This window comes from Trachymyrmex cornetzi, unplaced genomic scaffold (genome assembly GCF_001594075.2).
Source record: "Trachymyrmex cornetzi isolate Tcor2-1 unplaced genomic scaffold, Tcor1.1 scaffold85, whole genome shotgun sequence".
Taxonomy (NCBI): domain Eukaryota; kingdom Metazoa; phylum Arthropoda; class Insecta; order Hymenoptera; family Formicidae; genus Trachymyrmex; species Trachymyrmex cornetzi.
This window is the reverse complement of record NW_017300191.1, coordinates 670,028-724,081: the sequence shown is the minus strand read 5'-3', so window position 1 is coordinate 724,081 and position 54,054 is coordinate 670,028. Positions and strand designations below refer to the sequence as shown.

General features: G+C 33.7%; 4 protein-coding genes across 7 annotated transcripts; 2 read left to right on the top strand and 2 right to left on the bottom strand.

Annotated features, from left to right (window-relative positions):
* Window positions 1-21,419: 21,419 nt before the first annotated feature.
* tau (microtubule-associated protein tau) lies at window positions 21,420-30,743 on the top strand. Of its 2 annotated transcripts, XM_018519875.1 has the most exons (9): window positions 21,420-21,696; window positions 23,251-25,186; window positions 25,593-25,630; window positions 25,732-25,846; window positions 26,125-26,333; window positions 26,951-27,136; window positions 28,141-28,182; window positions 28,839-29,000; window positions 30,267-30,743. In XM_018519875.1, exons 1-9 carry the CDS (start codon window positions 21,634-21,636, stop codon window positions 30,342-30,344), a joined length of 2,829 nt encoding a protein of 942 aa, XP_018375377.1. In that variant the 5' UTR covers window positions 21,420-21,633; the 3' UTR covers window positions 30,345-30,743. The 2 variants fall into 2 exon arrangements, with proteins under 2 accessions (XP_018375377.1, XP_018375378.1); XM_018519876.1 differs by lacking the exon at window positions 28,141-28,182.
* A 3,086-nt stretch (window positions 30,744-33,829) lies between these two features.
* On the top strand, window positions 33,830-35,030 carry LOC108769067 (serine/arginine repetitive matrix protein 1-like). 2 transcript variants are annotated; one of them, XM_018519820.1, is made up of 2 exons: window positions 33,830-34,188; window positions 34,365-35,030. In XM_018519820.1, the coding sequence occupies exon 2, from the start codon at window positions 34,533-34,535 to the stop codon at window positions 34,920-34,922; it is 390 nt and encodes a 129-aa protein (XP_018375322.1). In that variant the 5' UTR covers window positions 33,830-34,188; window positions 34,365-34,532; the 3' UTR covers window positions 34,923-35,030. The 2 variants fall into 2 exon arrangements, with proteins under 2 accessions (XP_018375322.1, XP_018375321.1); XM_018519819.1 differs by having other exon boundaries at window positions 34,347-35,030.
* Window positions 35,031-35,445: 415 nt separating this feature from the next.
* LOC108769107 (cyclin-dependent kinase 2) lies at window positions 35,446-39,214 on the bottom strand. Its single transcript, XM_018519915.1, has 5 exons — window positions 38,822-39,214; window positions 36,837-37,032; window positions 36,475-36,747; window positions 36,184-36,387; window positions 35,446-36,107 (listed from the first exon to the last, which is right to left on the bottom strand). The coding sequence occupies exons 1-5, from the start codon at window positions 38,935-38,937 to the stop codon at window positions 35,997-35,999; spliced, it is 900 nt and encodes a 299-aa protein (XP_018375417.1). The 5' UTR covers window positions 38,938-39,214; the 3' UTR covers window positions 35,446-35,996.
* A 3,680-nt stretch (window positions 39,215-42,894) lies between these two features.
* Tsp97E (Tetraspanin 97E) lies at window positions 42,895-46,457 on the bottom strand. 2 transcript variants are annotated; one of them, XM_018519899.1, is made up of 7 exons: window positions 46,104-46,457; window positions 44,786-44,953; window positions 44,396-44,494; window positions 44,209-44,319; window positions 44,004-44,138; window positions 43,675-43,802; window positions 43,377-43,458 (listed from the first exon to the last, which is right to left on the bottom strand). In XM_018519899.1, exons 1-6 carry the CDS (start codon window positions 46,161-46,163, stop codon window positions 43,728-43,730), a joined length of 648 nt encoding a protein of 215 aa, XP_018375401.1. In that variant the 5' UTR covers window positions 46,164-46,457; the 3' UTR covers window positions 43,377-43,458; window positions 43,675-43,727. The 2 variants fall into 2 exon arrangements, with proteins under 2 accessions (XP_018375400.1, XP_018375401.1); XM_018519898.1 differs by lacking the exon at window positions 43,675-43,802 and having other exon boundaries at window positions 42,895-43,458.
* Window positions 46,458-54,054: the final 7,597 nt, after the last annotated feature.

The following is a 54,054-nucleotide window of genomic DNA, read 5'->3' as shown; positions in this document are numbered from 1 at the left end:
TTAAAGTCCTGCCGTTTTTCGTCTCCAAAATTGATTTGTTTCGAAGGGAAATACCTTAATCAAAGTATTATTAATAAAATATTATTAATTAGTAATAAAATAGAAAATGGAGGAAATTACTAAGATATTCATTCATCTTCCCTTCGAAACAAATCAATTTTGGAGACGAAAAACGACAGGAATTAAGTTTAACACCTAATAAAATATAATTATATACTTATTCAAATATACAAAAGAATAACACATTGAATAATTTCTCGATTATGCTCACATCAATTGCATCTATGATAAGATGGACTCTTACGAGTCGCATACAAAACATAATAGAATATGACACTAGTCTATGCGCGCTTGTCAGCATTAATTATTATCGAAGAGATTCGAATGCACTGCCGCATGGGAACTGGCAAGAAATATCACTACAACGTTTTGCATAGATTTATGAGAAAGACTGTACGGTGGCCTCAACGTCTGGGGGCATTATACCGGGAGCGATGAGAAAATCCAGCGTGTAACATAGAACCGTATGACTGGGAAGCTTTTTTAACCTCCACTTTAATCTCAGCCATGCTCTCCTCCAATGCACTTGTACACAATTGGCCTCTTCTGCTGTTGGAATCAATCACGATACGGAAATCATTATGCGCGACTGTGGGAAAAAATATTCGTCTTTCGTTTATTACCATCGACAAGCTGCGGAGAAGTTCGACAACAGTTTCGCTATTGCCTTACTTGACACAGTTTTGTATGTATGTACATACCTGTAATCTACAATCTTATCTTTGGAACTTCTCTCTCTCTCTTTCTCTCTCTCTTCCTCTTTATACTGAGAGAAAATTTTCGATATTTACGATCATAATTACGTGTTATCATAATTATGATTATTAATGTTCTAATGTTAGTAATAATAACTGTACTTATATATAGTAATTATTACTAACATTATAGCAGTATTAATTAGGATAATTATGATAATAATCATAATAATGCTAATTGCTATGACGAATTTGATTGGACGCATTTAGTGCGCATTGGTACACATTAAACACAAATTAACATAAAGATATGTTTATTATGTACATAGAAACCGGTTAAACCGTGTGAAATATTCGATATATTTTATTATGCTGTTAAGTTAAATATGTATTTTAGAATTTGAAATATTTGCATTTCACTTTTACATTCAGATTAAATCAATGTATAACGGCTTTAAAATATTCACTAATGCGCACTAGTGCATTCAATCGAATTTGCCATTAGCAATAATAATAATTATATACATATAGTTATTACTAACATTATAACAATAATAATCATAATTATGGTATCATGCAATTATAACACAAAAACTTTTGTTTTTGTGAACAACAATTCTAAAACTTTCTCTGAGTATATTATCTGAATTCTAAAATATGGCTTGACATTTGCCATTTCAAATGATTGCAATGATCAGCGAGAAAATTAAAGCGAGAGGAAAAGTTTGTTTCGAAAACTTTTGCAAGTGCTACGTTCTCAGTTATTTCAAATCGTCAAACGAGTCTGGCGACGCTCGTGCCGCAATTTGTTGTAAATCAGGACCGACCTACTATCAAATAGATCCACAAGGTCTCGACGATGAGTAACAATCACACGCGAGCGACCGCGAGCTCTTCCCGCGAGTCGCGGCGATTTTTTACTCGAGAATACCGGTACTTTGTATTTACCGACTTATCGCTATGCAAACTTTAATACGAGTTACGATAAAAGGAACTGAAAACTTAAATCGTTGAATTTCAACGTGAGAGGTATAGCTTCGGAGCAAACGGAGCAGAAAAATCGAGAAGAGGATCGGCCATTGCCATCGACCAATTAGGAAATTGATGATCATCAATGAGCTAACGATGTTTCGTGGGCGTGTAATTGCCGGAATTAGCAGGACTCGCCTCCGATGGCAGCTATGATCGAAGCTTTAATCGGAGTGTTCTCATATAGGACGGTACTTTGGACAGAGACTAGGCATCCGCTGTTTGTTTGCCACTTCCGGATACGATCAGGTCCAGGGGAGATTTCGCAGCTGTTCCGATTATCACGCGGATATGATGCCCCGAAACATGTTTGATCAAACCAAAACTCTGCTAATTTTTTGAGAGTTTTTACGCCTAGTCTTCGAAAAATATTAATTATGTCACTTAGTCACTTAGTCACTTTATTCCGACATACAGTCGTGTAAAACTAATTTAAAAGCTTGACAATGAGTCATAATATTAGAGAGGCATAATCGCTATGCAATCTCAATCTGCGTGACGGATGCTAATCTGATGTTGAGATCAGTTCTTCACATTGTTTATTTGATTCAAACAGATCCTCCGCCGCTAGTCATTACACTTGAGATTAATGGCTCGTAACCAGGCGACGCGAGAACTCAGTGGAGTTACGTGAATACTTAACGTTGTGGCAGTACGAGGCCAAGGTTCTGCTTGTTACCCACGTCCCGCTTCGGGCCCTAACGCCCGGTAATTATTGAAACGCGCCACATGCTATATTCGCGGACCCCAGCTCGTCTAATTTTCTTATGAATAGAAAAGCTGCAATTTTTATTCAGTGTTTGATCCGATATACAGTTAGTAGATAGAATAATGTGAACACCTGGAAGATACACTACTTGTTTCACTAATAAGAAGTTGGTCTATTATTTGTCTTTAATACAGACTTCCTATTCTTGTTAGATAGGATCATACAATGTTCAAATAAAAGAGTGTAACGTTACCAATGTAATGTTATATTATTATACTATTATATTATATTATTAGTTATAATATTATGTTATTATGTTATATAATGTTATACTATATAATACTATTTTTTTAATATAACATCTTCCAATTGTTTAAGAGATGTTAGAGGAGAAAATTTGCTTCGCATTCTGCCCTTCAAAATTGTTCATAATGATTCGATGATATTTAAATTGCGCGATTACGCTGACTAGGAAAAATATTGAAAAAATTTGAAGAACAATGGACAATTTTTGAAAATAGAATAAGAAGCAAGCTTCCTTTTCCGACACTTATATAACATCACTTGTATAATTGAAAATGTACTAAAAGAATAGTACAAAATTTCATTGGTGACTATTCAAGCTTTACATGACTGTAGTTCAAAGATAGAATCTGGCAAAAGATAGGTCAGTCTTCTATTAATACAGGAAGTGTAATTTACTTCTCAGGTTTATATATTATTCTGTCTATTTTCTGTATCTTTTCATTAATCGTTCTTCCAGTGTCTGAATTGTCTGTTTCTCCCAGCAAGAGTAACAAGATATCAAAAATAGAAGATGAAGTGTGTGTTACACATAAAGTAATAAAATCTCATTACTCGATAAAAGTTCAATGTTACGCTGAGTAATGCGCCTTTCGACAGGCTAGCACGAAGCATGCGATGGACGTCAGTTGATTTTCAACGCACGCGTTTCGAGCACGCTACCGATAATTATCCGACCTCGTGAAGGAAGATGAAAGAGTTGAGCAAACTCGGAGAGTAAATTATGCCTAGTACGGTGCGCGGTATCGACCAAACTCTTCGATGAAACGTCGCAACGACCTGCTGCAAATTGCGAAACACCGGTATGTGGTTGGTTCCATTAGCAATATCATCTCTGTTGACAGTCGTCCGTACTTGAAGTTCAGCGACCGGTTGAGTCCTGTTGTTGCGAAAAGAGCGCTTTGAAGCGACGGGCACCTATTCAACATTGAACGATTCTCCCACCAGGAAGGGAGGAAGGGCCTACTTTCTAATGGAACCCCATCGGTTAAGCGTCACATTCAGAAGAACTCGGCCAAGCGATACTCTAGTTAATAGTGTCAATATCTGACTTTGGCACGACGCTTAATGCAGGAGTTAAAACGTCTGCTATTTATGCGCGTCTCATAACGGGAAGCTTTCAGAAAAAGCAGCTAATATTGAATATCTTCTCAATCCTTTCATTTAAATTGCAGATTAAATTGCAACATGTGTGTTTTCAAAGCGTATAAATATTCGTTCACACAATTTGCTTGCTGTATTTACAATACACAATATATAATGGATTATTTATGAAAGATGATTTATTTGCGGTAGAGAAGATAGTTTAATTGAATACTTATTGCGGTTAATGGTTACATTTATAGTAAATAATTGCCAATTGCGTGAAACAACTTACCGTTACGTTATATCAAGGACATGCTCGTCAATCATATATCCGTCTACCTGTATAAATGCGAAACACACTGCGATAACAGTTCAAACGTACACAGCGATGATTACGTCAGCTTTAAAATTATATCGCACGCAACATAATCGCCGGAATCGTTCGCGCAGATAAACGAGTATGCAACAAAGTACCTCTCGTAACGCATACTGATCATGTCAATGGCTGCACTTGTTACAACCGCTACAAGATACTTCACTTATCTCTATAAAAATTACAGCCACTTTCGGAAATTTATTTGCAATAATGAGCAATGTACACATGACATAAATAACATTTCCTACAAAATACACTTGCAGATTATCCAAAAATTATGTCATGATTAATTAATATTATTTAAAGATTCTAATCTTATAATAATATTTTTAATTAATTTTATTTTTATTGATTTCATTTTCCAGTTTTACAATACATTTTTTCTCTGATAACTGTAGTTTTCTTAATCGTTAACATTTTCTTAATTGGCTAATTAAAAAATATACATATAATCAACTGACAAAAAAGTCAATAATACAATTAATGATACAATTAATAGGAATAATATATGTATAATTGAGATTATACATATATATTTTAATTAAACGATTAAGAAAATGTATTACAGTTGTCAGAGAAAAAATGTATTATAAAACCAGAAAATAAAATTAATAAAAATAAAATTAATTAAAAATATTATTATAAGATTAGAATTTTATAATAATATCAACTAATCTCATGACGTCATTTATACTAACTTTGGTCATAATAATAGATGATGTAATATGTCATATCTCGTGAACGTGAGTTACAAGTATCTAAGAACACTGGGACATTATGATTATTTGGATTTCACAATTTCAACGGACATATAACGGTTTCATATTTAATATTCATAATACGACTGCAGGAAATAAGGAAGTTACAAAACAGGCAATCGATGTATTGTCGCATGTTTTACCAGAGATTGCATGTTTATGCACACAGGAAATATCTATTCATATAAAATATGCATATAGGCATACATTATCAATCAGATTTTGTTGAATGTCGAAATTGATCTCAAACGTAAGCAATATAATTAATTATTAACCGTGAAATAAATTGAAAAACTGAAGTTTACAAAATTTTAATTCATTTTATTATATTTATTTATTTACATATATTTTAAAAGTGTGTTAATATATGTTTATTTGTTTATTTATTATTATGATTCTTCATATATATATACACGTATATTTTTTAAATATAATAGCGTAAATATAGATTAGTGCACACTTATATAAATGTATCTCACGCACAACTAAGGTAAAATATAACTCAACAAATTTTTCGAGCTGGCAATCATTTTAGAACGCTATTAAAGAATAATCTTATCTTCGTCACGAACAAAGTTTCGCACAAACTTAGCGTGTTAGCTTCAGGAAGGCAACTTTTCTTGCATTGAAAGTGCAGCATGTTGGCGTCAATATGCCCTTCCATAGCGTGTATCTCGGTGAGGGTAAACTAGGAAAGGGAGCGCGTAGTCATACAAAGGCTTGGGTAAAGGGCGAGGGTAGAAATTCTACGAGGGGTTTCTCGGTGGTAGTAGACGCAGCAATCGATAATAAAACGGCGCGACGACGCGCAGCATCCGTGCTACAGTGGAGTCGGTTTGCGTCGGACGTTTAAAGGTTTGTTGAATTGCGATCCTTTGTAGAGAATGAAAAGGAGGCACACGAGACACAAATTCTAAATTAAGAGATCAATTCTGTATGTTGAAATGAAGTGGAAATTACAAAAGTGAGTGAATTTACTAGAATATTTATAATTTTATTGATTAACATCTAGTAAATTTGGACAATTTTATCATTTTTATCTTGTTTCAAAATATACAGAATCGACCCTCAGGGCCTCTTTCATCAACTTCTGGTTAAATTAATCGACGATCAACTCACAGAAGTGCCAACAGCAGTTTAATGTATCAGAACGTCTCCTCTCTTTTCCTCTTCTAAGACAAATTGTATTTAATTCTCACGTTGACAATCGTGATGATTGTGTTAACCATTGATTAGTATTAATCGGTTTGGTGTTTATCAGTAGTTAAAACATACTGAAGTAGAGACGTGAATATATCGTTGATAATAAAATTAATGTCTTTAAAAATTATTTACATGCGTAATTGCACAAGCATTTTAGCGTTATCACCAAGGACAAAAAGTGGATAAGATATGAAGAGTAATTTGTTACATTAAAATTTATTCTTACACTTTTCGCGGTGCATTCATCTGAGCTAACAGAAGGATGCCTTGTAATTGTCTTGAAGACCTTTTAAAACGAATGAAGTATTCCATGTGACACGTAAAATTACTGATTGTCTTATACAATTGCTCGATATCGTTCGTAATGCGTTTAATAAAAGACAGTAAAGAGACAGTGATCGTCTTTAATTTGCTTGAAAAGATCGATGGGACACACCCGTGGCAATTGTCATTATTGTACGTCTCGAGATGTCGAGGCGTGACCGATTGCCTGTGCATAGGATTGCCATTGCGCGATATCGCCTTACCGATAATTTTACGACAAGCGTCTAATGGACCAGATCGTCGTCTCGATCACTTAATTGTTCGTGCCTTACTGACGCAATTGACAGTCGCGAGCTACCCGCTATGTTAAAAAAAACTCATGGTTCAATTAACAATCGTTGCTATCTTAGATCAAACATCGTTTTTATACAGATGTAGACGAACGTGTACACGTTACTTTATTAGAGGCGTGATGAAATTACAACGTAGTTATTTTTGTTTACATTCTTCTTTAAAAAATCCCATTTGCATTTATGAACGAGATCATGATTATAAATAATTAAATAATAAGAAATAAAAAGTAATTATTTATTATAATTACTAATTTTCAATATAAAATGTTCCAATAAACATCCCCCCCAATTAAAAGTAACACATAACATCAATATTATAATTTTACACTCAATAATATAATTATTATATGTAATCTTCTTACGGACTCTCCCAAATTTAACAACAAAAAGACTTCAAAAAACAGGGCGAATAAGAGTCAGTGTGGTAATTAATATGCAATTAATTTTTCAAAAAAATAGAATCTTTATTCCAAAAATAGTACGTTTCAGTTCACTTTGGAACCATCTTCAGCAAAACAAATTAAAAATATCAATTCCTTTATGTCAAAGAAAAAAATCACTATCAGATTAGCAGATTTGATGTTATAATCCCAAGACATAGAAGGAATTCGTCTCAACATTGGATCAACTAATATATTTTTGGATTGAAGAATTAAGATTGCGTATTAATTACCACGCTGACTCTCCTTCGCCCTGTTTTTTTCGAGTTTTTTGTTGTTATTATTATATGTGTTATATTACATTTATATTGTTAAAACTCGGTTGTTCTTTCGATGAACTTCAGCTTACTATCTTACTCTTTCATTAGCATTCTTTTATGCTCTTATACTCTTTTACTCTTTTGTTTATCCAAACCAGAACAATAATTTTGAAATAATTGCACGTTAAAATGTTGTTGAATCCGGATTATTTAGGCAAGAAAACTTTCGTACGACAGCAATAGATTCGTGCTAAAGATTCTAAATAGGAGTAGAGAGAGAAAGAGAAGAGCAAAAAGCGCGTGCGTGAATGCGTGCGTCTGTACATGCGTGATTGCATGACTGCGTCTTCATCGAATCCAATGGCTTTAAACAGGTATCTACCGGTCTACCGGTTCACGCGCCAAGAATAGCAGCGTGTCACCTTTTCGTTATCCACCGACTAATTCCAAACATACAATATAGACATATCGGCCTGTTTACTGACTATTTTACGTTTAATTACTGCTACTGTCTAAAATTGTTGTTTTGTTATAAGATATCTTTTTAATGTTAAAAAGAAGATATGACAAAAAGTAGTTAATTTCTATAGGTAAATATATAATATTTTGTAGATACATAAATTTCTAAATAAATATTATATATTCTAATATACAATATATTCAATTGTATATTTACAACAGCATTTTCTAAGTTAAATAAAATATAAATTGAACCGCAAATTTAATATGTTATATTATATAATATGATAAAGCATCGATAAATTACATGGTACTTAAAATACGTACAAATATTTCAATATAAATATATAATTAGGTTTTTTGAAAAGTTTCAAAGGCATAAAAAATAACATACTTATAATGTTGGCTGATGGGTGTCACTTAAGGGTTTTTATATTTAGAAAATTTCATTGTTATATACAAATTGTTATATATAAAAACGCCTACAATCAAATTTCACGAGACGAATTATCACATGTGTTGAAAGTATAAAAAGATCGCTGTCACAATGACCACCGCTCTAAATATTTGTAGAAATGATCTATTGTAACGTTGCGACATCGAGAATCAAACCAATTTGTTTTTTAATAGAAAATAAAATTTTTTGTTTCACAAAAGTGGAAACCTGTGCAAAGTTATATAGATTATTAAAAAATATATAGTAAACCTAAAATCTAAACTAATATATGTATAGTAAACCTAAAACCTAAACTAATATTATGAAATATGGGAATATTAGATAAGCCACATATTATCGCGTAATATCGTGTAATATTAGAGAACGTGTTAAGATTGCGCAATGTCCATGTTTATTGGTCTGCTTAGAGAAGTCCGAGCATGCAGATATCAATTTTGCAATCCGCTTTAGCTTACCATGTCATAAATATCAATGACGAGTTTTGTGACCACATAACGTTCACGAGGATAAGAGACAGGCGAGACTATCGATTCCCATCGGTATAAGAGACTGTCCACTGACATGTTTCAAGAGGGAACCTTGCAGGGCTTCCGTGGGGTGTATTAATGCTCTTCGAGTGAACACAAGGCTGCTCAGAACTCTTATACGTAAAAGAAAGAACTGTTTTCTTTTTTTATCTTTATTTCTCTTGAAACAAGTTAAAGCTTATTTTTTTGTAAATTTATTTACTTAGAAAATTACAATGAGTGGGGGAAAAAATGTTTTTTAAATAGAAGTAAAAAATTGTTTACTTATGAAATTTAATCAATAATTATATTTATAAACCTGTTGAATGATATAATAATTATTATATATATAGAAATTATAGTTAAAGTCCCATCAAATAATATTAATAAACTATTTTTAAATACAAATAATGTAGATATAATTATATACTAATGCATTAGTTTTTAAACATTTATATATTTTTATTTTAAGATAAAATAGTTTATGAAAAAGAATTACTTGATGCGCACATTGGCTTCAGGTAACTAATAAACACACAAATATGGGATGCGAAAGCTCATGATAAGCGAAAGCTTTACACTCTGTCGGTATTATATCATCTACTCTGCTCGACTGGTATGGGTTTTAAACATTTGAGCTTGCCGCAAGCTGTGCTTTCCTACTGAAGAAATTCCTTTATTGATCTAGTCTTGCTCTACCGACTGTATACTAATTCAATTATACCATACGTAGGTTTGGTCACTCAGTAAAAATTAATTCCAGCAAAATTAATTTGATAAATTATACGAACAAATAATCAAAGCATTCTATATGATTCATCTGGCACGAAAGTACAATCAGTGGATACAGAAATTAAATTTTACATGTCGGAGCAATTACATTTTCCAAAAATGTAATTTAACAAATACAGAGATTGTATGAGCTGTAATCTCAGTTATTAAATTTTAGATTTATTATATTTATATATAATATTATAATTAAAAATGACATACCAATGAAAATATAAATACACAGTAACAGAATTCGTAGTTATTAAAATTTTGATAAAAATTTCGATAATACGCCATTTCGTATTTGCTTCGCGGTCTCACATTTATTTGAATTCGTGCTTCTATTAATTGCAAACGATCGATTCTGCGTGACAGGGTAGGCCAACAATGGAAATTTCAAACGATCATTCATCGGTGACGACACTGGCATGCAACCGAAGGGTTTTAAATCTATATGACTAAATCCTTGTTCTTTTGATTGTGTTTCATCAAGAGGCACTGATTTATTACAAATTATCTTCATAAAATATTTCAGCATGCATATCTAAAATATATTTAAATCAAATTGATATTTAATATAAATTAATTCCTAAAGACTCCTTAATGATACAAAATAGTTAGATACAACAGGGTAATAGGAGTCAAAACAACTTTATTAATAATTAATCCGCTTACATGTTTCGGCTCATCTTTGATCCACCCAAAAAGAAATTTTTTTGTAATTACAACATCATACTGTCTCTGAGGATGACTCAGAAGTGAGCCGAAACATATAAGCGGATTAATTATTAATAAAGTTGTTTTGTTAACCGTTTGGTTTGCACAAGAATTACCGTGCTTGACTCCTATTGCCATGTTGTATCCAACCATTTTATTTCAAATCGATATTTATTATATAAAATTAAAATTTTTGCTTTATTTTAGAAAATATTTCTTTCTTAAAAGTTTCTTTCTTAAAAGCTCTAAGGCAATTTTTACACATTTATTTATTTTATATATCAAAATAAAACGATATTTCAGACGATTATTTCTTGGCACTTAATAACAGCTAATCACTCAGAAAGATCATTATATTATATATTGCTCATCATGTACAATGCACATGACAGAAAAATTATTAATGTGTGAATTTCCTATGTGTCACTGGGTCACGACAGTTATATGTTACAACAACTATATGTATATACATTGTAGATAAACGATTTCTCCGTACTAGCATTTTCACTCCTGCCGTGGGCACGGCATCGATTTCTTAACCACGGCATTAGCATTATACCAATTTCGCATAGCGCTTAACAGCCGTCAAATTCTACGTTCGTACATCTCGGTAATTTTACGGCCACCTAAGCAATTCGTAACCGCGCAATCGATTTTGCATGCCACCTTTCGTTCACGTTATCGTCGATCATCTGCAGATCCCGATAATAATCGAAAAATTTTTCTTCCAGGTAAGGGCAACAAGGTTACAGTCGACTTCCTCCCTTCAGGGTGTACGTCATCGCGCGAACAAAACACCGAAGCAAAGTCTCGAATCGTCTCTTCTCTTTGAGAAGACGGATATCACATTTTTCTCTCTCTGTCTCTCTTTCTACGAAGAGGAAGCATACCGATCGATCTCGAACGGCACGTTCTGTAGACGAGATGCGGCGACTTCAAGACGCGACTGCACTCGACGGTCTGCTCGTCGATAGCATCGTGGTTGAGGCATCCATGGCGAGGGTTGTAACATCGAATGAATGGCCGAACTGTTTTCAGATCGGAGAAAAGTTAGGCCTCCGCACCAACGAATAGCGATCTGTCTTGTGATAATTCTGAGACGAGGTAATACGACGAGGCACAATAAAAGATCGACTCAGGATTCTCAGGAAAGCTATACCAACAACGTCTCGCGGAAAGGCTTCAAGCGCTGTCCATCGTTGAGGGTTTTCCGCGTCAATATAATTAGCTTTTACTACTAATTCGCGCTAGAATACTTGCAATCATGTTAAACTATTTACCTACTAATGACTATTTTAGAAAATTGCGACAGGAAAATTATTTAACAATAGATCCAATGAAATTTTATCACTGCATAAAACTTGTTATGCTGAACATTTTGGGGTTCTTACACGGAAAAAATGGGTTTGGCCGAAGTGTTTAATTTATAACTAGATTTAATTAACTAAAATTTAACTATATAGATACAAATTTGAAAATAATTTTGTTGAACTATCAAAAGAATTATTTAGAACGCTCTAGTTGATTACTAAAATATTAAAATTTTTTGATGCATTGCTTATCATGCTTAAGTTTTCTATTTTATAAGTAATTGCGTTCAATAATTTTTTAAATATTAATTTGTGAAACGAACATATTTCTGTTTAAAATAATTTATTATCTAATGAACACAAAGAAACGATAGGAAATATAAGCATTTCTTTCACGATTTGTTCCTATACAGTTGTTACTCACTGCTAAATTAAGTGACAAATTCGTGGAAACGTTACTAACAATATCGTAAGTGCCAAGATCGTTGGTAAGAATAGGAAAGTGTGCGGGTTCTCTCCCTAGCTTTTGAATGAACTCCTCCCATTCCAACGTACTAATACGGCCGTGCCCGACGCATTAAGGTAATAACACTGGAATTGAAGTGACCGCGTGCAAGGGTGCGTCTCTGACTTTACTCACGCTCTACTCCAGCAAACATTACGTGTGAGAGATAAACAAAACATCAAGATTTGCTTTGCCACAAAAAAGAGCGATGGTAATTGAAACGGGTATTTAAATTGCATTTATGAACTTTCTATAAGAGATACCAAAAGATGACGCACTTCTCGCACTAATTAAAAATCCTCAAGAGATTGACACGCAAAAAAATATTTTGCTGCTCCAGCTAGAATTATTGCTGTTTTTTTATATCTGATAGAAAATTATGTATCATACGCACAGAATTTATAGCACAAATCTAAATTCTATCTCTGTCATCTATATGATTAGATGCAACACATATCCAATATCGTAATACTTGCTAAAAATTTGTCTATTTTAGCTAATTTTTCATACTTATAGAAATTTTCGCTATAACTGCAAGATTACTTTTTTGAGTAGAACATCGTTTAAATCATTTCTGAATTGGTCCGCTATATTTTTCAAGCTTGTTTAAGATAAAATGATAGATACATAAAATAGAATGAGAAGCGTGGATATTTCATTTTATCTTACACGGTCTCATTCTGAAAATATGGTGGATCAAACACATATAAGTTCAATCTCTTGTTTGAGAATCTCTAACAAAAACGTGCGCAAAATTCACGAACAAGTGTTTTGCCAAGTGAAAGCGTAAATTAATGGAATAATCAGGTAGTTTGTATCGGAATAAAAATAAACTATCTAATTATTCCTTTATAGCTTTCGCCCTCTTATTAGTAATCATCGGAGCAACGTCTTGATTGTTGGAACGCGTCCCAATCGTTGGAACATTTGGCACGCTTATTTTATCGAGCACAAATCCGCAATGATTGGGGCGACGTACAGACTGCGGTGAATGTCCCCGGAAGAAATGACATGCTCAGAAGCACGTATCTAAAATCTTCCGCAAAATAGAAGAAGTTCCTAAGTTGTCCAAGACTTACAATGCACAGTCGCATGTCCGACGTCTTTTGCTCACACACAAGTGACAGCCTTAAATAAATAAAAGAAACTTAAATATAAATAGAGTTTGCATACATGATACTCTCACGTATATCATAAACTTGCCAAATTTTATTACATTCTCCGGATGCAGATATATAGTAGGATACGTAGGACCACGTCGTTTTGAAACGCTGCGTAGAAAGCCCAATTGCACGAAAGACGCGCGCGAGAACGTACATAATTTATCGGTAGATTGTCTCTCGCGGATCCGCCTTGTATGTATAGTAGACCAGAATCGTCTAGTGGTAGTGCGCAAGGTAAGTTGAGTCCGGTTGGGCGTTGGAGCGCAGGAGCAGAGAAACGGCAGGACAAACGGACGGCAGCGGCCCAAACGTGCCGACCGAACGAGAGCTCCGTACGTTCTTTGCCGAAGAGGCTTCCGCAGGGTATCGCGCGAGCTTAGTGACTCACGAGCCGACGTAGGTCGAGGAGGCTCGACGAAAGTGAAACCGACGACGCCAGGTAAGCCGACTTTTCCAACGGGACCAGGTCGCGACGTCGTCGACAAGTCCAAAAATAATTCCTAGAGTCCTCCGAAACGAAGAGCCACGTCGTCGCAGAGCTCTTCCCCTTGTCTGTCCATATTCGGTAATTGCTACTTATACGTGTTTGAACAATTGTCTCCATCCTCGGCGAGATACGAAATTGATTATTACGAGTGCGTAATAAGCGAACTTTGTCCTGTCGCTCCTTTTTTTGATGAATTTTTTACTGATTTGATCTGGTCTGATCCGCGCACGGGAATAGCGTTCCGATTCTCAAGACATGTCGTCGACCGGATAATTAAACGCGATAGTGTCATTCGAGAATTTGAAAGCCGGACGACGTGTTGAATAATAGCCATGCGTTACTTTCCGGTTCGTAAATGAGGCTAAATGACATAGATGACCTCTTGCCTGCGCCCGAAAATTAATTGAGCTCGTGGGTGTTTTAGACCCTAAGTAGCCATGCATTAAAGTGACGTAAGCTTATCGTGTACGAGAAATAGTCACTGGAGTAACGCAAGCCGCTGTCACAGTCACTGTTCAATCATCGTGGTAATTATCAATGCAGTCAATCAATCTTGCCATTGAAGAAATATCGCTTATGCAATTCGTAGACCTTGCTGCTCAGTAAATTGTTCCTAATTGACTGCTCTATACAACGATACAAATTAATAGTTCAATCACACATCGTAGTAGTAGATATTGTAGACATGTTACGCACGTAGAATATTTACGCATTAAGCAATTACACGCGTACTGTACTACTGTTGCGACGGTTGTTAATTAAAGTAAAAAAAAAGCTCTTTTCTTTCTATACTTCACTTTCACTAAGGACTCACAAAAACTGTAACTTAAAATCAGAACACACAAATTTCCATGAAATTTTAATACAAGCAACCGATAAACCATTTTCTTCTTGTACTTGTCGTTTATAATTATGTATTTAGAAATAAATAAATTACTGTGGAAACTGTTGAAACTCCCAACGGTGCAACGAAAGTTTCTAGAAAATAAGGAAAGAATAGAAGACGGGCGGGAGGTGGTTTTCAATTATAAAAGCAATTGAAAATTTATTTACTTTTATAGATTTGTTTTTCTAACATATTTTTTGATACAACAAAATCTAAGATACCTGAAACGCTTAAGTTTTGAATAATAATTACTGCAATAATAATTAAAATCAGATTGGAAAAAGTAATGACGAATGAAGAATACAAATTGTAATGAACATATTAATTAGAATAAATAATACTAGGAAGTAATATATTCAAATTGAAATGTGTTAATTAAAATACAAAATGATTGCCCCAATAATACACGTCTAAAACACGTCATAAAGACGTTTTCATGACGTCCTTTGAATATACATATCATTGAGGCAATTTTTCTGCGGTTTAATTAACACATTTTAAAAAACATATTAGTCCTATTATTATTTTTTCTCATGTGTTTATTACAATTTATATTATTATAAGAACAAAGGACTCTTAATTTAATCAACAACATCAAGAGTGTACAGAGCACTTAAGAGTCAAATATAAAGAAAAAATTATTTAAAATATAAAACCTCAAACTAGAAGTATATTTAATATAATATTCTATAAATAATGTAATGAGAAACATGTAATATATATGTATATATAACTTTTAATTATTTGCCCCGTACACTCTTGATATTGTTGTTTATATTAATTATTTGTTATTATTCTTTCTATTCTGATTTTAATACGTTGTCGTAAAGACGTTTTTTAGACATGTTATCTGGGCGAGAGTTTGTGTGACCAATAAGATGGCACTTTATGTACAGACTGTAAAGCTTTTTCGTTCCTCCGTCAAATAAAAACTTGTTTGATAAAAACGTCTTAAAGTGTTAGGGAGGCACTGCTGGAGGGCTGTACCAGGTGTGTCTACGAGCGGAATTTATTTCGAAAGCCGATCGCATCATTGATTATCGACCAGTACCAGTCTCTCCGTTGGCACTTGAATTCTTTTCAATCCAGCACTTCTTTCGTGATTTAAACGGCACGCATGCATATCGTTATTATCGCCACTTCAAGATCGTGGCCACCCTCGTTTCTTGTTTTTCCAAAAAATAAATTCGATCGCATTCTTCTCTTGATGATTGTTAAATCAAAGAAACAGAAAAAACGCGACGTCTCTGGCTTTCCCAGAAATAATTATTCACGAAAGATCATAATCAAGCTGACTTTTATATTACTGCATTGGTTTTATTATAATTCCTCCTTTAATGTCGTCATTTTTACCAGTTTATTGCTTATAAATATCCGGGGAACAATATTTCAAGCGTGACATGTTGTACAGTAATTCTTATTGGAATTTATCAGCTTTAGAGTTTAATGCTTTTGTATCAACCTATATCTCATTGGCAAATTGCTTGTATAAAGCAGGTAAATGGATCAACATCCAGGAAGTGTAGCTGTTATCGATAAACTGATGCACGTGACAATTGCACGTTGCGATCTGCCACAGGTGAATTCAAAATTATTATGTGATAAACAAACATCGCTATAAACTATGCTCTGGCGGAGAATGATCGTCGTCACTGCGGGTTATCCACCATTACCCTCAATACGTCTTTTTGCTTCGCTCGTAAATTCTAACAATCCATGCAATGAATCTCAATTTTCGAACTTTTCCTACAAGCAAGGTACGAATTTGTGTGCTTTTCTATTCTACGTTACTGAAATATATATGCTTGTCTTAATCAAATCTAACAACGTCGGTTGTATTATACAATGCACAAGTAAACGCACAAAAAGCTATAATTAATTGAGCCATCCTCGAGGGTATGATTCAGCATAAAGTAACTCGACATGAAACGCGAACATAACGTGTAATTTATTACACAAAATGTATCGCATTTTTGCAGCATCGAATTTTTATTTAAGCGTAATCCAAATTCTATATGTTTTCTTTTCTTCCTTTGACTTTCTTTTCTTTTTCATTGCTCTGGCAATACTACAAGTGCTATTTATAGAATATCGATAAATGTACTTTACGATGGCGATGCGATAACAAAGAATAATTTTTTCCATCGTTAGTAGCAATTAGTGCAATGAGTTCCGATCGCGTCCAGCGATGACATCGAAAGTGAATTTAAAGAGGAATGACGCGAGCGAACTTTTACAAGCTTCTTTTTCTTCCTCGTTTTCTGTCGCTGCACGAGGAAGCCTCGGTAGAAAATTGCATCGTATTACTTGCCATTCGATGACCTGAATGTAGGTCTTACAGAATTACGAGCATTGCGTGAGCTCGCTATCGATCGCGTACAATCGACAAAAAATCAAAATTAGTGCATGCATGTCTCACGCGCGAAACGTCCTCTTTCACGAAGAAAAAAAGAGAATGGCATACCGCTGACAATAACAAAGTTGCTTCGTGTCTAACATTAATCGAACTCATCTCTTTCGTATCATACACAGCGATAAAATTAATTTATTAATGAACAACAAGATAATAGATTTCAATTTTCTTAAAATCAATTAAAACTATATCAAGATATATCACGAACATTATTATAAGTTATTATAAGTTATTAAAAAGATATTATCGTAATTTTTCTCTTTACATATAAGTTTACTTTTAGTATATTAAATTAATTAATATTTGCAATTTTTTATAATAATTTTTAATTATTTAGTAAAATTATTATAGCATCATAAATCATATATCGATGAGATTGATGTGTCATCGATTAATTTAACGACTAATTGCGCAATTAGTAACAGCGCATAAAACTCAACCTTCCACCTTTGATCGAATCCTATTTTCCTCAACTTCGGTACTAATAGGAAGGTTGTGCTACCCTATATTACCACATATCGCATCTGCGATCGCTTCTTTAATTAAAAGCCGGTCGAAGTTGCGCTCCACGTTGTAATCGAGGCTGATTTGGTCATTCGGGCTTCGACGGGTTCATCTTCTTCTCTTCACAGGGAGTCCACCGCCCTTGTTCAAACGTGTCAACTTAGTCATATTATATGACGCATCCGTGTGCACACGTGAACGACGGAGTCGAACACGCTCACCGGGTCGGATCAATAACTCCAGGAATGGGCACTTACCGGCTGGCAAAGCCTGCTCTGTGCGGAGCAGCCTGTTTCTGATCTTCCAGTCGGAAACGAAAGCGGAAGTGGCCGACGTGCTTGTAGGAATTCCGCCCAGACTTATTCTCGTGACCTTTTTCGCGAGAATCCACAAATTCCATTTGAAAGCTGAATGACAGTCGTATCTTCTTCTAGAAATAGCTCGATTTTATCTAGGGCGATTAAACGGGGATTATCTTTATATATAGCAAAATTTTAGACTTCGAAGATTTATATGCATTTTGCAACTTTGTTTACTCGTCGAGCATTGAATTATATTTAAAAAATAACAGAAATGTATATTAAAATTAAAAATACTAAAATTAATTAAAATAATTAATATTTATTGGAACATCTTATTAATATTCAGAGTATTCCAGAAATCGTGGTACAATCAAGAAAGGAGTGATTAAATATAAAAAAATAAATCGGGAACGTAAAATAAAATTTTTTCATGAGACTTTGTTTTCAGGAAAATTGACTTTAAATATTCACCAGGTACGTGAATCTCGACTTAACGAATCTCGCTGTAGACTACAATCTTGGTTCATGTTTGTGTTTATTGTATTAGATAATCGAGAGAGTACCTATACAGCAAAACAATTTATAAAAAGTAATAAAATTCGTATAAATTTTATTTAATATAATTTTATAAATTGTTGAAGATAATTGTTAGAAAACAATGAATTTATATAGAAAAATTTTATTCTACGCTCTCAACTTATTTTTTCTTATAGAATTATTCTTTTCCTGGGTAAATCACGATTTAACATTCTGTATATTTTTCAGCAAGCATTTTTATTAAATAACTTAACGTATATTTAATAAAATGTATGTATTGTAGAAATGCTGAAGGAATTCTTTTTGATAATGCCCTTTGATTTGAATTTTTAGAATATGCACGATTGCCGGTCGTAAAGCAAGATACACAGTCTGACAGGACGAATTGCTTTCTCTGGTGCAGTTATTTCTAACGATCCAATATATTACTCCGGCCACGTGTTTGTCGTGATAGAGTTCGCGTGAAGTTCCCACCGTATGTTATATAGATTTCTCCATCTTGGCGATTAGACAGAAAAAGAAATAAAAATATATCCGATGGAAAACCTATGTGTTTCTTGACAGAACATATTTTTTTGGAAGAAGGATAAAAAAGAGATCCTGTAGATTAATGAAGAGTAATGCTGAAATACCTAGAAATTTTCACAAATGTAACTAAATTCGCACGCAATACACGTAATGTATAATAAACTATTTTTTACTTAAGTGTGATTTCATTCAGGCTATCATATTTATGCGTGCGAAACGTTGTTTTAAAGTTTATTTCGTGTCTCCGACCGAGTTAATTACTCACAGCCACGTGATGACGTGTTAACCGAAAGTAATTTGATCCACTTCTAAGTCACATACCGTAAATTGAAAGTGAAATTCATAGTTTCATGAAAGCTTTTATCTCGCCCAACAAATTATTCCAACCCACTCTAGAAAATTATTTTTAATGGAATTTATTTCTAGAATCTGACGACACTCTATGTCCTTTTAAATAGATATTTGTATCGATTTAAATAAATTTTCCTATTTGCAACAGAACATTATTCTAATTTTAAACTGATATGCAATCTTTATGATAAGTATCGCGAAATAATGTGCCCGTAAGGATGACTGAAACATTTAATTTCAGAAAAAAGTCAATGTTAAATCCGAATGTAAACTGCTGACGTTCTACAATGATGTCATAGCACAATGATTAATGATGAATGAAACCAAGAGAAATTGCGACAATGCATAGAATCTAAAAATCGATACACGCTTCCGATCTGACGATTGTAAGGCGTAATTGTTAGGTCCGCTCAAGAAACGTTGCTCCTTTAGTTATCGCTCCTAAACACGGATTTCTTGTCTCGTGGAGTAATTTTACGATGTTACCCACCAAGGTCAATTGACGTCGATCTACAGCAATACGATCTGTTCCGTAGCTCCGCCAGTTATGATCGTTCGCGTGTCTACCTTCGTTTATGTTCAACTCTCAACCACTTTTACCCTCTGCTCCTTAAGGTCTACGCCGATCGAAATCACGTTTATGGTTGTACGCAGTTAGTCGTGATGTATCGCATATTTGTGATGTATCGTGTTGTTGTAAGACTTATTGTCTGAAAATTGGTTGTTTATTTCTAATGTATGAGGAATAAACTGATGGGATTTTTTAAACGGAACACATTTTTATTCTCGGATGTCACGTTGTAGCAAACAATAATATTTCAATATTATAATTCTGAATTTTCAAATAAAAAACTCGATTTTGCAAATTTTCCAAACTTCATCGAATATTTCACGGAAATTAAGTTTGAACAGTTTTTATTCATAAAGATAAGAAGAAATCTTTTTTGTAATGAATAGAAACAGGTGAAATATTTTTTATTTTTATTTAAGATTATTTCAAAACTTTCTATTATTTAATCGTTAAATTGAAGTATCTAATTCATCACGCACATTATTGCACTGAGAAAAATTTCTGGTTGAAAATAAACAAACCGGGAGATTCTAGTCATATCAATCAGAATTTTTTTTATCTCAACTAAAATTATGATGGATTCAACCTGAAAATTATCATTTGTTCTATTTTTAATCAGCATTTCAATTAATGCAACCAGATTTTTTCCGATGTGTCTATTCACCGATAGAATACTCGCACTTACAAAACACCGTTGGTAATTGCTGTCGGTCTGATTGCTGTAATCTCGTCGTCAGCACGTAATATCTGTGGCACTTAGAGAACAGGTTGCAATTTACAATTGAAAGCTGTCGTCATTGCACGCATTGTAGGATTATATCGAAATAGACACATACATATAACTGTGTCGAATGTCTATATCATTTTCAGCTATGAATTATTCATAGCATATTTCAATGTCGGAGACTTTTAGATATTCTGATTTTTGATATGTTAATAAATATTGTGTTAAAACATCCCATTAAAAGAATTCTTCTGAAGTAATTGAATCGTTAAAATCTAAATAATACTGCAGAATAGAATACGTGGTAGAGTTTTTCTCCATTAGCTTCTCCATTGGTTTTATACTAATTATTAATTTATTATTGCAACTAATATTCATTAACTTTCTTGTGTTAATACAAGATTAATCTTTTCTAAAAGTAATAAATAATTAAAATAATATATTATACATTGTGTGCAAGTGTTCTTATAAAATATTATTCTGGGGCAGTTTCTTAGATTATCTTAAATCTGATCTAATTTTTTAATTATTTTTGTAATTAAAGATAAAATTGTTTTTTCTACATTTTTCCTGTTTGATGTAAAATTTAATATTGGAGCTACTTCCCGTTAGCTCGCTTTTGGTACAAAATGTATTTTCTTCTGGCACATCTCCGATACCTTCTTCGTCGCTTTTATCACGCGCGTACGTCGTAATGCAGTGTCTTTAGTAGTATAAGACAAAGGTAGCCCTCGTCTGACACGCTGCGACATTCATTCACATTAGCGGCATTGATGTCCATCGCTTGGTTCGTAAACCTTCACGAAGACTCGTTGGTCACATGTTTACGCAACAGGTTTACGGGGAACTATATTGACCAAGGCGAAGTTGAGGTATACCCCATAAGAGTACGTGAAAGAAATCGATATGGATTCGCAGCAAACCGCGAACAGTGTGGTCGAACCTGCTTCGAGCCACGGAGAAACTATGGTAAGCAATACAGGACAAGATACATAAACTGAACGTACGATGATCATTAATAAAGAATCTATGATAGTGATTATATCTTCATATATCTTTCATATGACATCTAATTCTAATAAATAAGCTTGATCTCGTTACGATTAAAAAATTGACTTCTTTGGGAGAAAAATGAGGATCTTGCTCGTAAACATAACATCGCTGGTAGCATCCCTCGAAGCGAATGCATCGCGAAAGTCAAGTCGTTCGTGGTTTGATCCTATAATGAGCCGAAAACGGTGGCAGGCACGGTGAAAACGGTATGACGAGACGTCACCGACCCGCATTATCAAAAGATCGATAAACTCAGGGCCACTATTTCACGAATTTCGACTCACGTCAACGACTGTAGTTTCTCTCGCGGTTTCCACATTATGTTATCGTAGTACGTTTTAACGGCGTGCGGATTAGCCTGCAACACGAAATGTCGCGTTAGAAACTAACGAAATTGAATTGTGAAAATACTGACGATGATAGCAAACAATCGCTAGAATGTGGCCCTAAAACGCGTTATTCGAAATTGACAATGAGAAGGTCAATGATGGTTTTGTGTCGGAAGTTAGGGTTACAAGATGATGCAGAAAATTGAGTCAACGTTTGTAGACTCGCAATTTGAATAGCGGCATAACGAAAAGATCGATGGTACTAAGGTCAAGGTTAATATTGTCGATCACAATTTGTGCCTCGTTGCGCCAATAACCTTCGGTTTCTTCATATGCCAATGTCGCTCGAGATTATCTCGCATCGCGAACGTTTTCGGTGCCAAACTGCGCGTTTTAGATCCTACTGCATGTTGGATTAAGGTATCATAATTCATTTAAATCTATCTAACAAAGAAGAGATAAAATCAACGTTTAAACGAAGGCAGAAAACTTGGAATTAATTGAATATATATTCATTCATTTCCTGAATACTTTCAAGCAGCGATCGTTGAGTTCAGATTTCGACGTCAGAAACGCATGAATATGTCTAATTTCTATATTTGTGCTCACGATAATAAAAAACGTACCTGTGCTAGTTTAAAGCAGATCTTAAAGGCTCGATATTATTATATAATTATTTTGTTAATGTTCCTTTTAAACAGTTAAAAGAACAAACAGTATGGTAATATAACCTTCTAGATAATTAATTGTATTTGTATAATATTTGATATTATACAATAATATGGATTGCTAATAAAAATCTAGGTTGCTTAAACAATACCCTTTAAACTGATGATGACTATGTCTAGCACCAAAATTGATTTCAACAGATTATAGCATCTTCAATTCCTGCTTCATAGTTTTCCTAAACTATAAAGCATTGCGGTCATAACAATATTCGGGCAAAAATTCGGGAAATTTTATAAAATATTCAGTATTTTATTTTTCATAAATAAAAAAAATGAATAGCTTATGATGTAAAATACCACAGAGCTATTCTACCAAGCTCGTCTATTCTCTGTCAAACTGATTTACCGTAGAGACTCACCGACGAGTACATATTTCCGTACAGATATACGCGACAAATGCTATTCTTCCACAGGTGAAGCCAAACGCTCCTTTACCACAGCAAGGATTTCAGGCGCGACCGCAAGGTCCCCCTCTATCTCCCAGAAATTCGATAAATAATGGTCCTATAGGCGTACCTCGACCTGGACCACCATTACGGCGATTGGATAGCCGTTCTTCTCTAGGTCCACCACCAGCCTCGGGTCAATTCGTGCAGCTTAGGCCTTACGGTCCGCCAAGACCACCGGGAGGTTCTTTCCCTCCAAGGTCACCGCAGCCCGGCCAGCTGCCTCCGCAGAATCCGCTACTACCTCCGAATCAACGTTTCGTGTATTCCCCGGGGATCCGAGGTCCCCCGCCACAAGGAATAGGAGGTCAAAGGCCACCCTTCGTCGTTAATCAACAGGCATATCAAGCGCAGCAACAACAGCAGCAGCGAGGTGGTAACGATCCACGATTTCAACGACCGGACGTCGCACCTTCACAAAACGAACCGCGACGACCTAGCCAAGAATCTATTTTCCCACGGCAGTTATTGAGAAATGACTCGTCGGTAAGCCTGCAGCGACAGCATCTTTTATCAAACGAGGAAATCAAGCAACCGACACGACCACGCATTGTTATCGAAAAGATGGCGGACATCAATGAGACTGCTGATAAACCGGAGGACTACCTGCAGGGAAAGAAGTCCGATGTTCGTGAGAACGGCGAGAACGACGACGACGATGACGTTGTGATGGATAATAACAAGTCGCCGCGACACAATGGCGATGGTACTTCTGAAGAATTGATGAATGGATCCAAATCGCCTTCAACCCCGAGAAAACTCGACGATGTTAGTAGACCCGCGAGCCGTCCGGGGACGGCTACTATCGGAAATAAGGTAGAACAAATGGATGACAAGCAAGACATATCCTCAAGACCGATTTCTGCTAACATCGCTAATACGACGACGCTTATTTCTCAAAGCAGACCATCTTCCGCGATAAATAATGATAAAGAAGAAAAAAAGGAGGAACTCGCTGATAGATCGCCGTCGAAAGAGATTAACGCTGCATCCGAAGAAATAAAAAAGTCCAGCAGTCCGTATAATAATGACGCACAGAATGTCGAACAAGGCCTGAAGACTCCTTCGAAATCTTCGGACAATTCGAGATCTGTCACTCCATCCTATTTGGACACTCCTCAGAACGCGGAACAGAACAGAAGTCCGGATAAATCACGTTCCAGCACTCCAGCCCGACTAGAACCATCTGGAAACGCGGAACAAGAACCAAAGACTCCAGTCAAGACTCCGGATAAGTCACGTTCGAGCACTCCAGCCGGCTTGGAATCATCCGGAAATGCGGAACTGGAATCGAGAACACCGGAGTCGAAGACGCTAGATAAATCGCGTGCGAGTACCCCGGCATCGCAGTTGGCGTCATCTCCGAATGCGGAGAGAGATCTGGAAACCGCGGCGAGAACGCCCAACAAATCACGTTCGAGTACACCTCAAGTTGGAGTAGACTCGATCAACATCGAGGCAGACAAACCCTCCGAGAATCCGCATCGCGACAAATCCGCCGAAGGCACTCTGCGGGTGAAAGAGTCCAGTAGACCAGCGTCATCGTTGAGTTTGACGAGTGAAAAAGGCAGCAAATTGAAGTCTCCGAGGTCACCCACACCAGGGAATCGAGACAAACTGTCAGGGTGGGTTTCACCCGAAGATATAAAGGGCTATGACAATGGACAGCCGAGAACGCTGTCTTCCAGTCGTAGCCCTCGATTACCGAAATCACCTGTCGATAGCGGGAAACAGACCGAGGACGAGAAAAAGAAAACGTTCTTCGTCGAAGATTCAGTTACCGATGAAAAAGCGAACAAAACGTCAGCAGCGATGTCAAAGCCCACCACTCTAACAGTTAAAACTCCAACATCGGAGAAATCAGATGACGAGAAGGCGGAGAAGAAAGCTGCGGAGAAAAAAGGTCCTTGCGCGTTCAAGCGCAAATTGAATAAAAAAAAAAGAGATTATAATTTATTTACTTCGCAAATGTCAATTTGTTTACATTCTCTTGCTTCATAAAGATTCTGAGCAGCTGTTTTCGTCCATCCTCCCCGGAAATTCGATATATTGTAAAATAATTACAAAACTAATTTCTCAAATAAGGAAGTTCTATTTCTATCTACAGTATATATTTAAAATTAGCTGTCTCGTTAAAATGGAGAAAATTTTAAAATGTATTTAAAACAAATTGATAACTTTACGAAGAACTACTCCAATTCTATATTCGAGACTCTTGAGACTTTGCTTCGGTGCGACACGATTTTGACGTATGCATATTTTTAACTGATTATTACGTTGTAGTAATATATTGTTCTTTTTCCTCACAGCTGTCCAAAACGGTAGAGCGAGAGAATCGGTTAGCGGGGTAAATATCTTAAATTACATTTATATCTGTCTTTTCCTTCTATTTTTATGCGTCGTAGTATTAAAAATATTTTTCCGATATATTAAAATTGTTTCAAATAGGCACAGAGTACGAATGAAGATGACAAAAGATCGAACGCTGGGTCGCCTACGAAATCCGTTAAGTCATTACCGAAAACTCCTGACACACCTACGTCGACCGCTCAAGATAAAAAAAGTAAGTATTCCTTATTCTATATTAATTTAGAAATAGGTTACTCTATACTTTGCATAAACAAAGTCTGACATACACTATCAACGCTGAGACACTTAATGACTATCCTAATATTCTAAAAGTTAGTGCTCGTTTCATATGAATATAATTGCATCTCTTTTACATTACTGAGAAATCATTACTGAATGCCATAGAAAAAATTAGAGTAAGGACAATGTTTAAAAAGTCATATTACATTAATGTAACGTGTGTCCAATCGATTTTGTTTTTTAATCCTGCAGAGGTGCCGATGAATAAAGTTCAAGTTGGCGCTGCGCCCTCCCCGAACCTGAAGACTGTACGATCGAAGATCGGTTCTCTAGACAACGCGAGTTACAAACCGGGAGGCGGTAAAGTGAAAATTGAGAACAGGAAGCTGGACTTCAGCAAAGCGCAACCGAAGATTGCCGCGAAGAACGAGAAGTATGCGCCCAGTGGAGGCGATAAAAAGGTTGATTCCATATTAAATCAAGCATTTAATTGCCGATAAAAAAATAATTTCCATGTTTCTACCAACGTTTAGTTTAATTTTAATCTTGGTTTAACCAACTCTTCATTTTCTTTTCTCTCTAGTTCTGAGAATTAGAAAAAGATAAAGAGTAAGTTGAACCAAAATTAATCTACTTGATAGAAACGAGCATTAGAGAATATCTCTATTTTTCTCTCCAATGTTTATCAGATATCAAAAATAATATCAAAAATTGAGCTGGTGATTTACTTCGATGACTTTGAATTTCAAAACTTTGACTTTAAAATCTTCGAAATATCAAAATTATACAATTATTAATTTAATACAGTCAATTTGATATATAAATTAATTTTATATACAAATATATTTACGAATATATGCCTATTACGAATATATTTTTATTTTTATTTTTTCTATTCGCACAAATATATTTTTCGAAGCTTCGAAGTTTCGAAGGCACTTTAAACTTCGACAGTTCAAAGGTACCTAACTTCGAAGATTCGAATTCTTTCGAAGCTTCGAGGTTGTCAAAAGTAACAGTCCTAATCGAAAGTAAGATTGAGAGGCGAACACGCATTACAGATGTCATGAAATTACAGATCTCTCAAGTGAAACTTCAATGGAATGCCAAGTCCAAAGTAGGCTCCTTGGAGAATGCAACTTACAAACCGGGAGGTGGTGACAAGAAAATCGAAACGGTAAAACTCGACTTCAAGGACAAAGCAAAGCCAAAAGTCGGATCCAAAGACAACGCGAAGCATATTCCTGGTGGTGGCACCGTCAAGGTGAGATTTATTGGAGTAGATTGTTAGATATCAATTGTAGTTTAAAACCGGTTTTATTATAAACCAGTTACATAAATTTTTTAGCATATTAATCAATTTTTTACTGTTTTAATATATTCTTGCAAACATTGAGATTCTCAGTTAATCGAAATCCTTAGTTCAAATATTAAGTATCGTTCTTTTTAATTCTAATGATGCTTTAATTAATATTAGCACGTTCATGTTATTCTCTGCATCAAGCGATTAATCCCGAAAAGAAATCTTAATAATCTATTGCATGCATTTATATGTATGCGTTTACATTCACATTTGTATTTGTTAGTACTTTACTTTTGGCATAATCCTGAAGAACGAAGAAGCAATAATATGATATATTTACTGCTACAGAAAGTCATTACATAAATTCTCATCCTCGCACAAATGATTCACAGATGGCTGGTTCGGTGACAGAAGCTTAATTGGCATAGAATGCATTACAAATGCAATGCTCGCTTCGTTCATTTTATGTCATAAAAATATCCGAGATAATTACTTAGTAATGCGCTAGTCCAAATTTCATTGCATGCGGAATGCTGGCGTAGATAGTAAAATATATTACGTATATTACATACATATATATAATATACATATATATATATATATGCATACATACATCCCCAACGAAGTTATTTATAGTTTTGAAAGAAGAATAATGATCCATCAAGAGGGAACAGCTATGTATTTTGACGATTTTAAAGCAGAATTAATAATTCCAAATTTGTATATGACTTTGTGGCTTTGAAAGCGATAATTGGAATTATTAATTTTACTTTACAATAGTCCAAAATTTTTAGCAAAGAAGAACATTTGTTGATCCGTCAAGAGCATCGTTCATATTCTGTTAAAATCCAAATAAAAAAACATTATCATTGGAAGCCGCAAAATCGAATTGTGCAGCTAATTCGTACACGCATGTATTGTCTATTGTCATTATTAACAAGCCATTGTTATTTCTTGATGTTCAGTCCACAACTTCGCCAAAGACACCGCAGGAAACGAAGAATGACGTGAGTATATCATACAGCTAATCAAATAGCGTGCTAATTAGGTATATCATGTGTCGCTTTTTCTCTATCTTTCTCACTACGCTCTTTATGGCCTTTGTCATCTGATCATGACATCATGATTAAAATTAATTTCTTGTACTTCGTCGTGGAAAAATCGTGGAAGTAAAAATAAGTAGAATTAGGCCCTATAAACGAACGTGCGACTGCATATATCTCGTACATCGATATTCCCACACTGGAAATCACTATTTATAATCAGCATGATAGATCAGCTAGTTTACCTCCACGATTTACGAGATACCAAAATGTGCTTATCATCACTTTACAATAAAGTGGTAAAGTTCTATCTATATCGCCGGATATAGACGTGAGTAAGTAAAATGTACATTGGATGGGAGATTTAAGCATGTATTTATGCATGTTTCTAAATTTATTTAGACTCTAGGTCAATCGTCACTTCTATTATCGTGCTTTTAAATCCAATTTCATTGGTGAATATTATAATAAATATAGTCTATTATCACTTATTCGATTACGTGAGAAAAACAGGAAAACCTTTTACTTCTAGCTTTTTATTTTCACTCTCCTCTAGCCGCTTATTAAATAGGATTTTATTATCAAATGAATAATACGGTTCTCGTCATTCATTTTCTTAGATCCCGACGCAAAAATTAGACATCAAGGCTGAAAGCAAGATCGGTTCGTTGGACAATGTAAAGCACAAGCCGGGTGGTGGCGACAAAAAAATTTTCAACGACAGAGATTATCTTCGGCAGACGAGTTCCAACGTTGAGAGTTTGAATGGCAGCGGGTCTCAGGTATATTTCTTCTGCAAAGTAAAGAAAGTCTTGAGAATATAATTTCATCACGGAACTTTGTTACTTCATTACTTCTCTCTTGAAAACTTTTACGCGGTAAAGGATTTTTCTGATTTTTTGCAAAGAAACACGTCGCAATGACGAAAAGTTCCAGTCAGACAACATTTCTTCTCGAGATTTTTCGCATTTAATCTGCACCTATGTGCTTAAACACGCGTTGCATGCGTAGTCACAATGGCATACACAGCACATTTAAATACTAGCTCGCATTGATAGATAAATAATTGCGAAAAATGTACATATAACGCGATAGAAAAATGTTTGAAATATCGTATTGGATATCATCTTAGAAATTATTTAAAACAGTCTTCGATAAGACTGGTCTCCGAGATAAAGAAATTATTTATTTGTTAAATATTTCATAATATTTCTGACCGCAAAACTTTGTTCTTTATTGAATTTTTCTATTTCTGCTGGTTGTTACCTTCGCAAAAATGCATCTATCGTGATTACGCAATTGCGGTCTCCATGTCACAATATTAAGGGTCATTAATTCTGCGCTCTAAATTAACCTTTACAGGACGGGAAAACCACAATGGTGGTACTAAAAGAGTGTTGTATTTTGAAGCAGAAATACAATGAAATAATAAATTATAACAGATTTTAACTCTTACTTAAAAAAGGAAAAGCTGTAAGATTTAAAAAATAGACTCCCGCCCTCTAAAGGTTAAACTTAATCTTACGTAATGCAATTGTTTTTGTTTCTTTCTAAATCTCATTCGAAAAAAGGGAAAACTGAAAAAATAATTAATAAATTAAATGTTGAAGAAGCAGATTCTAAATCGATAAGTGCAATACTATTACGGATTATGCGCAACTAATCAGGATAAGCCGCATGAAACGAGATAGGAAAATTTGTTTTATGGGAAAATCTTTTGAAACTATCTAAATTATTAGAATAACGTCTAATGGCAATATTGGTGAAATGCTAGCCAGTCGCACAGTCTGAAAGAGTTAACGCGCATTAAAAGACATTAAAGGATATTTATTTATTTTACTCATGCCCATTTCTACCAATGTAGATTAACTTTAATCTGGATTCAAGTTCCTTTCATCTTCTTCTAATTTTTAGAACTAGAAAAAGATGAAGAGTTAGTTGAACCGAGATATTAATTTGCATTGGTAGAGAAATGGGCATCAGTCGATTTTATTCAGTTCGCAAGGATGCTGCAGGCTTAATCCTGATATCGTGTCTTGTGCCCGCAGAGCCCCGTGCCCTCCGGCGCGATCACCGGCAAGAACGGCCTGCCAGCCTCGGACGAGAACCTGAACCAGGAATGCTAGGTCACGAAAAGTTGGCCGATAGACCCGCTTTAATTATATCATTTGCATGTGATTAATCACGTTTATCCATCTACCCCCTTTGGAGGACGAACGAGCGCTGTCCTTGCGCGATCGAGAAAAACGTTGAGATGTACGGTGCACGGAACTTCTCGAAAAAAAAATCAGCACCGCGATCGATATCTCGTCTACGCAAGCGACAAAATTTGCGCGACGGACGAATTAATTATTAAATCAACGAGGCAATTATCGCGTTGATTTGTTATCGAATACAACGCGAGGTTCCCGGGTACTTTCATTTCGCGTTTACTGCGATTTTAGTTACCTTTAAAGAGAGATAAAGCGAATACATCATTGTGCGTTGTGTGAAAACACTCTTTATCCAAATATTTACGTAAGTGCGCAAATCATAAGGCAATCATATAAAAAAAGAACTGAGAAAAATATTTCACTTTTTTGTAATACAGACGAAGAACAGATTTGAGGAATGATCTCTATGCGCATGGAGGTTCTTTGTCTTTTTAAGACTTAAGTGATAGCTTTTTTTATCAAGGATTTCTGTCACGGTACGTCTTTGCGATTTCTAAATCATTATGTCGACGCATTTCTCATGCGCCCTCGCTACGTGAATATTAATATTTGCGAACTTTTTCGATTTTTGATACGCATTTATGCCATAATCAACATATATCACGAATTGCAGTTTAGTTGTCTCATACGAATTTAATATATTTTTCAATATATCGTAATAGGGCGTAATCGCTTAAGAAGTTAACAATGCGCGTGAAGATGACAAAGCTATCGACAAAGAATAGGGCAAATATAATTGTAAATGTCTTTAAAGTTAAATACCTTCAAATTTTTTATTTTGCAGGTGACAAGAATGTGTAATTTTTTCAATTTAATTTATAATATTGCCAATCATGTTCAATTTCGCGGGTAAATTCTATCCTTATTACTTAACCCTTACCATTTACAATTTGATGCCTCATCCATGCCATCAAGGGTCACTAGAATGGCTTCGTTTTTTTCACCTCTTCAAAATATAATTCAAAAAATTTCTAAAAATTCACCAACATACTTTCAACTTTCTGGAATAAATATTGACTCTTTATTTTGGAAAATAATAAAATGTAATATAATTTATAATTACCGAAAGACTCAAAGAAACTTGCACGAACAGGAATCGCTCAGTCACTAGTTACCCATATTAGTACGGTAAGGGTTAATTTATCACTAGTGTCATATTCGCTTTCGTATATCTGTAGTAGATTCCAATGAAAGTACAAAACCACACATACCCGTCGTTGTAATGTGCGCAGGAAGAACCATTGCGTCCTCTTAGGGGGAATAGACGTTAGACAAACGCGCGTACATTAATTTCCGCATGAGGAAGTCTTAACAGCCGACAATCCCTCGATATCGTACGTACGTTGCATTTCACCGGAATTACGGGGTACATACGTCATCCCGACTAGTTAAATCGCGAACGACGATGTGTAGTTATCGTTCACGTGGGCAATCTTTGACACGTGGTCGATCTAACGATTTCTGAGGAGACGGAAGACTATAGCAATCTTGATCGACGTGTATATGAATCGAAAGGAAGCCACAAGCGTTGCGTCGGCTTTCAGTTCATCATGGATAACTTAGCTTTTTGCGCCATAAGTATGTACGCGCCACGACATAAGTATGTATTGCAGCCACTACGATAAAAAAAAAATCGCGTTGTTATATCTCATTGAGTGCGTTCCGTTTCACGCATAATGCGCATAATGTATCATTTTATCCTTGTTACTCACCGAATATTAAAGTACCCAAGTAGCACACAAGGATAAAATGACTCCCAAATCCTTTGGAGTGAAATCTTACTCCATAAAGAGTGAAAATTCAGCCACCCTTGATGAAAAATCTTGATAAAGAGTGACTCAATTTTTAATCTCTGAGAATGATTTCACCCTTCAGAATGAGATTCACTTTAAGAGTTTTAGAGAGGATACATCATGCGTGAAACGGAACACTTTATCAGAGCTTTATGAGCGGAGTTATCCAAGATATGCTCGGTGTAACGAGGTCGCGAGGGAGGAGAAGAAAGTGCCAGAAGAGCCGTGTAACACGCAGGTGAATCGCGACGTGTTCGCGTGAGACACCCGTCAGGTACATTTGGGTTGATTAGAGAGATTGCGCTTAGACGACAGGACATACGAGATATTCGTGTAAACCTTACTGTAGATACGTAATCAACACATTGCATCCCACGAGTATATAATATATATATATATATATAAAATATCGCTGGTGCGAAAAAAAAGAGCCATCGGGAGATGATCAGTGTTAAGGGTGAGTGTTTGTCAACGGAAAGGAGAGATCGATGATGGATAATGCGTGCGGCCACGCCAAAAATAAAAATCTCTCACTTACGTCACTACACTACCTTAGGTACCTCGTGCAATTTACACATCGCTAAAAGGAGAGGAAAAAAAAAGAAGGGAAGAGGGGGAGATATGTAACACATTATTTACACTGTATTGCTTCCACATGAATTATTAAGAGATAATTTGATTTTCAATTAACGTGCTGCGATATTTCACGGAGACAGAGAATGATAATTAACGTTTAGATCTTCGTAATTGTCATAAGTTACCACGATCGCAATAGTGTAACAACGCGTTCGCGCGTCTTGGATTAGAATCGCTCTGGAGAGACATTATAATAATATTTTTGTTTTTAAATTTATTTCGTTCTTTGTCTCTCAACACCCGAACGCATCCTCCCCCCAATTTTCTTGCTGAAAAAGAAGCGGCTGCATCTCCTTTTATCTTCATAAGAATCTATCTTTATTTATCTTTATAAAAATACACATGTAGAACATAACTATTTAGTCTTATTATACATGGAGAGAATTTTTTCTTAGAATTTACCCTGAAAATATGACAGTCGTGGGACAACATTGTGAGTGTATTTCGAAAAATTTTAATATAAATCTCTCTCATTCATTAATAAAACTACAATAAAGTATAAAATAAGTTTAATCACAATTTTACTGAAGTGCATGGTAAAAATCTTTAAAATATTGGATTGTATCACAATTATCATATTTTCGAGGTAAATTTTAAAAGAAAATTCTCTCCGTGTACAAACACTAAAAACAAAACGTGCAGCAAAAGATATGTGTAAGTTATCACGCGATAGGTAACATCCAGGAGCAAGATTCTTTGATTATATTCTTTTTAGGGTCCATTAAAATCCGTCTAATATAATCTACTTAAATTTCTAATTTATTAACGTTATAAGAGCAATTCTTTAAAAAATAAAAAATTAAAAGTGATGAAAATTTGTACTATTTGTAAATATTAAAATATTTACTTTCGAATAATTATTGAAATTTCTACTTTCAGAATTAGGCGTTATATTTAATTCTCTTCTATTAGAGAAACAAAATAAACGAATAAATGTAAATAGATTTTTTCGAAATTGGTTCTGTTAAAATTAATTTCTTTTTATATCATTTGAAATAGAATGATGAGACTTAAATATATCATTTCAAGCACTAGAAACTCGACTTCGCCGGCCTGTCAGTTAAAAATGAACTACTTCGTGCAAGATTTACAATACGAAGATTTATTATCGACCCTGAAACTGATTCCTGCTGCAGTTTAGCACGAACGGTACCGGCAAACACGAATAGCTCCTCAGTCCTTCCTTATCGATACCTTATCTACTTAGAAGTATTTAGAAAATTGCCATTTACTTAAAAGGATAATACGCACAGCGTGTACTTCACTCTCACGTACAATTCACTCAAGATCCGCAAAGCATCGCTACTATTCACCGCCTGCCAATCAAGGTCAGTTTGCACATATATTATGTAACAAAGGGGTGCATCGAGTTATTAGCTCGCTAAGTGATCGATGACGACGTTACTAGATGCACCCAAATCTATGACTCATATTATTCCATCGTTGAGCACACTTATATATAAATAACTGTTGCGATTCTCCCCAGATTCGAACTTCCGTGCAGGATGAGTCGAATTCAAAGATCGGGAACGAGATACCCCAGCCTCAACCGCCGCCCTCGACGCCGACCAAAACGCGTGGCGTTGTGTCACCCTCGTCCGTCGTGACACCCCAAGCCGTTAGAAGCGGACTGGCTAGATCTCCGGAAGCCACGACGCCCAGAGGGCAACTCATGCAGGAAACGGGGGGTCCAACCCTCGCAAACGGACGCGCATCCAAAACACCCTCGCCAGACGTGACGAACAGCAAAGGCACGCCGAAGGGTCATTCACCAGGAAGGTCACCAACTTCTCCGCGTCCACCTAGCAGCTTACGCGTTCGATCCGCCGGCGATAAGTCTTCCCCCGAGACACCTAGAAAAACGTCCCCCGGTACACCTAATAGAATATCCCCCCGCACGCCGAGGAAAACTCCGTCCCCCAAGGAGCTGCGTCTTCCGAAGCTCACGTCTTCGTCGATATCGCAAGAAGCAAATCCAGCGGTTGCCGAAACTCATCAGAAAATCACTTTACCGAAATTGATCGAGCATCCATCGTCGCAATCCGCCCGAATGGCATACTAAATCGAGCCATCGAATCAAAAATGTGACGGGCTTTCTAGCACTTTAGTACAGAATGTCACAGACTCCTCGCAGGTTCTCTCATTTGCGACTGATTTCAAACTGAGCTTTTCTCGATAAACAAATTTGATTAATTAAAACTTAATTCATAATCTCATATAAATAAAAACTATTAAATTAATTTTTAAGCATTCGTGTATGAAAGGAACCACGAGATTTAAAGCATTCTGTTCATTTCATAAAAATAAGATTGTAAATTTAATTAATAACTTAAAAAAAATAACGATAGGAAAGTCAACAAGCTACACTTGCTAAAGCAGTTATCTTCTTTTTATTAACTATATTTCTCTCTCTCTCTCTCTCTCTAAAGATAAACTTTTTTATTTTAAGACTAATTTCAATCGAATTGACTCGAAAATAAAATAATGATTCGAGGAGAAATGGAACGGGGACTTGTATCCGCAAGTCCTATTTTTCCAATTAATTCTCGTTTCCAATTCTGTAATTTCCGTATGTGGAAGATTAATGGATATGGGAAACGTATTCAAATATAAATAATTTAACGATGTTATTTTTGTTACAAATGATATTATATCGTTTTGCTTTGTTATTCTTAAATCACAAAAGAAACTGATCAAAATTCTATTATTTTTCAGTATATACTTGGACATTATAAGTTACGTATTTTTTAAGACATTTTCAATAGCTTGATTATGAATTAATAATTTATATCTTTTAATACCACGCACAATTTGGGAAACTATACCTAAATAAAAAGATATATGCAATATATAATTAATGAAGAATATAATTGAAATCCATATGTCATTGTGCAATGAATGGGAAATGGATGAAAAGGATATGAAAGACAAATGATATCGACAAATCAAAAATTAATACCTATATACGTGAGATTTATAGTAAAAATATATTTAAATTATGTCGTACTTTTAGATCGATAGTATCGAACACACATTCGCAGTATAAAGTTATCTTCATCCAAAATTATGTCGCATTTAAGTTTCATGTAAAAACCTATAAAAATACAGTAAATTCAATTGGTCATATAAATCTACATTAGTATTTTTTTGGCAGTGGAGGTGGAACTAATTTAACCCCAGCGAAATAAGGATGAGTCAATCCTCTTTTTGCCGTTATCCTCTGATTAGGATCGTACGTCAGCATTTTCTAAAAATATAAAAAAAATATAAGTATATACAAAAATGTGCACTTTTTCATGAGGTAGATGCTGGTTTTTCCTTACTGAAATTAAGTCTTTGGCATCATCATCAAAAGTCGGTAAAATTTCGTCTATGTTAGACGCCTCCCATCTTGGGAATCTAGATGTGTAGTCCGGAAGCTGTGACACCCCCGGCCAGATCGTTTCGTCTGGCGTACCGAGCATGCGAAAAATTCTAAATAACTGATCTATTTCAGAGTCTCCGGGAAACAGAGCTCTCCTGGTTGCCTATAAAGATCGTATTATTTTGCAGACACCGCGGTTTTACTCCAATATTCAATAGACTCAGGTAACTCTCGCGCAATCTTCACATACCATTTCCGCAAATATACAACCGAGACTCCATATGTCTAACGCACAGATGTACAATTTAGTTCCTAGAAGAACCTCTGGTGCGCGATACCAAAGCGTGACAACCTCGTGAGTATAAGTGCGAACGGGCACACCGATCATTCTGGCCAATCCGAAGTCGGCCAGTTTAATATGACCCTCTCGATCTATCAATAGGTTCTGCGGTTTTAAGTCTCTGTGCAATATACAACGGAGATGACAGAAGGAAATTGCCTTCAGCAATTGGCAGAGGTAGCTCTGTAACACAAACCGCCCCGTTTTTAAAAGACCCACGCATGAATACAGGCATCACGAGCGCGATAAAATGCGGCTGAGATCCGCATTACCTTGACGAGAGCTGGTTCTAAGCCCCCTTTAACTGAGTCTAACAGCTTTTTCAAATCCTGCTGCAGAAATTCAAATACGAGGTACAGATGATTATCGCCGTCTACGACATCGAACAACTGTATGATGTTTGGATGAGCGAGGTCTTTTAATAACGATATCTCCCTAATAGCGGTAGATGGAACGCCTTCTCTTTCCCTGATTTAAAGCAGCATTATTTAATTAATCAGCAAAATTGAGTGACTGTACCTGACGAATATGCTAAAGAAACATTATTCATAAGAAAGTTTCCCTCCTTTTTTTAACGAAACTTTCCGCTTAAAAAGTTTATTTATAAATATATCTTACGAACATATACAACATAATATATACATTAAAACATCAAATTGCATTCATGAAAAGAACGGTTTTGCTGGAGTATATAAAAATTTAGTTACAGATCCTCTTAATCTTCTTAATAATTATGTACAACAATAAAAATGATTCCTAGAATGTCAACATTTTTTTGCAGCGTTGTTTATGCTTGAGTTTCCTACATAATTACTTTGATAGTCCAATAAAATTATATTTTTTTAGATCTGTATCTATACCTGAATTTTAAGATAATTTAGCAAAATCATTCTTTTCGTGTTGGTGAGAGAAGACAAATATAATAATATAATATAATATAATATATAAAAGAGCAATTCCATTAATTTCTGTATACCCAAAGACAAATGTTACCTTTAATGAAAATGTTATAATTACAGAAGATATATGTATGTATATACAATATACATACACAAAGTTTTTTATCCCAAAAATAATCCTAACTGAACATATCTTAAATTAATAATTACAGTGTATTAAAAAAAATACCAAATTAAAAACCAGGCGAGCATGACATAATGGGACAAGCTGAATAATGTGGTGCTACGAAAATTAGTGTAACGTGGCCCCCGCAGATTCAGCTGACCCCAATATGCAGATTGTTAGCAGTGTGTTAGCAGTGTGCACAAGCAAAAGCCCAGCTGATATTGCAGTTCTGCAAATTGATCATTTTTAACATACATAGATAATAGCCGAATTAAAATTTCAAATTAATTTTGTAAAGTCGTGATTAAATCGATAGTGCGTATCTTAATTAAACATTCGTATTAGATGCTATTAAATTTATAAGGGTACACTATTATATAAAAAAACTAATATCACGCTATTAAATTATTCTTATAATTTCACCGCCAAGTAAAATAGAATTAATAATATGACCCATTTGTCATATTATTAGTTTGTCACGAAAACATATATAGTAAACGCATACAAATTTCTAAAGGAAATTGGCAAACATAATTTTTTGTTTATATCAAGCGTCGAAAAAGAGTAGATATTAATAATATATAGCTATGGAAATTATATTCCAAGCTAGATTAATAAAAGCTTAATAATAATAAGTTATATAAATCTACGTATAAACAATAAAAAATTCTTTAAAAAATATTTTTTTCCATTAAAAAGCACAATTGGTTAAATTAAAAGAGTTAGTATAATATTAATATATTTATTGTGTGATTATATAAATATATAAGAGAAAAAAGAAGAAGAAAGTACTTTTGCATTGTTCATGTTATCATAATATATGTATAATAAAAAAGGAATAGCACAGAGTTTTTTTAAAAAACAACCGAACAATTTCCTATTTATATTACTTACTTTCACCCAGATTCTGCCAAGTTTTTAACAAAATCAACTGTAATGTACAGATTTCGAAACAGTCTTCAAAAGATCAAATCCTGATACAAAATCTGACTGCAGAATTCTCTCGAAAACGTTCTCACCAGGATTTGGAATCCAGGTTCACCTTGTTCCGTGTTTACAAAGAGTAATATTCTGGACGAGTAAAAGAGAAAGAGAGACAGAGAGAAAGAGAGAGAGGAGAGGAAGAGAGAAAGAAAGACAGACAGAAGCGATTTGTTTATATTTCCCAGTAAATTTACGGGGCCGAACGTACGTCTCTAGACGGATTTTCTTGAGTGCCACCAGCTTCCCGGTCAGTTTGTCCCGAGCTTTGTAGACCACCCCGTACGTTCCTTCCCCTATCTTCTCGATTTTCACGAAGTTGTCCATAACCTCAACGTTGCCGCGCTCGTCGTCGTCGCCACCGTGAGCCCGGGGACGCCGCTCCTCGGCCAGGGTCGCCGTCGCCGCGCCTTCCCTGACCTTTTCCACGGTCGACGCCGTCGTTGATCCGTTTCTATCGAATGTTGTCGACACTTCGGAACGTCGAGAATACGATTAGCTCGTTGCGAGCCGTTTTATTGCCGCCTGTTTATCAACACCGGTGGAGCTAAGTGCACTTAGCCGCAGTGTGCGCGCCATTTTTATTGAGTGGCCATTTTTATTTTTTAGAGAAGATGGAAAGAGGAATCGATAGTGCGAATCGATGAATTTGTCCTCGAGATCGATGGTCGTCAACCCGCGTTAAATAATCGACAACACAATGGGGGTGAATAAACTCTCTCTTCTCGCGCGCGCATTGCGACATAAATGTAAATAATCCTTGAGCGGTCATCAATTTTAAAAAAGGTCACTCACAAGAAATTAATCCTGGGATCATACTTTTTTTACAGTAACACTATTCTGAAAATTTATCTACATATTTAAGAATTGTATACTCTTTTTATATTTACTTTAATTTTTTATATTTACTAAATCACAAGAGTAATTAAACTATATTATTTTAAATAATAAATATCGGATATATATATTCAAAAAATAGCCTGTTATTCAATTATCTATCAATTAGTATGATTCATTACTGTATATGCGAAAAACCCAAAATATATACAAGATTCTTTTTCTTTATCAAGTAGTCAATTTATCATTTAGTTCAATGTGGAAATATTTTAAATTTTTTCTCTTTAACTATATAAAATTAAAACTAAATCATACATTTAGTTTAAAAAAATACTTAGGATTAGAAAATAGACGGTACGCACATTGTTCTGTAAAAAAATAAACTTGATTGTTAAACAATCTTATTAAATGTTATTTTAAGCTATCAAAATTTTTAATAACAAAATGTATACTAAATTTGAATTAGTACTTGGGTGAAAATCCACCCATTCTAGAATTAAGACTTAATTTTATAAATTTTGTTTTGTTAATACTTCACTTCGCGATGCCAAAATAAAAGAAAAATTCAAATAATTCTATTTATACATCCACTTTTCGGAAAAAATTTTAACGATCTTTCAATAGTCCCAATTAATATAATATAAATAGATAATCACTATTCAAAAAATTACGCTAGAAAAAGCCGATCTTTTATAGATTATATAGATGCTATCGCGTCTTTTGATTTCGATTGTATCAAGAGATGCTTCTTTCAATATTAAATAAATACATATCCGAACCTTTATCTATTTATTTATCGCAATCGCGCTACACGAGAGCTCTGACAATTGAGACTTTGTTGTTTACAATTATTTAACCCCTTATATTTCTTCAATGTTGTGCAATAGCATGCTTCTCTATCTCACAACTAAAATTCTTTAAATCTTCGTGCTTAACATATTCGAAATTATTCGTCGTCCGTTGAAATGCGAGTATCGGAATCAACATAGCATTCTCGAGATTCAGTTCGAATCTCGGAATTAAGCGATGTCGCGATTCTCTGGAGAGGATATATATAAAGATTGCTCCTTGTAGTCGAGTTTTCTACACTTTCTACTTTTTGCCATTCAACGCGCAATTATACACGTTTTTTTTTATTTTAACTTCAGAAAATGTGATTTGTAACGCGGTTACAAAGAATGGGCCTGTAGAATCAGGACATTCAGTGTGAGAAGATAAATCGAATATAATTCGAATATGATCTCTAACATATACAATACATAATTTCCATCACCTAAGATTGTCAAACACTCAAATCCTCCCGCACGAATCAGATTTTGATTTCGAAAGATCTCATACGCACGCATTATTGATTACATTATGGATAACATAATCGGATGCGGCTTACATTGTTTCATCTCGCAGTTACGCAGAGATGCATGCACACGGAAAAAAACAGTTTGCTGAAGTATCTAAAAATTTGAAAACAATTTTGTTAAATCATAAACATAATTATGTAAAAACTCAATCATGATAAACGATGTTGCAAAATATTTTGACATTCTAGTAACTACCTTGAGCCTCCTACATAATTATTTTGATAGTCTAATAAAATTATTTTCAGATCTATATTCAGCTAAATTTTTAGATACTTCAGCAAAGTCATTTTTTCCGTATGTGACTCACTGCCATACGCAATTCTCGATGGTTTTTAGCTCTCATACATACAGTAGTTTAAATCTAATTACGAGTAGAATGATTACGATACGTATTTTTTTTAGGTAAAAATATGTGTGTAGGAATTATGCTACTGTATACATATATTCTCGTACGAGCCTTCTATTCCGTACACACGCCAAATACATGCACGTTTTCTACCAAAGCCGGAGGAAAGAGGCGCATAAGAATTGGAATGTTTACGTGATTTTATTTCGCATGCCTACATCGGAAGATATATCTGCGAGTTGCTCTCTACTATTTGTGAGACTGGCATAACTTTGTAAAGTTGCGCAAACTCGAATCGTTGGTTAAAACGTTATTGGATATTTCACCAAAGCGTTTTTCAAATATAAAAAAAAATCTTGGAACGTGTGACGTCAAACTACTATATTTTATTGTTCAATAACGAATTCCATAAATTTCGTTCGGTTCTAGATTAATTGTATATTCTTAGAATTTCAACGCGACAACGCATGGAACGACTTCGATTCGTTATTGAACAGCGAAGACGCAATGTAATTGGTATGAACAACTGTCTGGATAGGGAGATTCACGAAAACGTAATAACGGCGAGATTCGTCCCATCTACGTTTCACGCGATGGGACTAGATAGAAAATATGCTATAATATCTCTCTAATATCTAAAGTAGGGCACGATGTACAATATTTTCATGCACATTAAATTCACAACACGTGTTTCTCATAAAGTTTTTACTTATATTACGCAGATTGTCCGGAAAAAACCTGGAAGAATATTATCTCACAAGACATCAGTCAATAAATAGCATTTCCACAAAAAAAAAAAATTTTCATTATAAATCCGCGCGGTCATAAGTTCAGTAATTTTCGACAAATTTACTTAATTATTCCCTCTTTTTCTTCTCATGACTGCAAAAGCTTAAAAAAGCTTGCGAGGAGCCATTAAGAACTCTGCATTATACAAGAAAGCGAGACTATTATAAAGTTCCTCAATAACTTCCCACCAGGCTGTTTAGGACATCTTATGTTCAGCTTATTATGTGTAAAGTTTTCTTTGAGTGCACAATCAGCATAGAATTTAATTTCAAGCAAAGCACTCGTGTTGGATATTTTTGATGGATGAAACTTGAAAGATTTTTCGACAGATTTTATATTATCGCTGATGGCATTACCATAGGATAAATAATTCGATGGTTATACATTTTAAATATAATTTTTATCATGTTTTATATAAATAGGTATGCGATATTATAAGCAAATATATGAAAGTTGTCGAAAGTAAATCAAGTTTCATCCAAGTTAGATATGATTTGTTAATTTAAAGGTACATTACAATTTCTTCGGGTTATTTTGATTACAATTTCTTAATATAACAGAAGATATATTATAACGTTGTAGAATATTTTAAAATATAAAAAAACAATCTCTTCGCAGACATAAAATATATAAAGTTATCTAAAATTACTCAAAGATGATATGACAAAATTTTTATTCGGGAAGATATAAATTTCTGGATACTATTAAATATAATTATACACACACATATATATATATATATATATACACATATATATATATATCTAATATGATTTGCGTGTATAGATATAGGAGAAAAATATGATTGATAAGATCGTGAATGTTATCTATGCTTTTATCATGATAAACTAGATTCTCTCATGAAAAAATATTAAAAAAATTAGTATGTATGTTTATACTTTATATCATTTTTTATGCCATTCCATATTTTTTAGAATGTTATTCGAATTGTGGAACTAAATATTACAATAATGTATTAGATTTTCATCGCCAACTTTCATTATCATTGTATTGTTGAAGAAAATAATGCAATGAAATTTAATAGAAATTTATGCTTACGTGAACTTTTCTGTCACTAGACTACAAGGCGCATTGAGGCTTGTTATGAGTGTTCTAAGTATATGACTAGAGCACACATTTCAGTTATTTGTCTAACTCATTCTAAAACCTAAGATTGCCCAGTTAAAAATATATTAACTTTGTCTCTATTGAGCATTACATTACGTATAATTAAAAGAATTGATATATTAAAAGAAAAATATTGCATCGTAGCCCTTGGAAAATATGTTGTGTAACATCCGGGCAATCAAAAAAAAAAAAATAATTTCAGATATTTGTCCTCTTCATGTTGATAAGAGTATCGTACGTATAATACCAGTAAAAAGAAAAATTATTAATATCTTCTGAGTATTCCCCGAATTAATATAAATAATTATGCTGTGGAAAAATGGCTCTCGCAGCTTTTTCCTGTGGATCTAATTGATTACGGTAACGCCTTGCCAAGAAAGCTGCAATCACCTGAAAATGTTTAAATTCATAAGGTCTGGAGAAAATCGAAGTACCGTAAGGAAAAAATGCAAAAGTTATAGATATTGCTATCGTGTAAATTGCTGCATGCTATATGCTGCACATAATTTACATGTTTTTATGAATGACATTAGCGAATGAATAACCTAACCAATAATGCTGAAAAAAAAGATCAAAAGACCACAACCAATATATAAAGCCACCCACCATCTGTTAGGAGGATCATATGAAGTGACAGAGGACATGGCGATGGTGTTAGACTAGAGGAAAGCACTAGGATTAGCTCGTGGATCTTTCTGGTTCCTGTATCTCACGGTCAACCATACACCAACAAACTGTAATCGGGCGTACATGTTAGCATTAACAAAATGAATGTACCTTCATTGTAAACGGTGACCGCAACATGAATATAGTGCACTTTTAATTAGACAAAATTTTTAAATATCAAATAAATCGTATTCTGTGCAATATTTAATTTCGTACAATTGTGCAATATGTACATGATTAATGCCGTGACGTTATTTGCGGAATCTTACCTCCGTAAAGCTAAAGAATAATCCTATACTGCCACATAATTTGAATGCATAGTCAATGGTAGACTGCAGTTTATGCATACACGGTGGACATGATGTACAAGGCATTTGTGGATCAATGGATTGACAACAAATTTTCTGTAAAAGATTCCAATTATTTGATAACATTACATTATCATGCGGATGTCTCACTTTCACTGCAACTTACATTGACTTCATCGCACGATCCACCTGAGTCATCAGTAGTGCTATTAAATCCACAACAGTTAAAGGTAGTTTGAACTTTCGCCCTTAAGTCAGGTCCAACGCGTCTCCAGCCCTAAACACAATTATTAAATCTTATCCATTCTACAAATAATACGTAAGCACAATATTTTCTAAACGAAAATATTTACCTGTTCTGCAAGTTGTTCTTGCTGTTTAGTGTTTACAGCAAGGCAAGCGCAGGCAATGCTGAATTGAATCAGGAACAAAAGGAATAAGATAAGCATGTACTATAAAATGCAATTAAGGAAGCATACATATATTTTTGTATCGAGAATCATTTGATATGAGACATTTAATAAAGAACAAAACATATTAGACATTATTAACGACAATAATAATAATGCAAACGTAACGATAAAGAATTTCAATATCCAAGAGGAAAAAATGCTGACAGTGAATAAATGCTCTCTTCACAAACCAAATTTATGATAATCACAATAGTAAATAAAATCAAAATTCTGATCCTCGTTCACGAACTTAACACCAAAACTGCTATCATAAAAGCTAGAAAAGGATACAAAGAACAATAAAACCTGATGGTGTTTAACGGCACCGATCAGGCCCAGTATAGAAATGAGAAACAGGATCACTCCGCATGCTAAAATACCACCTATAATAGGAAGATTCGTAACTAAGGCGGATGCCCTTCCATATACAGCGACTCCTATTAATATAAAGGCAACAACCTGCAAGAAGAAATAGTAATTAAAATATAAAACATCCACTGTAGGCATCACCTAAAATAAAATTGGCTTTCTGTTTCTGACAGACGCCAGGTGATCTGAAGCTGAGATTAGACTTGCGCATAATCCAAGTATCAATTATCAGATTACAGATCTTGTTTACAGCAAGTAATTATTTTTACTTGAAGATAAAGAAGAATATAATATTCAGGAAGAGGAATCAGGGGTTCCATAAGCGCAGCAAAATTGATGATAATTCTTAACGCAATTATCTGATAAATGTCAGTATCTACTAATGTAGTTTAATTTTAATTTTAGTTGAACTAACTCATCATCTTTTTACCGTATTAAGAACTAAAAATGGACATATGTCCGTTTCTATTAATGTTGATTAACTTTAATCTTTGTTAATGTTTGTGTGTGTGTTTAACTTCCTTTTTATCTTCTTCCAGTTCTAAGAACTAGAAAAATGTAAAGAGTAAATTAACCCGAGATTAAAATAAATCTACTTATGCCCGTTTCTACCAACGTAGTTTAATTTTAATCTCGGTTCATTTAACTCTTCATTCTAGTCCTAAGAATTAGAAAAAGAAAAAGAGTAAATTGAGCCAAGATTAAAATTAATCTACGTTGGTAGAAACACTACTGCATTAGCAGGAAGTGAGCCATATACTTGTCTTTACCAAAACTGTAGATTAACTTTAATCTCGATTCAACTTAATCTTCATCTCTTTCTAGTTCCAAGAATTGGAAGAAGAAGAAGAGTAAATTAAACCAAGAGATCCAAAGTGAAACCACTTTGGTGGAAACGGGCCAATAGTCTATCTCCTCTCTCGCATATGCGTCACAGTCCCAGTGAAAACTTGAAGAGACGAGAGGAGAGGAAGGCGAGGGAGAGTCTTTCCAAACATGTCTCAGTATCGCGAAATTGACTGACATAATTATGCAACGCACGGATAATTCCGAGTGAGCCTCGCTCCCGTAAACATATCACGGCGGAGCGAGATGGCGAAGCGCGCGACGGTCGACGGGAGCGAGAGAGGGAAGCGCCGATTGATAAAAAGTCTCGCTCCGATAAAGAAATTTGCGCGAGGGAGACGGACAGCGGGAGAGCGCCGCGTAAAGAAACCGTGTCTGCCAGGTGTCTACTCACGATGTAGAGGATGTTGAGTGCCGTCAGCGCATTTTTCGAGCACGTAAAACCGCCGCACATCTTCGACTGCGCCCGTCCGTCGTCGCTCCGCTGCTGTCAGATCCTCGGCAGATCCGCACGTCGGCCTGCGGCGATTCGCGGCGCGAGACGACCGGAAATTAACGGGTTACGCCGCTTGGATTCGCGCGGGGGATGACTACGAGGGACGATCGCGACCGCGTGGGACTTTTTTCCGCGTGTACGCACAAATTTTCAGAACCAGTCGAGGTCCCGAACTGTCCCGAACCCGACGGCACGCCACGGCAGACGACTCGCGACTGCCCGAATCAGCGCGATGGCGGCGGTCGACGCGCTCGATAGATTGCGAGTGTCACGCGCGAAACACGAACGTCGGCGAGACGCCCGGAATAGAGCTACCAGTCGTACGTTTTTCGGAATGTATTGTATCTATTTTCAGGGATGGAAAGTACTTAAGTAGTGTTACTTTTATCGTTATTTTTTATAATAACGATTTTCGATAGTGATGTTGCAATTTTTTATGACGGTAACGGTAAGTAATTAAAAGCTATAAGGTTGAGGAAAAGTCATTTTTTAATTTACTTAACTGATTGTCATCACACGTTGTTTATTGAAAAAAAAACCCGTTAAACAATTTTTCATGCATGAATATGTATAAATATGTCCATCATACATGTTCATACATCCTTTTTTTCTTTTGTAAAATTACTTTTTAGTGTAATAGAAATAATAATATTCACGTGAAAACATAAAAAATAATTAAAGAGATAATTTTCGCATTGTTTGTTTTAGAAAAAAACAAGTTTGGAAAAATGTAAAAAAAATTGCTCATACATAATTATGCATAATTTTATATATAATTATACATAAATAATTTTTTTATATTTCTTCAAACTTGATTTTTTTCTAAAACAAATAGTACGAAAATTATCTTTTTAATTATTTTTAATATTTTCACATTACTATTATTATTTCTATTACACTAAAAAGTAATTTTACAAAAGAAAAAAGGATGTATGAACATGTATGGATATATTTCATATATAATTATACATGTTTATAAATATTTATGCGTGTTTATGTATGTTTATACATATTTACACATATTCATGCATGAAAAATGTTTTACCGGGAAGTAACTAATTATTTGTAACGAGTTAAAATAACGAGCAAAAGTAATTAAGCGATGCATTACAAATAATGAATTACTTTTTTTTAATAAATAATGGTGATAAGTTACTTTTCAAAAGTAATTTTCTTAATCTTAGCTTTTATAAGTTACTGTCGTAAAAAATTGCTACATTATTGCCAAATCGTTATTATAGAAAATAAAAAAGTAACAGTTCTCATCCTTGCCTACTTTTACAAATATGTTAATATTTATACTTTAAATAAGCTATATACACATAAAAGTTATATTTATAACATTTTTATTTTTTTTAATAACACGTTTTTATTGTTTATTTACTTTATTTGTTATTATTTTCACTGTCATAAATCAAAAATTGAAAAAACAATGATAAAAATTTCAATTTTTGTGTATAAATAAGTAAGTACTTTAAGTATAAAAAATGATAAGTTTCGTTGCGATTTATAGATTAGTTATAAAGATTTAGAAGAAATAAATATTTTGTTTATTTACAGAATAATTAATCTTTGATGGCAATGTAATGGAGATTTATGTCATCAAAAATTTAGCAATGGTTTACCATCTGGATTAAAAATTATTTCAATAAATAGTATTTTTTTCTATGTTCTATATAAAAATGCATGGAAATGTAATTATAAAATAATATTTCCATGCATTTCTATATACAACACAGAAAAAATACTATTTATTGAAATAATTTTTAATCCAGATGATAAACCGTCGCTAAATTTTTTGTATTACTTTTAAATACGATTTAGAATAATTTGTAATTTTTTCATAACTTTTTCATTAATTTGAAAATACGTGTAATACATCCTTAAAAACGTATATATATATATATATTATTTTTTTTGAGGTTGTAAATTTCTGATCATTACTTAAGATTTTATATTTATAAAAAAATTATGTTCTAGAAACTTTATTTTATTAAATATCTATAATATTAATACATTCAACAAAAAAATTGTATTCTTCTATCGTCCTCCGGATCATCACCTCTTTTTAAAAGTGTATATAACGTACCCTTTCTTCTGATATGGTAACCTCAGCCTGGAAGAATTCAAGAATTTATTGCGATTTTTATCGTAAATCAGATCATTTGATTCTTATTGTAAGAAGATTACATCATGACTGGATTGAGATTTGTGATCCAACAACGCATGGAAATGATCCTTTCACTCCTTCCTGAGCGAAAATAAAAATCAGATTGTAAGGATCTGCGCACAATGAAAGGAGAATATTAGGAATAAATATAAATATTAAATATTAGAGGAATAAAAAAAATTAGCAAAGAGATTAAACGTACTGCATAATCGATACAAATAAGATGTAACGCACATAATATGTTTTATATCTTATTTGTACACTGTAAAAAATAAAATGTTAATTTTAACTTAAAGACATATAGTAGACTTTCCAAGACATCCAAAAATGTTAAAATTACCATTTTTGTGTTAATTTATTTTTATATTTGATTGAAATTTTAAGCAACAGACAGCTTGCATAACTCATAGCTCTTTTTTATTTATATATTATTTGTAATTTAATTGAGCCTTCGAATTTAGTCTTTTTCATATAATATCTATGATAAATATAAATAAATATTTTCAGTAAATATTTTTTACTTGGATTACACTATCTTATTAAATATTTTCATGACATTTACTACATTACACACACGCACACATACGATAAATACTTTATAATATTTATAATAAATGTTGATCTGTCCAATCTAAGACCACAAAAATATTTACAAAATATTAAAAATAAAAATTACAAATATTTTATAAATATTTTATAAATATTGTGTGCTGTCTGGGCATATAACACACTTCCTCCGATGAACGTCTTGAGAACATCCTTTTATATGTATATATATATATAAACGTTTTTACCAAGATTTATATTGTATATAGGAAGTTACTATAATATTTCTGGAACGTTGCAATGTTGCTGCAATATTGTTAAAATAATCTATACTGTATGAGGAGTAACAGAAGCGTAAAGAAAGCCAAATATTGAAATAATAAAATGTAAAGCCCGTATCAGCCTACGAGTTGATAATATGATTGACAGTTACATAGTTCTATTTCAGCCAACCACGAAGGATTCGTTATCGTGATTGATTAAAATAGAACTAGACAACCGTTAATCGTAATTGTCAACTCGTAGTCTGATACGGGCTTAAAATAAATGTTTATGCTTCTTTTACATTTCGTTGTCTCATTTTCACCCTTTAAAAGTTTCGTTTACGCTTTTGTTATAGTTATCCCCTTATATTTAACTTACTCTCTAATTTTTATTTTTGTCAGGCTAAATACGTTTATTTATCATAATAAGCTCACGATGATTAATACAATTCATGTAATGAGATTGAGACGTGGACATGCATTAATGAAAAAATTTGATCTGTAACAATAAAATAACGATGAATGAATCTATTGATAACGATTAGTAAATCGTAATTTATCTTAAATGTCTGAGTTTGTATCGTTTTATCGAAAAAAATGAATTGACGTACTCTTTTGGACAGAGTTACTATATAGCGTATTATCGATCTTTATCAGTCGTTGACATTCATTGTTTCTGCATCACTTATTTCTTCACCAGAAAAAATATAAGAAGAGCAAGGAGAGAAGCGTATTCCCGGCTTGTTTTGTATTTTGTCATGGAGATATAGGCTGGTGATAAAATATTCGCATTTATTTCGTTCGTTACAGGTGATGAACGCTGACGTCGTATTCGTAAATATGTCACATTGCAACTCACGTGGATTAAATGTGAACATTTGGCCCAGATAAGACATACTGATATTTAACTATTGCAGTTTTCTACTATATGACTGCGACATTTTTCTCTATACGATTCCAAATATCCAACTTTCCATCTCATTCAAATAAAAGACTAACACATACACATAAACGATGGCATTATTATTTTAATATTTAGATGTTATGTCAAATTTTAAATTCACACAAAATTGTAACAATCGTTAACTATTTAATTATTGACAAATAATTCTTTCATTATTTATCAGTTTGTTTTGAAACTAGTTCAAGTTACGGTCAAAATTAGTACTTTGAAGATAAACACAATCTAATATTTTGTCTAATAACAATATTATAATATCATTAAAATTATTGTCCATAACTAAAGAATCCCGTTTTTATAAAAATAAATATATGTATAAATATATGTATAAATATATAAATATATTACACATGAATGTTTAGACATAAAATAACAATTTATCTTATTTTATATTATCATTTTCATGTTATTTGACAGTTTATTAATTTTTTCCTCTGCAAATCTGTTTTTAAAAATATAATTTAATTTTTCTGTCTAAAAGTGATTATTTTGCATCGTGGCAAATTCCAGAATGTTGTCAAACATTTCTAAGACGTTGTCTCTGTAACAATACCTATACACATTGCGAAAACACGATGTATTTTCCGTAAGCTAATTATGGCTGATAAGATGTGTCTGCGCATTTTCGTAGTTACAATACACCACGTTTGCATACGGATACATAAAGCGTATATTTGCACGAGAAATTATCAATGTTTCAAAATGTGATAACGATTATCTTGTGCGTCTGATTTAAAGGTGGCCGAGAAAAGATGCTTTAGAAAAGAGTTTACAAACAATAATCATTCTTGCAAAAATGCATTGCTACAATTTCTACAAACATTTTATTATTTCCTTGTATGTACGATGATTGCAGATAATATGAACCATGAAATGGATCACGAGGTGGATTATGATTATCCAACACGACTGTGATTCATTTAGGAAGAAAAAGATAGAGAGACAGAAAGTATAAAAAAGATAATCGAAAAAAGAGATTGGAATTTCAAAAAACCTGACTGATATATCGAAGTCATTGTTACAAGAGAAAGACTTATCATGTGGGAAGTTCTCTTAAAAAAGAATTTCTGTAATGTCTTTTAAACTCACATGTTATCTGAAATATTTGATGAACTAAAAACAACGAATGTGTTATTTTATCAATTCGATAATACATAATAGCGTACTCTCATTATAATTTACAGCACGTATCTGGGAAGGATTTATCTCCTCTTTGCACGAGTAAAATATAAACAAAGGTTTAAAAAAATGTAAATTACAAAAAATAGTGATTATGCTTTTTTATGCTCTCGTTGTTGTCCACTGTTATCGTCCATTATTCATGACGGTCCCAGAGAGCCCGTCGTTTCCAAGGGAGACTATTATATCACAGCTGCGACGCTATAAAATGATTAATTACTTATACCAATAAGCTTGTAATGTTATTGCACGTTCGTTACTGCCGTTAATCAGCAGCAACAAAAAGGCATTATTTATAAATAACGCTGTGTATATATCTATAGGATTTTCCCCTTTAATTAATATAAGACATTAATCCTATTATTTATACAATACAATGGAAAGTTGGAAACAAATACGCGATGATCGTATTTTTATAGTTTTTTAAATGAAATCCCATCCAATCGATGCTTAATGCAGTTGGATAATACAGAATGCTGCAATATATTTAATTTTCCTAGTATAAATATTGTGATGTTTTTAAATTAATTGAAATGACATTTAAATGTCAAATATAAATCCAACAAAATGGCGAACGTAGTACTAATGTTTTTTTCATTCTTTGATAATTTTATGACAGCATAAAATATAAAATAATTTATACAATGTTACTATTATATTATTCATTATGTTGCTAATTCTATTTACTTATCGTATATAAGAAAATAAATAATCAAAAGATGATATCATTTCGTCCCGAGTACACAGCGATACAATAACCCAAGATATTTAATGCTGCCTCTTCAAAACGCACATTGCGCAATTCGAAGAATTATATCTTGCTTTTATTACGTATTCATGTTAATTAGGTTACCTTAAGACTTTCGTCACCAACTTGAATAAACACGCGCAATTATTTGTAAATAATATGTGCACAAAAAGATATTTAAAGTATTTAAACTAACAAATAAATCAAATTCGATAAATACAAATAAAAATAAAAACAATTAAAGATACCAGTTGAAATAAGGTTAAAAAAAATGATGACTTTATACTTATTCTAAAATAAATGAATAAAAAATGAACACAGAAGAGATTAAGGAACAATTAGTTATATTATAGATGTTTCGACTATATTAAATTTTCTCCAGCACATCAATCTTACAATTATCAAAGAAAGTAAATAAATAATCGTAAAAAAATTAATAATAATATAAATTAGAGCAAAGCGCATAATATAGTGACAAACAAAAAAAATTAAATTAAAATAAGAATAAAAATAAACAAGTAAAAATAAAATAAAATAAAATAAATATAGGTATTAAAAATAAAATAAAATTTTAAAAATATATCTATAAGAGTTATTTAATCTACGATTAAAGTAAAAAGATGTTAATTATACAAAATAAAAATGTTTATGCGTCCCATCTGGTCGATATATATATACTATAAAGTAAATAACAAATATCAGCAGAAAAAATAAAGGATGTAACTTATTCCTCATTAGAAATCAAGAATATGTTAGGTCCAAGTTGGAGTCCACTATCAGAAATAAATATGCATAAAAAGCAATGTCAAACAAAAAATTATACCATCAAAATGTGTAAGGTTTAAAGAGTAAAAATATAAATAATCTGTAATACAAAAAAATATATGCAAAGTCTAAGAAAATTTTAATTAAAAAAAAATTTTTTATGATCACAGAGGAGAGTATTTATAGCCAATTCTTTGTTGCATTTTCATTGCAGTTTGCACTTGACTTCCGCATTGAAGAGGACTTAAATCAAAAGTCAAAACATTTGCCTTTACTTTACCGTCATTTAGTATCTACATCTTAATTACGAATTATATTATGTCGCGTGAACACGTAATTTACGTACTAATAATCACGGAAACTCACATACTTCTCAGATAGCACATAATATTTATAAAATATTTACAAAATATTTATAAATATTTATAATATTTATTTTTAATATTTTGTATTTATCATAAATATTTAGTCTATATCTTAATAATATTTTAAATAAAGCTTTATATAAAATATATATGAAATATCTATAATGTTTTAAAAAATAAATATTAATAAATATTTGTCCTAAATATTCTGTGCTGTCATCGCTATTTTACTTGTATTGAAATTACTTTTTTATTCGACTTCACTTTTAACATACTTTTGACATACTTATTTCTAACGACGATAATGGACTACAACTTGGACAATTAATATCTTCTCGCCTCCTAATAAGGAATAAAGTTGAATTCTTTATTTTATCTGTTGACATATTTTTATTAATTTTGATTATATTATTTTTGATTGTATTATATTACATAAGATGGTTGCTTTTGCCTACAAATCGATTCTCTACAGTATCTTTTGCCTACATCACTTTTGCCTACGGTTCGATTGCCTACATGTATTATTGCCTACAGCTCGATATTGCCTACATACGCTTTTGCGCACAAATAAAAATTTTAGAAACGGAGTTACTTTTGCTTACACGTACTATTGCCTACAGCTCGATTGCCTACAGCTCGGTTGCCTACATGCGCTTTTGCGCACAAATATAAAATTAAAGTTAAGTAAGAAAATAATTTATATTTTTAGGAAATCTGTCATGTGAACAGTGGGGTGTCAACGTAGACAGCGTCCGCTTGGAATATTTTTCCAAAAAATCTAACCCTAACCAAACTATTTGTTGATCAGCGTAGACAGTGTCCGCTTGGAATATTTTTCCAAAAAAATCTAAC

Coding starts and splice junctions, on each gene's coding strand:
- LOC108769067 (XM_018519820.1), top strand. CDS start 34,533: ATGCAGGAAACGGGGGGTCCAACCCTCGCAAACGGACGCGCATCCAAA.
- tau (XM_018519875.1), top strand. CDS start 21,634: ATGGATTCGCAGCAAACCGCGAACAGTGTGGTCGAACCTGCTTCGAGC. Junction 25,631..25,731: donor CGAGAGAATCGGTTAGCGGG/GTAAATATCTTA, acceptor TGTTTCAAATAG/GCACAGAGTACGAATGAAGA. Junction 27,137..28,140: donor CTGGTGGTGGCACCGTCAAG/GTGAGATTTATT, acceptor CTTGATGTTCAG/TCCACAACTTCGCCAAAGAC.
- Tsp97E (XM_018519898.1), bottom strand. CDS start 46,163: ATGTGCGGCGGTTTTACGTGCTCGAAAAATGCGCTGACGGCACTCAAC. Junction 44,320..44,395: donor AAGAACAACTTGCAGAACAG/GTAAATATTTTC, acceptor AATTGTGTTTAG/GGCTGGAGACGCGTTGGACC. Junction 43,459..44,003: donor TATTCTTTAGCTTTACGGAG/GTAAGATTCCGC, acceptor AAACATTTTCAG/GTGATTGCAGCTTTCTTGGC.
- LOC108769107 (XM_018519915.1), bottom strand. CDS start 38,937: ATGGACAACTTCGTGAAAATCGAGAAGATAGGGGAAGGAACGTACGGG. Junction 36,748..36,836: donor TAGAACCAGCTCTCGTCAAG/GTAATGCGGATC, acceptor TTTGTGTTACAG/AGCTACCTCTGCCAATTGCT. Junction 36,108..36,183: donor ATGCCAAAGACTTAATTTCA/GTAAGGAAAAAC, acceptor TTATATTTTTAG/AAAATGCTGACGTACGATCC.